General features: G+C 31.7%; 8 protein-coding genes across 9 annotated transcripts in view; 4 read left to right on the top strand and 4 right to left on the bottom strand.

Annotated features, from left to right (window-relative positions):
- LOC114181657 (glutaminyl-peptide cyclotransferase-like) overlaps positions 1-596 on the bottom strand; it is a 9516-nt gene extending 8920 nt beyond the window's left edge. Inside the window, exon 1 of the mRNA XM_028068168.2 lies at positions 397-596. Within this exon, the coding sequence (XP_027923969.2) occupies positions 397-576 (180 nt within the window). The 5' untranslated portion in view covers positions 577-596. The remainder of the gene's footprint in view (positions 1-396) is intronic.
- A 10770-nt stretch (positions 597-11366) lies between these two features.
- Positions 11367-15409, bottom strand: LOC114182599 (VAMP-like protein YKT61). Its single transcript, XM_028069493.2, has 6 exons — positions 15058-15409; positions 14653-14750; positions 14360-14464; positions 14142-14207; positions 13540-13626; positions 11367-11668 (listed from the first exon to the last, which is right to left on the bottom strand). The coding sequence occupies exons 1-6, from the start codon at positions 15248-15250 to the stop codon at positions 11618-11620; spliced, it is 600 nt and encodes a 199-aa protein (XP_027925294.1). The 5' UTR covers positions 15251-15409; the 3' UTR covers positions 11367-11617.
- A 2246-nt stretch (positions 15410-17655) lies between these two features.
- On the bottom strand, positions 17656-18256 carry LOC114182664 (uncharacterized). The gene is made up of 2 exons (XM_085671811.1): positions 18054-18256; positions 17656-17956 (listed from the first exon to the last, which is right to left on the bottom strand). The coding sequence occupies exons 1-2, from the start codon at positions 18126-18128 to the stop codon at positions 17837-17839; spliced, it is 195 nt and encodes a 64-aa protein (XP_085527937.1). The 5' UTR covers positions 18129-18256; the 3' UTR covers positions 17656-17836.
- Positions 18257-24744: 6488 nt separating this feature from the next.
- On the top strand, positions 24745-53694 carry TPC1 (two-pore channel 1). 2 transcript variants are annotated; one of them, XM_028067718.2, is made up of 24 exons: positions 24745-25131; positions 26494-26637; positions 26753-26860; positions 27528-27623; positions 33770-33900; positions 34557-34617; positions 34810-34976; positions 35087-35192; positions 35389-35466; positions 36127-36188; positions 37044-37116; positions 37204-37269; positions 37354-37494; positions 40607-40664; positions 42072-42179; positions 44435-44501; positions 46345-46513; positions 46658-46722; positions 46997-47087; positions 49468-49554; positions 50342-50419; positions 51654-51691; positions 52474-52582; positions 53263-53694. In XM_028067718.2, the coding sequence occupies exons 1-23, from the start codon at positions 25006-25008 to the stop codon at positions 52565-52567; spliced, it is 2214 nt and encodes a 737-aa protein (XP_027923519.1). In that variant the 5' UTR covers positions 24745-25005; the 3' UTR covers positions 52568-52582; positions 53263-53694. The 2 variants fall into 2 exon arrangements, with proteins under 2 accessions (XP_027923519.1, XP_027923518.1); XM_028067717.2 differs by having other exon boundaries at positions 24748-25131; positions 53260-53694.
- Positions 53695-55034: 1340 nt separating this feature from the next.
- LOC114182360 (uncharacterized) lies at positions 55035-55958 on the top strand. Its single transcript, XM_028069228.2, has one exon. It carries the CDS (start codon positions 55186-55188, stop codon positions 55801-55803), a length of 618 nt encoding a protein of 205 aa, XP_027925029.2. The 5' UTR covers positions 55035-55185; the 3' UTR covers positions 55804-55958.
- An 832-nt stretch (positions 55959-56790) lies between these two features.
- On the top strand, positions 56791-57746 carry LOC114182412 (uncharacterized). Its single transcript, XM_085671776.1, has one exon. It carries the CDS (start codon positions 56925-56927, stop codon positions 57498-57500), a length of 576 nt encoding a protein of 191 aa, XP_085527902.1. The 5' UTR covers positions 56791-56924; the 3' UTR covers positions 57501-57746.
- A 4002-nt stretch (positions 57747-61748) lies between these two features.
- Positions 61749-62711, top strand: LOC114182096 (microtubule-associated protein). The gene has a single exon (XM_028068852.2). The coding sequence runs from the start codon at positions 61811-61813 to the stop codon at positions 62483-62485; it is 675 nt and encodes a 224-aa protein (XP_027924653.2). The 5' UTR covers positions 61749-61810; the 3' UTR covers positions 62486-62711.
- A 176-nt stretch (positions 62712-62887) lies between these two features.
- LOC114182095 (mannan endo-1,4-beta-mannosidase 2-like) lies at positions 62888-67083 on the bottom strand. Its single transcript, XM_028068851.2, has 5 exons — positions 66177-67083; positions 65140-65337; positions 64085-64207; positions 63557-63768; positions 62888-63346 (listed from the first exon to the last, which is right to left on the bottom strand). The coding sequence occupies exons 1-5, from the start codon at positions 66534-66536 to the stop codon at positions 62953-62955; spliced, it is 1287 nt and encodes a 428-aa protein (XP_027924652.2). The 5' UTR covers positions 66537-67083; the 3' UTR covers positions 62888-62952.
- Positions 67084-72089: the final 5006 nt, after the last annotated feature.

The following is a 72089-nucleotide window of genomic DNA, read 5'->3' as shown; positions in this document are numbered from 1 at the left end:
GAAGTGTTTACTGTTTCTTCTCTTAGTGTTGTTTTTCTTAAATAAAATAGATTAGTTTTGAAAATTGGTCTAGAGAGGAAATATTAATTGTTTTCCTTTAGAAAGGTCAATGAAAATATTCATCTAAGTATGAAAAGCAAAAACTTTCTAAGAAATAAAAACATAAAAATTAATAGAAAAATGAGCAGCATAATTGTTTAAGTTTTTATATTCATTCCTCACTATAACATACTTTGTTTTAAAGACATAATCTTCATGTGTCTTGAAATCCTGGGTTATATCATGTGAAGATAATTTCAGTGACAATAGTTATTTTTGTTTGTTGTAGTAAAGTAGATTTTGGGCTTTGTGTGTGAAAGATGCAAAGAAGAAAAGAGAGAAGAGAAATTGGATGACCTGGGTGAAGGCTTGTGGATCGTGAGGGAAGACATTGACGATGGTGAAGTTGGCATAGGAAATTGGGTGTTGCAACGCGCAGCATCTGTTCGACGAAATGACTGAAAAGATAAGGAAGAGAGAGAGAAGGAGAGAAGCAGCCATGGAAGGAGTGAAAGAAAGGGTGAAAGAGGAACGCATTTAAGGAGTTACGTGACAGGTGCTAATCCTATTGTACTTATACACCTCACAAGGGTAAACTGTCGGCGTTTCTTCTTACACGTGGGTACGCACGTTTTTTTTTTCTGTCTATTTTTTATATTAATTTATTCAATTAAAAAAAATTCATGTTTTATTTTTATATTGTTAATAAAATATTTTTATAATTAATTTTATATATTATTATTATTAATTTTAATTTAATGTTATTGATATCATATTTTAAATGATATATATATATATATATATATATATATATATATATATATGTTATAAAAAATGATTTAAAAAATTAAAATGTAAATTTTTATATTGTATTTAGAAAAATAATTAAAAACTTGATTAAAATAATTTAACTTTAAATATTATTTTCGAAATATTTAAAATTGGTAGTTACATCATATATGTTTTACTAAATTTTAATTAATTTTTATATTTCAGTATTTTATTTGATAAACTATTGTGTGTATTATTTGTTTATATCATAATAGTATCTTGATATTTTTGGTATGCTTATATGTTAAATGTTTCAGAGGTGTACTAATGTTTTTCGAAATTCTATTGATATTTTTTGGTAAAAATCATGTGAAATTTTTAATGATGTGATTATTAGTAATAGTATATTTTTCACCTATGCATAAATACATATAAATATATGAGATATTACACGTATTTGATACGTTTGATACATATGTTTTTATACAATAATTCGTCCTATTTTAAAAAGATAGAATACGATACATATTCGATATGTCCATTTTATATTAATTTTTTTTAAATATTTGAAATTATTGCTGTTGTGTGTTTAGACATTTAATTTTATGATTTTATAATTTTATAATAGTTATAATATTTTATTTGTTGTTATTAATATTATAAAATTCAATTTATATCTTATTTAAATTTATTTTTTATTTATTGTGATTACTATTTGAAAATTCACTTAAAAAAATCATTTAAAATATATATATGGTTGGATGTTAACATACTAAAAAACAAAACATGGTTGTTTGGTATAAGAATATCGTAGTTGTGAAATTAACCAGTAAGAGTTTGGTATAAGAGTATCGTAGTTGTGAAACTAACCAATAAGAGAAGTACATGTGTAGGGTTAATAACCTTCTACATGTGAATTAGATTGTGTTTGTTATTGGAATCACTCATCTTATTTCACCATCTTGGGATTGAGTGAGAATTGTTTTTAAGTTGTGGTTCAACTAATTTTCCTCCTAGTGTTACATGCTAGGCATATATCTAAGGTTCTAACTAGTTATAAAGTTTTGATCTTAGCAAGTGATTTATTCAAGCAATCACTAAGGTATCATACTAAAATTTGATTATATTAAGCTCTAGGTATAAATATAGAGTCCTCTAATTTTGGAGAGTTTTCTGGAGAGAGATTTTCATAGATTAGTCCAAGGGTTTAGAAACCATTTCTCTGTATTTCTTGAATTTCTTTAGAGAGCATAAGATGGCATGGTTATTGAAAGCATTGTAATGTTTTCATGTATCATGAGGACCTAAACCCCTTAAGGTTATGATGTAATTTGAAACTCTCTTGTAGTGATACTATTTTATTTATCAAGGTATGTTTTATTTACATGTTTGTGAATTAATTTGTGATTGTTGTTGGATGAACTTATCACTCATCTTATTTCACTACCTTGAGATTAAGTGAGAATTGTTTCCAAGTTGTGGTCCAACCATTGGCAAACCTTCTTGTTGACATAGGGGAGCCATGGCTCCCCTAAATTTTTTTCATTTCATTTTTCTTATATATTTTAAAATTATATTTATATTAATTTTAAAAAAAATATCATGTATAGTTCATTCTCTTTTTTTTTTTTCATTTTTTATGTATTTCTATCTCTTTTTCATCTCTCCTTTCCTTTCTCAATTTTCATCTTCGATCTCTTTTTTTTTTAAATAAAATTGTACAACGGTGAAATTAATGAGTTAAAGAATATTTTGAATGGATCAATTTCTTCTTTTAAATAAATTTATTTTTACCTTTTTTGAAGGATTTTTCTCTTGCATGTAATAAATTTGTTTAGTGTGTACCAGTAGATAGTGATAATCTATCTTTTTCTAAATAGGTGAGAGTTGATAAATTAATATTAGAAACATTATAAATAAAAAGTAAAAGAATTGATTTTTTTAAGAGGAAGACTTGAGATGAAGATAAAAAAAAAGCATTTATGTCTATTAAACTTAAGAAATTTGATGAGAATCCAGGAATTAAAGATAATGAAAAACAATTATATGAAGTTTTAAAGTTACATGTAATGAATTTGAAAAAAAATCTAATTTGGCACCCCTAAATTTTTTATCCAAGTTTCGGCACTAGGTCCAAGTAATTTTCCTCCTAGTGTTAGATGCTAGGAATATATCTAAGACTCTAGCTAGTTGTAGAGTTTTGCTTTAATGCAAATGATTCATTCAAGCATTTATCAAGGAATCATACTGAAATTTGATGATATTAGGCTCTAGGTGCCAAGAATGAACCTAAGGTTACACTTAAGAGCACTCTAGGACATGAATCATTACTTCTTTATGAATAATAATTGAACTTGTATAAGAGATGAAAAAAAGTCGTGAAATCTGACTTTAACACGTTTTTATTACATTGAAATCAACTCTTTCATTCAAATTTGTTTTACACACTTTTCACACAATTCAAACACTGATTTACTCAAATCAAACCAGTTTAAACATTGTGTATTTTTCCAAATCCTTATAGATCTGAAACTTATTGTACTATATCTATCCAGTATATTTGCTAGAAAAGTGATTGCACAAAGCAACCAACATGCATTCAAGTCCAAAACAAATGTATATAGTAAGAACTCGTAGATAAAAACATGTTAATCTAAAAAGCAACAAAAGACAATGAAGTCTAACATTATAAACACTATCAACCCAACTAAAATAATAAAAATGTAATCATGCAACCATTTTTACAAACATGGTTAGCACATTAACAAATCAACGATCAAACCACCACACAAATCATGGTGAAACAAAAAAAAATTGTAGAAATTTTAGAAGCACAAACTTAATTATCAAGAAATTAAAACTTAAAATTTGAATGAATGCCATACAAATATGGTAAAACTAAATATAAAGTCATACAAGAAGAAAAAAAGAGAAGGAAAAAAAAAAAGAAAACTAAATCGTGATATTTACTGATAATTAAAATTTGTCTATAATTACTTATAAGTATTTATTAATCATTGATAATTATTGATGAAATTTGGTAATCGATAATTATGAACAAGTTTTTTTATTCGTTGATAAATTTATGGATAAGCATTTTACTAACCATGATGGTTTTAATTTGGAGTATTATAAAACAACATAATAATATTATGTGATTTATAACTAGTTTTATTTTGTGACTTTCTTACATAACTTTAACTATAATGTGAAATGTATGCTAAATTCTCTTTAATTACAAAGAAAGTCATCGAGTATTAACATTTTCAACACAAACAATTAGAGAAAAAAAATCAAACTCAATTTCAGTACAATTGTGATGGTAGTGGTCCCATGCAGAAGCAGAATTTTTTCATTGTTCATCGTTTTCTTTTTCTTTTCTTTTTCATGCACCTACCTTTCATCTTCGTTTATCTCATTCTTCATGCATGTGATTTTGTATTATCACACCGCATCTATGTTACGTCTTTTCTACGCAAATATTTCTCACACAATATAATCATGCAAAGAAATTTATATTAAGAAAAAAAAATCAATATATTTGGTGGTTTGGGGTCTTTGTTCCTCCATTTTTTTTAATGTATTATTTAATGTGCATGATATTTTAATATTAAATTGGTTATTTTTATTTAAAATTTTAGAATAATATTATTTTTTAGGATTAAATATATTTTTAGTCTTTGACCTTCAACACAAAATTAAAATTTTACTACAATTAAATTATATTTAGTGAGAATTATTTTTTGGAGGTTATAAAAATTTCTACAAATTAATATAAATTAACATAATTTAGGATGGTCCATTGGATCGTCTAAAGTGACAATAATAGTTAGAACTTTATTTTTTTGGAGGTTCATAACCTATACAATTTGGAAGGTTACAATTTCACTTTCCGACTTTCGTTTCATTTTCAGATTTCCCTTTCCCCTTTCCCTCTTAACATTTTTGCTTCACGTTTTTGGGTTTTCCTATTTAGTTCCCTTCTTCGTCTCACATTCATATTTTCGAACATTTTTGTCATAATCACATAGTTCTATTGAGTTAGAAATATTATATCCATTCATTTTTAAAAGTGAAAGACCAAAATATATCAAAATTTTAAATAGAGATAGGTTTCAATTTCACGTCCAAATTTAGAGACTCAAATATATTTAACCCTATTTTTTATTTATAATTTATTTTCTTATGAATTGCTTTATTTTGTCTTTTTATAATGTTTATTATGAAGATAATATTGTTTTCTCTTTCGTTTCTTTTTTATATTATTTATTGTGTAGATTACTATATCTTTTAAAAAAAATTTAGCTAAACATATTTGAATATAATTAACTTCACCTTTTAATAATATTTTATTTTATAATATATTATTTCTAAGCTATAAGTAATTACTTTAGATGGAATGACTTTATTAATTTTCATTTTAAATTGATCTAAAAATTACACATTTATTACTGTTAGTATTCGTTAGTTATTTAAGATCACAATTGTCCAAGATTTATTTAACAAGAAGGTTTGATGTAATCGTTATGGAGTCAAGATTATATCATAAACACTCAAAACGGTTATATCATATGTCCTTTTGATCCAATTCACTTCATACACTCAAAGTGAGTACCATTTAATTAGTTCTAAATATAGTTAACCTAACTAATTTCGTTTTATACACTCAAAGTAACCATTTAATTAGTTGTGAATATACTTATCCTAATATAAATGACTATATTAATTATATGCTTCTTATGATCGCACAAGTCATTCAGATGTCATGTTATTTAATCAAATATATTGTTGAATTAACCACTTCTATAAATACTAACAATGAAAATCAATATTCACATTCTAAGGGGAACCTTACACATTTAATTACACGGCTAACCAATATTCATAGGTCTTGTGACCAAATTTATTTGCGCAGGTAAGCTAGCTTTGACAGACTATTAACAATAAATGAATTATTCATTAACGATGAATATAAAAAGTATAATATCATTTAATCGAACTTGAATATAGTTAATTAATTCTTAAGATACACTCTTTTCACGTTGAGATATATGTATTTCGAGTATGAGATTAGATATTAACGAATAATTCGATAATGAGTAGAATAATAGACTCAATAAACAACAAAATTCATTAAAATAATAACCCATTACTCTGATATGATGTTAGGAAATGAATTTTAATCTTACATCAACCTTAGGAAACCGACTTGAACTTCATTAAGATAAACTCTGATACTCACGTGTGACATTGGATGAATACAAAAGTATAATATCATTTAATCAAACTTGAATATAGTTAACTAACTTTTAGAACACACTCATCTCAAGTCGAAGCATATCATCTCGTGGGATGCGAATAAATACTAATGTATAGTTTGATGGTAGTATTATAGTGGATAGAGCAATAAATCCATTAAAAAATAAATTTCACTAAAATAAACTTTAACTCATAACTTCGATATCATGTTAATTAGTGAATTTTAAACTTAATTTAATCTTACAAAACCGACTTGTAAGATAGGGTTCACTCACTTATATATTATGAATTAATCTTGACACGGTCAATGTAAAACTTCCATTAATATCTTAATAAACCACTCATTTTCATCAACAAATACAAGGTCAATTACGTGTTTTGCAAAAAAAAAAAAAAAAAAACAATCTATAACATTAATTGTATGACAGTTATGATTTCTTCTCATAGCCATTCTTTACACGCTGCATGATATGAAATAGATAAATATTGAACGCACTCGTTTCTAAAATATAAAATTACTCTATTTGAATAATAAGATTTAGAAATAACCCTTTTAAATATATAGACGTTGTTAACACATTTTTAGAAACATATCAATTATTGACATAATTTAAAGTAATGAGCACAATACTTGTAGGCACAAGTATTGTCCATATTAAGTTTCTTCATCACCCACCAAAGGTGACGTGGTTCCGGTTGTTTCATGAATGAGTCAAGAAGACTACGTTACTTACCAAGGCTTTCAAGTGAAAATTGAAAAGGTATATTATAAAAATACAAGTAGTGTTTTAATTTTGAGAAAAACAAAAAACTTTCTTCTTAACTATAAATAAGTTTTAGTTACTTTAAATACATTTATTGATATTTGTCACCTCAATTTTAGTTAAGAAAAATATTTTAAAAAGAATAAGGAGATAAAACTATAGTTTAGAATAAAGGTAATATTTAAAAAGAATATAAGGAGATTAATAAAAATGAGCACGAAGTTAATATTCATTTCTCTCTTGACAAGGGTAAGATCATTTTATATGATAAAGCAAGCGAAAAGAAACCATTAAAAAACAAATCAATATTCAATTTGGCCTCCGAAGGATTGAGATACCAACGGATAAATTTCTCAAATAATATATCTTCTATTTCTAAATTGTTTCCTTAAATAAGATTCTCAACAAAATTTAAAATCTTAATAAAATAATTTAAATACGAAATGTGAGAACCCTTTTTTTTTATGTTTTCCCTTTCTATGTACTCTCTCTGTCAGCACTCACACAGAAGCAACACTCCACTCACCTGCACCTCTCTTCTTCACCATTTTCTCCTCCTTCTCTCTAACAACCAAAGGGGTTTGGGCTCCAATTCAATTTTTGAATTCTGTTTCCTCTTTTCTGTAACAACAATCCAACCTGAGACTAACACATAATCTCTTCCCCAAGTTGTTCAATCCATCCCTACGCGTAAGTTGATTCCAATTTCTCAGTTTACCTTCAAATTTTCTGAATTTTGAGTCCTTCAATCTTTTGGGTTGAATAAGAAATCACACTCACGTCTAGAAATTTTCATTCCAGCTCCTTAAGTGCTGAAATCAAACCATCTTCCAGTTGAGAGCTGTATTTGCTTACGATTATTGAGAAGGTAAGGGAAGCTAACCCCTTTTTTCTCAAATTGTATAGAAAATTCGTTGATGAGTCTGAATTGCATGATTAATTGTTGATTTGATGTTTGAATTGCATGAATTGGTAAGTGATTGAATTGTGTTTGAGGAAAACTGGGCTACTGCATGTGGGAACAGGTTCGTAACCTGGTATTTTTGCCTAGGCGAGTGACTCTCGCCTGAGCGAAAACACCAGGAAACACACCCCTGTTCCTGCGCGAAGTCTCGCCTAGGCGAGCTGGGGTCGCTTGAGCAAGAGACGAGCTCGTCTAAGCGAACCAGTCTAGCCTGAGCAAGAGTTCGCCCAGGTTTCTTATTTTGCCAGTGTTAGGGACTCGCCTAGGCGAGATTGGCTCGCCTGAGCGAGATGGCCTCTCGCCTGGGCTAGATTTTCTAGCCTGAGCGAGAGCCACTGCAGCAGGAGTGTTTTAGTTTTGTTTCCATTAGTGAGAATGCATGCTTTAATGTAGCTTTGTGCAAAATAGACCCTGTATGGTTGGGATGTTATTATTGATGTATTGCATGACGAAATTGGATGAATGTAAATTATGAGGAGTTGTGGTTGAAATAGAATTTCAAGGGAAATTCAAGTGAATTTGTAGTGTGTGTAAGGACGTGAGGAATCCATATTGGTCGGTATCCTGAAACTCAAATAATCATTCATGCTCAGATAAAGTAGAATGAATTATGTCGTGAGGAGTAGCAGGAGGTCCTCGTCATTGGACTTGATCCAGTCCTAGATGCGAAGGGAACTTACCCTGGGAACGGTCGGGTGAATACTCCATGTCTCCAGACTCTACAGAGTCTGGAAACCGTTACAGGTGCAAGCCACCAAGAGCTCCAATGTCGCTTACACAATCCGGATATCGAGTCTAGGATTTAAAATTGAATTATGTGTTATGTATGATATTTATAATTGTGAAATGTATCGATGCCTCTCATTTCAGTTAGCTTACCCTTCTTGTTTGTGTTTGCTTGCTCTTGTATATTATCCCTTGCAATGGTCACCTATAGTTGGTGTGAGCAGAGCAGAGACCAGATGAAGATACCCCTCCTGAGTAGGAGTTGACGCTTTACTGAGAGTTTTCGCTGTAGTTTTTAGGTTGCTGTTGTAAAGTTTTGGAGTTGTGCAGTTTAGCATCTTTTGTACCGACTCTTACCTTGAGTATTTTCATGTGGCTTTTGGATGACTGTACTAACTTTATATTCATACATAAATTATATGTCGGTCATATCCTACTACCTGCTTTGCTTGATCATATGATATAATGTTTTATTTGATAACGTGGAAAACTATTAAATGGGATGTTACACGAAATGATATATTTATTAAGCTTACTTCTACTATTAGTTGAAATATAGATAGTAGATGTTAGCCTTATCTTTAATTAGCATCATCTTTATTTTTATTTTTAGTTAAACTAAATCTTATTATAAATCAAATAATATTATAGTCTTATATCTCTTTGTTATTATTAACCTTATTTTTTACTTGGTCTCAATATTTGAGGGGGTTTAGTTGGTGTGATTTTTTAATTTTTATTGTTCTTAATTTAGTATCATTTTATTTAAAAGGAATTAATGTGATAATTTTTATTAAATTGATGTTAACATAATTTGAAATATGACCATATATAAATGATTCTAGACTTCTTTAATCTTCTAACCCCTCTTTCTACTTATCGAACTTCCATGACTGTTACGTAGCTGTTACGTAGAGTAGAAAAGAAAGTGAAGGATTGAAAATACTCAGAGTCACCAATATATGATCACCTTACAAATGGTGTTAATTAACGATAATTTAACGAAAGTGATATATCATATCACCCATTTTAAATAAAATGAGGATTGAAGTGAAGATAAAAAAATTGAGGAATCACAATAAAGAAAATTCTCAAACAACATTAACACCGAAAAACATATTAAGCCTTAATCTTATTATAAATTAGTTAGTATATTGTAAGTGATTTCCTATATATATAACATGTAACTAATGCTATAATATATGAGTAAAAAATAATATTTAAAAGAATATTATTTTGTTTACTGTTTCTTTCATAGTCTTTGTATATGACATTCCATAAATTATACATTGTATCAGAGCATGCACTCTCTTGTCGTCTTCCCCCCAATACTAGAATTACTTCCATTCTTTCATGGCTTTAAATAATTCTTCAACCTTAGACCAGTCACTCAGTCCCTACAATAATCTCTATAGATTGAGACAAGCCAGTCATCAATGATATTTCGTTAACTATTCTATCTTTATTTTGAAAAACAATACTCCCTTCACCGTGTTTATAGTGACAATAGTGAAAATTATCTATTTTCCATTTCTCACATTACAAACTAATTGGATGTCATTTTTTAAGATAAAAAATTTCGGTGATCTAAGATATTCCTTTGGTTTTGAGGTAACGCATGGAGCTTCTAATATCAATATTTGTTAAAGAAAAAATTATTCTTTAGATCTTTTCTTTGACATTTACATGCTAAATTCTAAACTTGTTTCTACTCCTTCTAATTACTGCACCAAATTGCATCAATCTTCTGCACCAAATGACATGTTGATATATCTTACCAACAAGAAACCTGATATTAATTTTGTTATTCACACCTACGTCAGTTCATTGCTTATCCCACAATTACATAGTTTTTTATTGTATTCTTCGTTACTTTAAAATTGCTCCTATATTAAGAATCTTCTACCAGTGAAATTCAGCTCAAAGCTATCAACAATTGTGATTGGTTCCTGAGTCTATCTTATTTGTTCTCTTATATCCTAAAAATCTAAAAAGCAAGTCATAATTTCTCAATGTTTTTCTAAAGTTAAGTATCCTGATCATCTAGTGTCACTTGTCAAATTCAATATGACTCACATATTTAATTCATGACTTTGGTGTTTCTCCTAATCTTAATGTTCTGTGACAATAAATATACTCTTCACGTTGTTATCACTTAGTTCATGATAAATTGCTTTTTGACTTGATTAAGGTTCCACTTATTAATTCAACAACACAACTTGATCATTTCTTCACAAAAAGTTTTAGTTCCTAGAGTTTTTTTATTTCATTTGCTCCTAAATATGCATGAATAATATTTATTCCCTAGCTTTAAAGAATATTAGCTTTATCTCTGTTATTAGTTAAAATAAATATTATAACTTATTTAGTATTAATCTTATCTTTATTGTTAGTTAAAATAAATCATATCATAAATCAATTAGTATTAATCTTATCTGCAATTTATGTTAACCTTATCCTTATGGTTAATCTTACTATAAATCAATTAATCGATTATAACTTATTTTTTATATAACTTATAATCAATGTTATAGTGTGTATGAATAATAATATTTAAAATAATATTTTCTTTTATATATCTTTTATTTATTTCTCCGTCTCTTAAATATGATATATGATATACCATAAATTTTACAACATAATTCCAAGACTCGTTTATGTAAAAGTGTATTCACCAGCCTACCAATCATCATCTCAATTTCCATCTTTTACGAACCAAATGTAAATTCTAATTAATTACATGGAGCATATTGTTGTCTGTGCATAGGATGGCAAAAACCACCCCAAGGTCAAGAAAAAAATAAAGCGAATGAGAGTGACAATGTCAATATCCAACAACAAACTAACATGGAATGACTCCACCAGAACAATAATTTATGCATACTATAAATTATCATAGTGAACATCACAACAAGGTAAATGGGTATTTGAATTTGTCACACGGTAAGACAATACATATATCAGGTAAATCACATCATAATTTCACCAACCAAACAATGTAAAGTGATAGACATATGAAGCTATTTTCTCCTATCCAACAATCTCCATGGCTGAACAGGATCCAAGTGAGCTCGCAGCATATTATGGTCAAAGCTTACAATATAGTACAACACTGATTGGTTTTCTTGGCTTGTTTATAGAACATCTGTTTCAAACGCCAATGTCACATTTTGAGTCAGTAAAACGAACTAGAGGAAAAAATAATACATTCACCATTAAGACAGTTATCTTCCAAGGAAAAACCAAACATAGTTCAAATGCTCATATTTCATGCAAGTGAAATAACCATGTAGCTCACATATTCATATTAGGTCCAAAAAACACCATTTTTACATCAAAAGAACAAGTGAAGAAATAAAATTTCATCCAGAGATTGTGCTGACTTAGGGTCTGGATGAACTTCTTCACAAGTACTTTCAAGAGAAAAAAATACCAAACGAAAAATGAAATAAGTTTCTCAATTAAATAAAACTAGTTTATTCATAAATTAAGATGTACAAACTCTTCGGTATTAGCTTCCCCAAAAATCTAAACTTTTTTTAACTTTTGCACCAGGCTAATTTTATTTTATGAAGAAGCTTATTATTTTATTTTTCTTATTTTGTTGTCCAACCAGTGCTTATGAAAAATTTATCCTAGCAGAACCTTAGTTACAATAAAAAGATATTGATTATAAAAGTCAATAAAACATACCCTCACCAAGAGATTCTATTCTTCCTTCTAAAATAATAGAGTAGCGGAAACACAAGTACCCACAATTTTATTATACTAAAATAACACAATAAAAAAAAAAACATAAAATGGATAATTTTGTAAAAGTGGTTTCGAAAGGATTGTATGGTAAAATAAAAATATTTGTACGGCTACCAATTTATATCTTCACCAAATAATGACTTTTTTTTATTTGGTAAATGATAAAATAGCCTAATTAAAATAACACCAAAAACAATTAAAATAAAAAGTGTCCCCTTTATATAATGGTAAAAACACACCAGGCAGCCGTGACAACAGTGTTTTAAGACAAAAATGCACATCCTAAGAAATATTTGGAACACCATGACCTTGCAAATAATCTTATTAGCAGCATCCCTCAGTTTGCAACAAACAGAGCAGGCTGCACATGTCAACCCACTGGCTTGTATAGGCATATCCCGCATAACTCAATAGGTTTCCTTAATTATCCATAGATGTATAAAATTGTTTGTATGCTGAATATGACTAAATATTTACATTTTCACTATTTCATAAAATATTAGCACATTTTTTGTTGATTTTGATAACTGATTGCACAAAAAGGATTTATCAGTTCATGGGCGAGTTCAACTATCAAGTTGTACTGTCATCAATTATCAAGTTGTACACTCATATACTTATAAGTCTACTTTAATTTCTTTTCACAGTATGTATTTTTATTTACTTGCAATAAATAAAAATCCTTAACTTTTAAATTTTTCCTTTGACTGTTTTAAACATCATTTTAGTTGGCAGTACACCCTCCTACAGATTTGGATTTGGATGAAAAAGTTGTCAATGACCCTGTAGAAGTTTTTTTTTTCTATTTTTTTTTTCACAAGCACATGCCAGCCTGCAGTTATGTGGGATGACGGATGAAAAGTAGTCCGCAAGGGATATCTAGATTGGCCCAATTTTGGCACATTCTTACTCCTTGGGAAAGCACATTCTAATGTACATAGACTGCCAAAAGCACAGATGTGTATTGTATAGAACAAAGTCCCAAACTGGCATGTTATTTATTACACATAATCCATATTAATGCATTTTGTATAATCATCTAATGGAAAAGCATATATAAAAGTTTTGCAGCAAGAAAAGAGATTAATTAATCACAAAGCTACATAATACATTCATCATATACGCATACTCAACTCAATGATAACCATAACCATGTAGACAAGACATAAAATATGTCAGACAATAATAGATGCCTGACTATATGCAGCATTGCTATACTAGTCCCAAATGCAAATTAGTGTAACAGGAGTTGTTTAGATGTACCTGGGATGCGGCACTCAGATCAGAACTCTTCTCGACTAAACTGTCCAGCTTCTCCCCTCTAGCCAGCACACTATCAATAGTCTTATGCTGTTCACAAACAGAAAGCAATCATATGGTCAAAGAAATCTACACGCCAGAAAACTGCAGAATCTAAACAAGCCTATCGTGTAGGAAGAAATTAACAAAGCCCCACAACCCACCTAGAAGGCCCACAATTCTCGACTACCCATTTATAGTAACATAACCAAGTAAATGCACATCAATAAGAAACAGCAACAAATCTGGAAGAAATAACTAATAGCAACTAAATTATTGATGAACCACAGACAGACATAATGTAAAATGGAGGGCATCCTATCACAATGCTAGAAAGAGACAAATTAGCGTTACTTCATTGCATTTGAGTTCATTAAAATGATACTTAACTCAGTATTGTAATCTAAACCTAAATGTATTTGGGAAAAAAATGCCAAATTCTCAAACGAATTTCAAACAAAAAATACAGACACATAGCTATCATGTATAAAATTGAACAACTACATAACAAAATATCTTATGCAACTTTGGAAGACAAGAGATGCAGGGAATCAGTGTGTGCTTACAAGGATGATTTTTGTTTCATCTAACTCTCTCTGGATTTTCAACAATTTGTCAGCCTCTGCAGGATCCTGATGATTTGACAGGAACAGATAAAAGGGGGTTTGAGGCATTAGTAATGGTGTATAAACGATACCAAAATGTAACCATTTATTAAACAGAAAAAAAAATGAATAAGTCCTTTAGCTGCAGCTCACAAAATATAGACGAGGAATTTACATGCCTGGAATTTTGTCAGAGCTTCATTCAAATAGGGCCATGGTTGAGTACTGTCTTCCTGTACAGTTCTCCATGACTCACCAAAAACTTTTTGATATTCATCTACCACCTGCATTTTTATAGTTACAGTCAGCTCTTCCTATAGAATCTCCACAAATTAAATAAATAAAACACAAACCCCTTACACAATTATAACATCCTCAAAATAGTTATCATGTCTCATCCTAACAAAGGAAGCAGCAACAATCCGTAAATAAAACATAACACTGAACCCACACGCGATGCTCTGACTCTCACCTGGTTTAGAAGAGAAAAGGCACTTCTAATCGGGTAATGATCATCCATAAATCCCAACGCACAAAGACCATTTCTGTTGTAGGTGTGCACCTTATACTCTGCAATCAAAAAAATGAAAGAAGAACGTTTTCAATAATTCACAATTCGGCAAAATATAAAAATCGACCCCCCGCAGAAAACCAAAGAAATCACCGCAGATCAAAGCACACGGTTATACCACATCGTCAATTTTAAAAATTACGATTTATATTATTCTGACGGGGAGCAAGGAGGGCAAAAGATGATAAACCGAATCCGGATCAACAAAAACGACCGCGAAATAACCCGAATGAGTAATCGGTGTCGGTAAACAGCAAGGTGGGAAAAGAAAGAAACCCTAAAAAACGGAATCTAAGGGAAAAGAACCTTCGTGTTGTACGGATTGGCGTTGGCCTTGAGGGGTGCGTTTGGCGACGGTACGACCGACAAAGACGATGAACTCCCTGACGCTGTGGCGTTGGAAGTAGCCGAAGTGGGTAACGTCGGAAGCGTTCGCGAGAATCACGGGATCGGAACCTTCACCTGTGCATTTAAGCACCAACAACGCTGTGATCTTCATCGTTTTCTCTCTCTCGCTCTAGAATTCTCTCTCTCTCTCTCTCTCTCTCTCTCTCTCTCTCTCTCTTTATCTCTGTGAAAAACTGTAACACTACAAAGAGAACGAAAGACAGCAGATCGGAAACAGAAGAATGGCTCTCTCTATTACACAAAATATTGACGTGTGTAGTTGCATAATTTTATTTATATAATAACAACACCAACAATAATTATAACTATAATAATTATTATAATTATTATTTGTTTGTTTGTAAAACAATATTTTGTTATAAAAGTCAAAGAAAGCGTTAATTTTCTTGATTCTCGTTTTTAGTGTATCTAAATAACAAAATAAAAGGCAATGAGGAAATAATATAATATTTTCATTGCACTAAAATCGAGAGTGTAAGTAAAAATAATAGCAATAGAAATAAAGAATAAAAAAATCATTTTTAATTCACGTTGAATGTTTGATCAGGTTGGAAGCTTCAAAATGAATCTATTTAATTCAGGGTTTTTTCTGCACCCCATTGTTTGCCTCTTTCAGTTTCAAAATTCCTCTACCCGAATTACGTGAACCCATTACTCTAACCGGATCCGAAAAGGACTTTCGGATTGGTTTCTTGGGAAAAATAAAAAACGCACGCTCATCCCCATCAAAAACCAAATTCTTAAGGGAAAAATAATTTAAAATATTTATTAAAATACTAAGATTAAATTTTATGTTTAAAGAGAAAAATAATTTAAAAGTAAATAAATTTTAGTTTCGTAATATTAGTTTTTGTTGTAATTTGATCTTATGATATTTGTAACATCCCTCTTAATCAAGAGGGCCGTGTCAGGTCTGCAGCCCAATACACCCCAACCCCTCACCCCTCAGGCCACACAAGGACCACCAGGTAGGTTGTTGCTGCAGCACAACTGGTGACATCTCTCTAGTTGAGAGGGTGTTAAAGGTCAGGTCTGGGGTTCGACCCCGACTGGCAACAACCTACCTGGTGGTCCTTGTGTGGCCTGAGGGGTGAGGGGTTGGGGTGTATTGGACTGCAGACCTGACACGGCCCTCTTGATTAAGAGGAGTGTTACAATATTGGTTTTGTAGTATAATTGAAAACAAAATTTATTATGATTATAGTGGGTTGCAAATAAATTGAATGAAAATTATAAAAGTACATATAAAAATTTCAAAAATATTATCATATAATTTCTTAAAAATAATTTAAAATAAAGTAAAAAAAATACAAAATGAGATGAAATATAAAGTAAAATTATGAAATTTATATTAAATAAAAACATTTAGATACTTGTAGGTATTTCCTATGACAAACTCACTTTAATCATTTAATTTTACATTTTCAATTTTCAATTTTAAACCAAGAGTTATTATTAATCATTTTTTATCGTCAAATTTATAGTATAAAATATACTTTTAATCATCATTTCAAATCATCTTACATTTCAAATAATCTTATCGTTCCAATATGACATTAAACATGTTTAATAAAATCTTTTAAATTTTGTAACATTCAAACATTTTATTATTATCACAACATAACAATAATTTTTTAAAATTAATAAATATTTTTTTACAAAATCCAAAATAACATTTATTTTATTTAAACCATTACGTTTATTTCTTAATTAAAATTATATTTTTCACTATAATAGTTTTTTTTTTCAAAAAACTAGTAATAAAAAATTTAATTTCAAGTTATATTACAAAACTAAAATTTATTCATTCTTAAATTATTCTTTATTTTATTTCATCTCTTAAAACAATTAAATTTTAAACATAATATTTTTAGTTAATTATTTTAAATTAGTTTGACATAAATTTAATTTCCAATTTTTTTCTTATTTAAAAAAAATCATAAAATCTTCCCAGAATTCTCAACAAAGGAAGGAATTTTTGCTACCAAATATTAAATTGAAAATTTGATTTTCCAGAAGTTGAATTTTGAACTAATATAGTGAAAAGGTTAATTTAGAAAAATAATGTTCCCATAAGTCTATTAGAAAAACAAATCGACATTTGCATTTGAAAATTTCGTTGGAATTGATAAGATAATATTTTAACACAATTCGAATTATAAAAAAGTTGGATGTGACAACAACAGTGGATTCTTCCTTCTCCACAAATCAAGCATAACAAGAGTATGAGCATAACATTCCACTCTTTACTTTTCTTTTCTTCCACCTTCCTCCTTATAAAACACTTTATCCTTTTCTTTTTCATCTACCAAAGCAACCATATTCTAACATTGTTTTCTAGAAGCTCAAATACATGCCACCCTCAGGTTAAGTTAGGACACAATGCCTTAGAAAAATAAAGTTTAGGACAAACAAATAAGGTATTTTTATCCCACAAATAAACAATCATCATAATTTCTTATGACAAACAAAACGATGCAATATCCCAGATTCAGGTGAAACCTTTAACTTTTTTTTTTTATTTCCAGAAGTTCTATACAATAATAATCTCATAATGTCAAAAAACAATTCTCTCTATTTTCCTAGTAGGATAAAAAAAATAGATAAATTGTTCACTAAAAATGATTAAGGGAAAAGAATGAGTGTCAAGCACGAAGCGCAATTGAAAACCATCATCTCATCTATGCGCAGTTACTAGGGTTTCAATAAAACGCAAGCCATCAAATTTTGGAGCGAACTTCTCCGTTAGAGTGGATTTCCGCGACGAAGCGTTATCACGGATTCTCCTCTCATCATCCTGCAACAAACAAAACACAAAACTCAGAAAATTATCTTTATTCAGAAAATAATTATTTTCATTTCGAGCATTGAAAGTGGTGAAATATTTTCCAAACCTGATGAGAGGAGGAGGAAGAAAGGGAGGCGACGGTGGCCGATGCGGCGGCGGCGAGGAGGCTGCACTTCTTCATTGAGAGTTTTGGCTGTGGACTGTGGAAGGGAGAAGAATGAAGATGAAAATTTAGGGGGAAATGTGAGTGGAAAAGAGAGAAACACAATTTGGAGTTTGTTGGTTTCTCAGGAGGATTTGACGACACACTATATATATCAATGACGCTCAATCATTATTCAAAATGAATAAAATAGAGTAATAGAGTAATTAATTATATATTATTATATTGTTACTATTATTAAAATATTTCTAAATTTTTCTTCTTCTCAAAACTTGGTTTGTTTGGTTGTTCTAATGACTTTTTAATATTTTAAAACCTTTACTTAATTGATGTTGTTTAATAAAATAATTGAAGTTTTACACTCGAAGAAAAGTTTGTGTTGTTCTTTAAATAATATTTGTCTTATGCTCGTTATTTACGAAATTACGACTCTTTTTTTAAGAGATATGCATCACGTTAAAGCTTTGATTTTTATGCATAAAGAATTTTGTATTGTTAAATAGTTGAAAAACATTTATTAGGAGTTAGCATGGAAATTTTTTTTTTCTATTATAACATGTGAAAAAGAAATTCCAACCGAAGTGATACAATTAATATCTTTTTCTTATCATAACATCAAGGGGTATTTAATGTTACAGGTTCTACAAAAGTTGCCACTTTGATTTAATGAAATTCCATGATGTGTTACGTTTTTTTTTTTAATTTTCTCTTTCTATGCGTCGCATTTTTTTAATTCTCTCCCACCAAGGTATCATACACATACACCCCATCCCCACCGGAGACACCACATACAACAGGAAAATGAAAACCAAATAAATAAATAAAAAAAAAAAGCTTCAACAGTGCAAATATTTTATTATAAATTTATAAGGGTAAAATAGGGATATATTAATTGACGGGGTGCAGGAAGAAGCTGCCAAAGAGGGTAATAAAGATTGTGGCCCTTCTGCATACTAAGGGAATTTCTTCTTGCAACTTCATGTTTTTTTCTTACATCCCATATTTTTTTAAAATTTCAATTATATCTCTATTGTTATAGTTTTGGATTGTAAAATTTGTAAATATTTCAAATTATATAATTTATAATGCAAATTTATATTTTAGATTTGTACAATCCAAAATATGAATTTGAAAGACAATCTGGAATAAAAATTATATTGTAAGTTGTATATTTTGTAATGCAAAATTATATTTGTATTGTATAATCTGTAATGCAAGTATATTCCATATTTTACAATCTGCAATGCAAATTTGAATAGTCAATCTAAAACACAAATTACATTTTGTATTGTACAATTCGTAATACATACAAATTATGAAATCCGAAATTTACATTTCACATATTTCATGGTTGATTTCGGTATTGTCCTTACACTTCATATTATTGTGACATTTCCATTTGTTTTAGTAAACACTTGTCTGTTGTCTCTTGTTGATAAACGTTTGGCAAGTGAACCTAAAATATCGTCACCTGGGATTGACTCATTGAATACTAGATTCTTAATTTACGTAATTTTGAGCAAATAAGCATCAATAGAATTGCAAGCATAAAATTTTAACAAAAACTTCAATCAATATAAAAATTGTCAAAGGATTGATTTCTTACCTTTTCCTATAGAATTCTACTCTTTTTCGATTGATGTAAGCAATGTAATCATCCACTTGAGTTTACTCAGAGCTATTTTACCCCTAATCTCTTAGTAGGCCAAATCTATTCATTGAATTCGAACCCCCAATTTCTTAGGCCAGTTTACAAAAATTCAATAGAATCATGAAAAATCATTAATCATCTCTATTGTAAACTAATTAGATATGCCAAATTTCCCAATTGTGACATAACCTAATCTATCTTGTTTATAATCCCAAATCATCCCCAATTTTCCAATTGTGAAATCGCTCATAGAATAAACGATAAAACCATAAACAAAGCATTGAGATGAAGAACATTAACAAAACATCAAATGTAAAGAGTAGAACCTATAATCCAAAGTCTTACATTAATCCTCCAACAAAAAGGAAAATCAGTTCTGCATAATGAAAAGAAAAACTAAACAAGGTAGACGAAGCGAATGACAAAAAAAAGGAGAAAGAAGAAGTTTGTCCGTGAACGTTCTTCCTCCTTTATATTTTCCATGTTCTCCCCCTTTTCTGAGGTGATTTTCTCTTTCCTCTAATCGTTTCTCCTCTTTCTCTATTTTTTTTTCCTTTAAATTTTTGTTAGTCCACGTAAATTTTAGATTTCTCGTTAAAAAATCCACAAGTTGTGGAAAAATCCACAAGCCACCTGTGGACCATGCTGTTTTGTGTTTGATATCTTCTGAAGCAAACTCCATGGGCCGTGGAAATCCATCAGGCACTTGTGGAACACGCTGTTTTGTATCCTTCCATTTGAGGCAAAATCCACAGGTCATGGAAAAATTCACCAAGTTCATGTGGAACATGCTGTTTTGAATCTTGCATTTTCGAAGCCAAATCCATAAGTCTAGGAAGAATTCACCAGGCACTTATAGAACATATTGTTTTGTGTCTAACTTACTCCCTCTATACCTGTTTACACAAACAATGCACAAATCCAAATGTATGATCCGAAACCAGATAATGTATGATGAAATTATTCCAATAATGTACAAATGAATAAAAATGACCTAATCTAATGCATGAATACACTTATAAATTAACTGCTCATCACTTGTGGCTAAACTTACTTTCATTTGCGTTTTTTAATGTTTGCAGTTCCACTATATATATGGTTTTTGTGGGGATGCCAAAGGTTTGGGTAGAAGAAGTTTTACCCTTGCTCCTTCCCCAATCATTGAATCAAGTAAAAACATGGTCAAATTTCTAAGGAGAATTTAGGGAGGTGGAGGTAAAGGTGGAACAAGAAGATGGGAGTGGGGTGGAGGTGAAAGGAGAAGATGGGATGGAGGAAAATATGGAGATGCAGTGGAGGAGGAGGAGGAGAAAGGAAGAAGATGAGGGCAAAATTGACTTCTTACTTTGCTTATGGAGGTGAAGGAAGAAAGTATGTAGGTGCTTGAAGAAATAGTCGAAGTTAAGACATGACTTTGGTTCTCGTTTGAATTTTTTGACACATTAATGTCAAGCTCTTGCTGATCCTCCCATCCTTCTTTTTGTTTTATTTTTAATCCTTTCTTTCTCTTGTGTTCTTCCTGGTTATGCAAATATCAACATAGGTGAATAAATATTTAAGAAATATTTAAGAATAGTGTTTAATCAGGCTTCAAAAAGACGTATTGTTAATATTCTTAGTCATATTTTACTATATTAATTTAGAATACGTATTTTTTTATATTAATAGTCATTTCAATGAAGCAAATAATTAATTTGTTAATTGTGATAAATGTTAACGGAAACTATGGAATATTTTAACAATTCCAGATATTCAACATTAATAAATTAGTATAGTATGCTAAGAATTTGGCTAGAAATGTAAAAACAAATATTGAATTATATGAGAACATTAATAAATGATTTTCATCTTTAAAAATGTAAAATTTAAACTTTGAAATACATAAATGAGGAAGAAGAAAGAATGAAAATCTAATTATCTATGATGATATCAAATTTGTGGTGTAAAAGATATTCCAATGGTTGTCATGCATCATGCATGAGAATCTGTCTCATAAAATAGCGTAAGAAAATTAAAAACTTTCTTTCAGCTATTGAATGATAGGATGCAAAAAGTATTCCCATTGAGACAGTGAACCATATGTTGAATACCATTTTTTTTATGCTCAGTTTGTCCCCATTTTATTGACCATTCAACTTATCATTGATATACAGTTGTTTAAATCGATTGTTTATTTTAATTTTCTGAATCTTACAATGAAAATTTTAATTCATAAAATTATTCTAAATTTTTATTACTAAAATAAGTATTTATTTTAAATTTTAGATCTTGTAATAATTAGTCACATATATATATATATATATATATATATATAATATTTTATTAAGAATATTTTTTTAAATATAAAAATAAATAATAATAATTTGTATTATTCTTATGGAAAGAATTGTTAAGATACGAAAAGAAGTCTTGCAAGATTATAACATGTGATATAATAAATCTCACATTTAAACTATAATTTTCATATAATATTGTAGAATTAAATTTTAATCTAACTCAATTTCATAAAATTAATTTATAAAAAAAAAATTTACCCACTTTTATAAAATTGTTTTATCTCTTATATATAACCTTCAAGCATAAACCACTTAATAATACAACAGGACCTCAGTTATTTTTTTTTCATGTTTCATTGTGTTGTTATGTCTGGTTCGGTAAGCAGAGAAAAAAATTGAATTTTCTTTTGCTGTGCTGCATAGTGGATTTATAGGCTGGCCACGTTGGATCTGGTTTTACATTTCTCATTATTAAATGTGGGTGATATAATTTAATTTAATGGTTAGATTTATATTGTTATTTATCAATTCAATATAATCTAATTAATTAATCCAATCTAATCTAATTACTTGAATTAGCTTAATTTAAGCTTGAATTGAATGCTTTAAAAACTAATTGTTTAAACTGCAAAATAAATATTTATATATTTTTTTAATAATTATAAAATAACACATTATTTAAAACATCCATAGATGATATTTACATGATATGTAAAATATATCATTTTATACTAACATCATTATATAGATAATAGTTTTTATTGGATTTTAGAGTTTAAAATTCATAAGGCGTTAGCTAACCTAATTGTAGTTGGGTGCCCTAAAATAAAATTTACATCTACATTAATATAGAAAATGTAATCTGATCGAGTTATAGAAGGGTTGCATTACTGATTGAATACAACCAGCTTATATAGTAATTATAATTGAGTATTTTATTCTTTTAGTAATTTTTGTTGACAATTTAAACATTTAAATGTGTGTATATATAGATAGAGAATTAATGTGTATAACATTTCAATACAAAATATTATTTTATGAGTTACCAAATAAAACCTTAATTTTAATCGGTAAAGAAACACAAATAATCTCAGAATTACCAATAAATTTGTCTGCAAATTTACAAGTCCGAAGAAGAAAGTCAGGAAAAAAAGAGAGAAAACATAATATATAAAATAAATAAATAAGTATAACTACATCTGGTCATAATTAGCGCGAGGTAGTTATTGTTACTCTGAAATTTTGTTTCTTCTGTAAAGTCTGTCTCTTTAACAGGTCTAATCAGGGCAACGCCAATTTCGGACCATGCAAATTAGTTGCCGACAATAGGATGTTGCTAATTATTTTTTGAGTTAAACATATTTTTGTCCCGTTAACCTTAAGTAAATTTTCAAATTAAATTATTTCAAGATTTTGAATTAATTTAGTCATTCATTCTTTGAAATACATAAATTTAATTTTTTTAATCAAATTTTGAGAAGTTTATTTGACATTTCAAGCATGTTTCATAATAGTATTTAACTTAACATTAAAGCAAAAATATGTCAAATAGTATAAACAACTCAAATACTACTTACGAAACATCAAATAAACTTAACAACATTTAATTAAAAGGACTAAATCTATGTATTTATATTTCGAAAGATGAAAGACTAAATTGATCCAAAGTTTCGAAATAGACTAATTCCAAAATTCACTTATAATTTAAAGATCAAAAACATATTTAACCCTTATTTTTTTCATAAATATCTATGAAATAAAAAACATAAAACAAATGTATTAAAAATTAAAAATCATTAAATTTCAGAGTTCTATTATTTATTTAACATATTTCATTTATAGCCAGCCAGTGATAAGCTTTTAAACGATAATAATACTGTTTCTTCTCATTGAGTTTGGTCAGATTTCAGAGCTGTTGATACATACTTTATTTATTTATATATATATACTTTATTTATTTATATATATATATATGAGCATGGAAGCAGAATGTTCTACTTCAACAATGGAGGATTTCACTTTCAACAACCCTCATGTCATGAGTAGAGTACAGACAAGTTGAGACTGCATCCAAGTCGTGGCACCTATTTTATTTTATTTTTTTTAATTTGTCTTCTCACGTCGCCGACTATAAATAAATAAAATAATATCATCTTTAAGTCGTGCTCACAATTAGACTTAATACATATACATATATCTCATCCCAATCTACAACTGTAATACAGGTATAAGCTTAATTTCGTGAAATTAACTTTAATTATAAATAAAAAAAGAAACAATTTTCGTTGAATTTACAAATTATGAGATTCATTACTAGAAATATTGAAACTCGAAAATAAACTTTCCAAGTGTCATCCAATAATACGTTCGAGACAGGTGTCTCCACTCAGCAAGTAACACTCAACAAAGCACCATGGCAGTGACTCCAGACATTATGATAACGAAAGACAGAGACAGTTTCATTTTAAACTTAGTGTGAACTTCAAAATGAATATACGAAATTCAGCTAAAGAAATTTATTTCTATTTCTACGATAACAAAAAAGAAAAGAAAAGAGCAATAACAAAAGATTCAAACATGCTGGTAAATGGCCGAAACAAAAGGACAGAGAGGGTGTGAATGAATTGAAGTTCTTTGACTTTGAATTGTACCTTATCCAGTGCTGATGTGGACACGCGATTTATACATCGAGAATAGCTTGGATCTGAATCAAGGGTGTGATCACACCCCAATCACATCATCATCACTTATTCATATACAGAAACTAGAAGTCTACTCTTCAATTTGGTCGTTATTTCGTTGGGACCATTGTTTCCGTGTGACAAGAGTGTGATCCATAAAGCATTCTTCAACTGCGTATATAATAAAAGATGAAACGGTTGTAATAGTGTTTTCAGCGCGCATCACTCATCCTTTCACTGTTCTCTTTCTCTCTATCTTCGTTGTTCTCTTCTCTTCTCTCCAGAAGATGGAGCAGTCTCTGCTGAGAGGCGAAAGCAGTGGCCTCGGCTCCCGCCGGCGAGGACTGTTCCGGCGTTCCGACGCTATAACCCACGGTTCCAACTACGAGAAAGCCGCTGCGCTCATCGATCTGGTTCGTGTTACTCTTTCTCTTTTTCGTTCATGCGTTGTTCGGAAATCTATTTCAGGGAACTCATAGTGATGTGCGTCTTAGGTTCTATTTTACGTTTACTGCCGACTGTGGTTTTTTATACATTGATTCAGCTTTTAACCGTTGTGCTTTGCAATAGTGAGCGAGTTAGTATCGCGCATTGTGTTTGAGTTAATTATTGAACTTATGTAGGTAGATCTTGTCATCGATGGCTTGTTACGTACTTGTCATCGATGGCTTGTTACGGACACTTAAGAATAGTCAATTGAATCTGTTCTGGCGGCAATGTGAATTTAATTATTATATTTGAAGTTGAATCGCGTCGTCTCTTAAGTTGGTCAGCGTCGTGTTTAAATTTTGAAAGTCTTGAATCGTAGGAGGAATTGTTCTGCATGTTGTGGGAAAGTTGCCACTGATGTTGCGGTTTTGGTAAAGCGAGAATTACAGAATTGTGAAGTGCAGAGAAAAATAGTTGTAGATATAAAAAAGCACGGAGAGGATGATGAAAAAATGCAAAGTAAATAAAATTAAAAAAAAAGTGTTTGTGTAGTACTTAAGCCTTGAAGTTCTCCCTCCTAATAAAATAGTCTTTTTGGATTGAACTCTTTGTTGTGTTTAAGTTCTATCAGTTGGTCCTTTCATTAAGTGTTGAGTTATGGGAAAGATTATCTATAAGATGGATAGAGGAGCAAGTTAAATATTGAAAAATGAGTGAAACTGTCTTTAAGAGAAAAGGACTACTACCGGGTCAATATCAATTGCGTGAAAGTCATTGTGATAGTTGGTTCTTAAAGGAAGTGACAATGTTAAGAGTTCCACATTGATAGGAGCTACTTGATGTGGTACTTAAAGCTTGAAACTCTTTTACCTGATGGGTTAATCTTTGGATTAGATTCTTCTCTTGTGCTTATATTAAGATTTTAATTGTGTATTTCAGTACAAAACAATCAGGACCACCAATTCTCTTTCTAGGTCTATAACTTCAAGTTTGCTCAGTGTGTCAAGTCAGTAGGTTAAGACTGCTAGGTGTGTCATGTTAATACATTAATACATATGTTTACAAACTACTCTTTGTCTTGATTTTCTGCATGAAATCAGATTTTTTACTATACCAGAACGGTGGTCTTCTGTCAAAGCTAAGGACTAGAGGCCTTACTGCCCACCTGTGTGCCTTGACTCATTTTAGGACTAGTTCTCAATGACCTTGAATCTACTTCTACGACCACTATTTTTTTCTTTAATATATTTCTACTAACTCCCCCTTTACATTGATATGTATTTATTGATGGAATTTCTTTCGGGTCATTAATTGCTTATTATTCTGGTTGGAAATTCTTTATGCAGGCTGAAGATGGTGTGGGTCTCCCTGAACAAATTCTTGATTCATCAAACTTCCAAAATTATGCAAGATTTTATTTTGTATTCACTAAATTCAATCTCATATGGTCTCTTAGTTATTTTGCTTTGATAGTCCTGAATTTCCTGGAGGTAAGCAGTGGCAAGCTCCTTATGAACTCTAGTTCCAGTTATATGTAATTGAGGCTTTCATGCCAAAGAAAATGATAGAAAGAAGATATTTCATTATGTACTTTACTTGGTACAGAAACCTCTGTGGTGTAAAAAACTTGCCACACAGTCCTGCAACGACAGAGAGTATTTCTATTTGGGTCAATTACCGTATCTAACTGATGCAGAATGTCTTATTTATGAGGTAAGCGTTCAGTACTTCAGATACTGTTATTATTGGGTAAATTATCAGCGAGCCTTTTATTTGTGGTCACTTTGAAATGGTGATTACCTTTGGTAATATTTGTCATTCCCACGTTGAAGTCAAGTTATTTATTCAGCTACACTTCCAAACTAAAGTGAAACAACTAATACTACCTGTCTATGTGATTCTATTATTTCCTGAATTAATATCTCTTAGGAATGTTTTACTGTTAAGCTAGCAATTTAGATTCATAAAGCAAGTCGGCTCCAAACTATCCTTTCACTGTACACCTACATCACTTTGTTGCTTTTACGTTTTTCTTTTGTTATTTATGCATATCTGCTGAGAGTCTCATTTTCCTTTGGTAGTGCGTATTTCCATAGGATTTGTATTAGTGACTTACGAAAACTTTTTCACAGCTTTTATCTAATTTGGTTTGATATGTATTTTTCTCTTCCTTTTAAAGTTTCTTATCCTCCAAGAGTACATTCTATCTTTTCTTTCTAATAATTTGTCTTCTCTTATAGAAAAAATGGGAGTGTCTTATACTATAAGATGGTATGGAGATATTAGTTGATTTGTGGAGCGGTTGAAGTGTCCTTGTATTCATTTCTCAACTATCTGTACAGTTTTTTTTTTCTTACACAGCCTTTTCTATGTAATACAGGGAATAACTCTTCTTGTGATAATCATTCATACTTTCTTCCCATTGTCTTACGAAGGATCTCGTATATATTGGAAAAATGCTTTTAATCAATTCAAGGTATGTTGCTTCAAGATCCTACTAAAGAATATAATATGGTAGAAGACAACAAAACTTTATCAGCTCTAATGTTGCTTTAGAGGGCCAACTTTTGAACAAAGGACTCCACCTTTGGTAGGTAGGGTTGCTAACGACCTAACCAGTTCTAGTCATAACCTAACAGGGCGAGTTTTGCACTCTGAAAATTAGACCTAATGTAGTTTTCTGCTGGGATCAGGTCACACTTTGGGTTGACCTGGCACGACCAAATGTTACATATTATGTGGGGATATAATATCTTTTATAAATTAATGATAAATTATAAAACCTACCTTAAATTAATAATTTATGCATAACATGATAGTTTTTTTACTTATGATGTATTTTTGTCTACATATATATTGTCTGCAATCATGTTTTATTATTCCATATTTAATAGATTACAATTAAAGTGTACAATGTAAATATCCATGAATCATAGGGATCTAACTATGTCCAAAATAGTAGGGAGCTGATTATATCCTTGAAGAATAGGGACTTATTATACCCTTGAATCATAGGGATCTTATTACATTAAGTGTTGATATTATATTTCCAAAATTAGTTTTCCAATCTTTTGTGTGTGTGTGTGTGTGTGTGTGTGTGTGTGACTAAGGAGGAAAACATAGGATAATTGATTCAACCCAATCAAGATGAAACAGAGAAAATGAGATTGTTTCTCAAAAAATTTGATATGCATGTAAGCTAGGAAGAAGCATAAAAAAGAGAAGAGAGAAAGCTATATTGAATGCCAATAATCTGTCTTGCAAAAGATAACGAAAAACTTAATTATATAGGAAAACCCAGAGAATGAAAAATAACTGATAAAACAAAATCAATTAATCTTGTGATGTGTTATCATCCCCCTTAAACTTAAGGTGGGATTTTTGGACACCTTAAGTTTATATCTAAACTTTGTGAAGGAAGTAGCAGAGATAGGCTTGATCAATATGTGTACTACTTGAAAATGCTCAAGAAGATGAATGAGACAAATTTGCTTGTGCTGAACTCGATCATGGACAAATATAGATCAATTTCAAAATGCTTGTTCTGAGAATACATGGTAGATTTGTTGAGAGAAGGACAACGCCTAAGTTGTCAGAATAAATAATTGGAATTGTAGTAGTTAAGCACAACAACTCTTGAAGTAAGGAAGAAATTGATGAAATATTAGACAACGTGGATGCAATACTATGATATTCTGCTTTTGTGTTGCTACGGCAACAACTTGCTTGTGTGATCCCCAAGAAATGATATTGGAGCCAAGATAGATACAAAATCCTGTTGTAGACTTTTGATCATCTAGATCTGAACCCCAATTTGCATCACTAAATGCAACAACAAAAGTTAGAAGAAGAATGAAATGATATACCAGAATGTATGGTACTAGCTAGATAACTAGATGCGTTTCACTGCTTTCCAGTGATGCTCTTTCTGTTGATGCATATACTTGATAGATTTTATTGACATAAAAGCTTAACTTAGGTTGTGTGATTGTGACATATTGAAGAGCTCCAACAATAGACCGATATAAAGTGGGATCTTCAAAAGATGTTGAACAATCTTGTGTAAGATGAAGAGATGTGATCATGGGAGTAGGTGGAAGTTTAGCTTCATGCATGTTTGCTCGTTGCCAAATTTCCTTAATGTATTTAGTTTGAGAAAGATGAAGATGATCAACAGAATCCCGTGTAGCCTCTATTCCTAGAAAATAATGTAATCTGTCAAGATCTTTTAAATTAAACATGTTTTATAAGGAAGTAATTAAAGATGTTATTTCAGTTGTAGAAGAACTCGTGACAATGATATCATCTACATATATTAAGATGAAAATGGTGGATAATTTTTGAAAACAAGTAAATAAAGAGGGATCACTCTTAGTGGAGAAGAATCCCATCTGACTCAGAGTATTGCTTAATTTCTGAAACCAATCATGTGGTGCTTGTTTAAAGCCACATATAGCCTTATTCAATTTACAAACTTGGATAGGGTTGGAAAAGATAAAGCCTGGTGGTTGCTGCATGAAAACAGTTTCCTCGTGTTCACCATGCAAGAAGGCATTGTTAATGTTAATTTGGCTAATAGTCCATTGTAGTTTTCTTGACAAAGGGGCTAAAAGTTTCTTTGTAGTCAAGGCCAAGAGCTTGATGAAAGCCTTTGGCAACCAAATGAGTCTTGTATCTTTGGAGAGTATCATCAACATTATATTTCTTTTTAAGATCCCATTTGCTCCCAACAAGAGCAACTCCTTTTGGAAGATCCATGAGAGTCGAAGAACCATTTCCAATGAGAGCATTGTACTTAGTTTGCATAGCATTGAACCAGTCAGGATTAGATAAAGCTTGTTTAGTTGTGCTTGGTTGGTTCAATTGAAGTAGAAATATTAATAATCTCAAATTTAGAAAAAAGAATATTTTATTTCTCATACAAAATAATTAGGTCATTGGACCTATATGAACACAAGCCTGTGTGGCTATTATGGAAATATCAATCAGCTAATTCTAAGGAGACACATCCCAATAATTATGGGATTTATTCTAGAAACACAATCCTAGCATTAATAACAAATAATCAGAAGTAATGCAGAATAAAATTTAACCTTTCCTAAAATGCATTAATCAACAATTCTGACAAATAACTTTGGGTTTGTGAATACCTTCTTTTACCTTGTAATCATAGGATGTGTGTTAGGAACCGAGGAAGGCACAACCGCATTGTGGGACATGGAAACAAAGGAAGAACTATTGTGGTTGGTAGATGTTGAAATGTCATTAGTAGGTGCAACAATGTGAGACATATTGGGTAAAGCAACATCACGTGAATGCTGAAAAAAAGGATGTGAAGCATTGTGTGTTGACTGAGATAAAGAAGAAAAATTTGGTGGCATTTGGAGAGCATATGCTGTAACAGGGGAAATAGGTTTAATAACAAAAATGGGTATGTTGCTTTTTGCATTAGAAAAGTTGAGTTTGTCTTTTGTTATAAAAGGTTTATGTGATAAAGTAAAAGGGAAAACAATTTCATTGAATAAGACATAGCATGAACTATACACCTTTCTTGAAGGGGAAAGGCAAACATATCCTTTGGTTTGAGAATTGTCTCCCAAAAACAAACACATCATAGATCGGAAATCAAACTTTTGTTTTTATTGTAAGGCCGAATTAATGGGTAATAGGCACAATCGAATAATTTAAGAAAAAGTGTAATATGGAGATTTGTGAAAAAGTTTAGTAAGGGGATATATTTTTTAAAACAAATGTAGGGAGCATATTAATAATGTGAACAACACTAATGAAAGCTTCACCCCAAATTTTTTTGGGAAAGAAGTTCTTGCAATAATAGACAAGCCAGTATCAACAACATTCCTATGTTTTCTTTCGGTAGAACCATTTTGTTGATATGTGTGTGGGCAAATGAGCCTATGTCTAATATCGTGTTTATTGAAATATGTGAAATTCTTTAGCATTATCGGTTTGAATGACCTTTAATTTGTAATTTGTTTGATTTTCAACAAAAGTTTTTGAGATTTTGAGTGAAGAAGATATATCCAAGTAAATTTAGAATAAGCATTTAAGAAAGTTATGTAATACTTTGCAGCAATTATACTAGACATGGGAGCATGATAAGAGTTCATCTCGTTGATTTTTCATAGAACAAGGTGTTATTAGTGGATTAAGAAAACTCCAAGATCATCCCCATTGGACATTAAGATAATTAGGTTATCTAGATGTGCAGGTTCACTTCATAGGAGTTCATAAGAAAGAAGAGAGTATGATTTCAAGCTATTAAATGGAAGCAAAGTAATGTACAAAGAACAACATAAGAAAGTAAACATAAGCTGGAAAATGAAGCAAGAAGATGAAAAGAAGAGCAATGGAAGAAAAAGAGGAGTGGAGCACACCACTTGGGGGATGGGCCAACCCAAGATGAGTGGTGGTGCCACTACTTGATGAGATAGGGGAGCTCAAAAACACTCAAAGGAGCACTCTCTCAACTCTCACAAATGGTTGAAACGTAATGACTTTTCTAATTCAATGTTCAACTCTTTTACAAGTGTTGAAGAAACTCTCTTAAATAGGTAAATAGAGGGACCTCTTAGCAAATACAAAAAGGTAGGGACCCCCTAGCAATTATACAAAGAATCTTTCATGAAACTAGGGCAGCCAAATAAATGAAAGTAGGTGGCCCAGTGGGGGAAAAGTCAACCAATCATCACCATGTGTACCATTCACATCATGTATGGACCAATCAAGATCCTCTATTCTCCACTCCAAGGGTGTCTTCTTAGTAAGATTAGGGGTGTGATGAGTACACTCCCTTAAGCTAGGAGTCTCCTAGACCCTATAGAAGGTGACAACCTCATAAGAGGAGATGCCACTAGCAAATCTACAAGAAAACAAACAAGGTTAGAACACTAAACACAAGGTAAAATGCTAAGCAAATTTAAAGAGATGGGTGAGGAAGAGGTCTCCCTTTTAGTTATGCTCCTAGTGATTCTCTTACGAAGAGTCTCTTCATCCACATGAGGAGTCATGAACTTATCAGAGGAGGACCCCATTTGTCTATCTAAACTAATTCCGAAGGACTACCATAAATAGAAGTAAAAAGTTTGAAAAATGAAGATGATGCATTTTAGTTCTAGCACAAACATCACATAGAAAAAATAGTATTTTTCTTGCCAATTTGAATATTACTATTATTTAAAGCTCTTTGGACAGTTTGATATGAGGCATGCCCAAGACGAGAATGCCTTAAAGGAAGAGCTGAATGAAGAGAACTATTATTAATGTTGAAGACAGTAGAATGATGTAAGGGATGAAAAACATATAATCCATCTTTAAGGGTGCCTTTAAGAACGGTTAAGAAGTAGACTTTACGCCTAACTCAATCCCATAAAATCGGCTTGTAAGGTGAGGTTTGCACACACACACACACACACACACACACACACATATATATATATATATATTCTAAATTGGCCTTATCTCTAATCGATGTGGGACTTCCAACACACCCTTTCACGCTGAGTTATATACATCTCAAGTGTGGGACTTGACATTAATGGATGGTCCGATAGCGGGTGGAACAATATGTCCAACAAACAAGAAATCTCACTAGAATAGGTTTTAACATCGACTCCGATACCATGTTAAGAAGTGAACTTTAAGCCTAACTCAACCCCATAAAACCAGCTTGTAAGGTGAGGTTTGCTTCTTAACAAGAACGATCTCCTTTGTGTCACGATTTTTAACATAACAAAAATTAGAATGTAACTCAAAATATACATTGTTGTCTTTAGCAAATTGTGAAACACTGATTAGATTTTTGGATATTCTTGGGAGTATGCAAATGATTTGTGAAGAACAACTGTGTTCTTGTGTGTTGGGCTGTAAAAAACAGTAGAGCCAATATGTGAAATAGTCATACCTAGGCCGTTACCTAGCTTGATAGAGTCATTCCCAATGTAAGAATGCTTGGTTGTGAAATTGTTAGAGTCGTGTAATATGATGAGTGGCCCCACTATCATGGTACCACAAGGGTTTTCTAGGTTTGTGTGTGTGTGTGTGTGTTTGTTTGTTTACACATGCACATTTTAAAACATAATTTCTAAATTTGTACAATTTGTATCTTGGGTCAGCCCTATCCTGACCAGATCACCAGTTGTTTTGGGCCAATATTAAACCAGTGCAAACCCAGCCAATGACACTGTAGTTGGTTGTCTGGACTCCAAAACTTCAAATTATTTCTCAAGATGATGTTTTCTTTCTCAATTTAAAGAACGGGATGGTTATTGGTCTTTAATTTGCCATATGCATTCTAGTGGAGTCAAGGAATCCTGATCCTCTACTGAAGATTGGTTTGCAAGACAAACTAGTTGAATCAAACATAAAAAAGAGATTTTAGTTGAGAGTTTTTCTATCATTAAGGTTCCTAGGTGGAAGTTTCAGACAACTTTAAAACCTTGAGTACAGTTGAAATATGTATTGGGGGTCGGTTATCAGAAGGTAGATGATATGGGGTAAGAAGGCCTTTGAAAAGGTTGATATCCCTCTCCCTAATTCTTCATAAAATCTAATCCAAAGCCTGGTTCTATAGTTTACTGATAAATTTTTTGTTGGCATTTCCAGGTTTTCTGTCTATTAGTTCTTGTTGCTGATACGCTGCTCTACGTCTTTTACTTGTCTCCACTGGCTTTTGATTTTCTACCTTTCAGAATTGCACCTTATGTCAGAGTTGTTCTTTTTGTTCTGAACATTAGGTATTGCCTGACCTATCTCAACTTGTTTGTTTTCCTTTAGAGTAAATATTCTGTCGCAGATTATAACTTTGGACTCGTGTTTGATATTTTTAATATTCGGTGATTTACTATTTCAAATTCCGTAACTATGGTTATTATTATTTGAGCAAGACTAGAAGGGAAGATAATTTAAGTGACAGAGAAGAACTGAGTAGAATTTAGCATATCTCTCATGTCCTCTGTCAACCTTTTTTTTTCTAATATCAATTGGATTCCTGTGCCTGAAAAAAATTATTTTCTTAAATGGAGGGGCATTTTTTACATGAACAACACAAAAACGTCAGCTGTTTCGTGGAGTCTTATTCAGGAGCTGATATCTCTGTTTCATGGAGACCAAGAACAGTTTGATCGTTACCACTTTTATTTAAACTACACTTTTAGGTCAAATTGTTTTTGTCTTGTGCTCTGTAAAAGCTTTAGTCTTTAAGGGGCTTTTTTATTTCATGTGAGGTGGCAAGTTAAGCTTTAGGTTATTTAATAATTTATGACTTGAGGTTACTTGCCATCGTTCACATGCCTTACAATGTGAGTTCTTGTTTGTTCATTATTCAGCAAAAAGCAAAAGCCTTTATAACCAATTTTTGACAGTCAAATTCTGCATTTGAATTTGATGTTAGGGAGCTACGAGAAACCATCACTATCTTGTTTGGGATGCTTGACACATACTTAAATGTTTTGGTTAGTTCACTTTCATATTTCTCATTGCCTTTTTCTTTGCCGTTCCTGTTTGCAATTCTAACAACAGTGTGCATGTCATTTTACCTTCAAAATCTATTGAGTTTCACATGAATGCTACGTTTGGATTATTTCAATTTGTCATAATCAACACTCTTACTCGAGAGTGCCTTGTCATATTTGTGTGCATTGCAGGCATTGGGACTTCTGTTTCTTGTTTTTGCTAGTTGGGTGGCATATGTGTTTTTTGAGGATACAATACAGGGGAAAACAGTATTCACTTCATATGGTGCTACGTTGTATCAAATGTTTCTTTTATTTACCACATCCAATAATCCAGATGTTTGGGTTCCTGCATACAAGTAAGAGTTTTGAATTTTATAGTTTTAATTTGCCTGGCTAGATGACTTTTGTCCTTTCAATTTGAGAAATCGTCAATCAGCACTCATAATTTTTATTTTTGGTTTTTAAGGTCTTCTCGTTGGTACTGCCTCTTTTTTGTACTGTTTGTGCTGGTGGGGGTTTACTTTGTTACAAACCTTATCCTTGCCGTTGTCTATGATAGTTTCAAGAGTGAGGTAAATGTGTTCATACAATTACTCTCTTTCTCTAGATTTAATGATAAAGTTACTTGAAAGGATTGGAGTTCTGTTGATTCTGTTCCTTTTAGCTGCCCAACCTGGAATATATTATAAGAATTTTGATGTTAATCATGTACTCTAGGATGGATGTTCATACAAATAATAACAGTGCTCAAATATTCTTTTGCTGCAGCTTGTGAAACAAGTTTTTGAAAAGGATCTTCTGAGAAGAACTATGCTGGAGAAAGCTTTTAATCTCTTAGATACACTTGTAAGTGTAATTTTCATGTCTTTGTTTAATTTTTCACACTTGTATCTTGATTCAACTACCTTGGATAAAATGGTAATTTCTCTACCATTAAATTGATTAAGTATGCCTACATGCTCACACTAAACAGTAGTGTTAAATTGGACTATCTCATCCAACTACTATAGTCTTAGAAATAACATTGTTTTTGATGGAGATCCTACATCAAATAGATTAATAACCAAATCATTGTATATATATGGAGACATTTTTACCATACAAGTTGGTTTTGTGAGGTTGAGTTTTGACCTAAAACTCACTTCTTAATATGGTATTAGAGTATGTTCTTGCAAGGTTTGTTGGTCCTATTATACCATTTGTTAAATTATAACATATTGTTGTTAGTTGGATATTAAATTCAGTATTGAAAATTGTTCGTAAGATATTAAATTACTAGAAATTGTTAGAAGATTCTAGATATCTCTTGTAATTATTACTTTAGGGTTTGAGTTATCTATATATAGAAGTGGATGTACTATTTTGAATCAATTCAATTAAAATCTTCTCTTTTATTATGAAATTATCTTTATGTTGATTCTTATTCTTTTATATAGGTTTCTGTTGTGACTTTGCTACATATATTTATTGATTATAACCGTGTTTGAGATGGTGTTGTGGTTGCAGAATATTGGAGCTCTCAACAAAAATCAATGCATAAGGCTCTTTGAGGAGCTGAACAAGTACAGGTAGGTATTATTTTATTCCGCAATGTTTGTTATGCATAAGGTTCTTTGAGGCTCTCAGTGGAAGAGAGAAATAATTTTATAAAATAATGGGACCCACTGCACCATTTCTCATCTATTTCTCCTCATAACTCTCCTCATCTCTTCATCATTTCTCTTCAATGAAACACCTTTAATCTCCACTTTATTTCCCATCTACTTACACTTTATCCACTTTTTTCATCCAACCAATTTCTTTCATCTTTATTAGACAGAGCATTAATGAAATCTTACATTGGCCAAGGCTGGATAAACTAAGCTAATTGAATTATGTTTAGTAACATATACGTGGCAAAGATTCATATATCTAACATTTTAAGGTTTTGGGTTGGATGCAGTTAACTTGTCTAGCTCGACTCATTGATAGAGAATCTTCCCTATGTTTTACCCAACTATTACCTAATATTGATATTTATTTCCCTTTCTCCATTCTTCTCTCTCTTGGATGAAACACATGCGCACAACACTTCATATCAATCAAAGAAAAATGTTGGAAGACAGAATTTGTTATTAAGGATTAAGAAAAATGAGCACAACCTAATAAATGATGTGTTACTTGCTATGCTTGAATTTGAAGCTTCACAATATTGCTCATGAAATTTAAGGAGTTACTAAGTAGGCCACTTGTTTGGCTTTCTATACATTTGTTCATATTATTGTTGCTCATGGATTTTCACTACGGCTTCTATTTTGTTTTCTCGGTAAAATGGCACTACATTATTTTGACACAAGAAGTACTCGTTAAATTCTAAACTTGTAGTTTTCCATAGTCTTCCTTTCGCTTTATGAAGGTTAAAGCATAAATTTTGTTTTCGTTAGGACTTTGCCAAAAATCTCCAGTGAAGAATTTGAGCTGATATTTGATGAGCTGGACGATAGTCACGATATAAAGGTAAAATTTGTTCTTTTGCATTTGGTTATCTTCTATGCACACTTGTGTAGATGAATGTTTTGATGTAAATGCGTTTTCTACGTTCAGATCAACAAGGATGAATTTGCTGATATTTGCAATGCAATTGCTTTAAAATTTCAGAAGGAAGATGTTGTAAGTTCTAAGACTCCAAACTTGAAACATCTTGAAGTTTAAGTGTACTTGTAACACCTATACTACTTTGCAATTTGGTTGCAGATGTCTTACTTTGAGTATTTAGCATTCTACCACTGGCCCAGCTCAAAAAGATTAAAAGAATTTGTAAAGACTCCAATGTTTGGATACATAGTGTCCTTCATTCTCGTAGTAAATCTGGTTGCAGTTATTATCGAGACAACGGTATGGCATGTTTTTCAATGAAAATATTTATTAACAAATTTCCGTGCTAAGTAATTTATTAATTCATGCTAACCACAGCCTATAGTTTCATTTGATGTGATGTGACTATATGCTATACTTGCATTTTTCAATAATGTTGTTTGTAGGTGCTATTTTTATTAAAAATCATGTAAGAATGAGGTTTAATGAATTCGTTATGTACTCATGCTCTAAATATAGCCACTGTTCAAGTTTGTTACGAGTAATATGATCAATGGCTCCTGAATCAAATACCCAAGGACCAAGAGAAGAAGATCGAGTCAGACCAACAAAAGATGTACCTGTGTTAGCGGTAGATGCAGTGGAACTAGATGACTCATGATCCTTATACCATTTGAGAAATTTGTTGAACATAGCAGGTGTATCAGGTGAAACAGAAGGAGGATCCCCAGTAGAGGAAGGTGGGGAAAGGTTGGTCTGAACAGCTGCAGCAGAGCAAGGAGGACGTCCATGCAATGCATAACACCTGTCAATCTTGTGACCTGGCTTGCCACAATGTTCACACTCATGTAATGCATAACACTTGTCAATTTTGTGACCGAGCTTTCCACAATGTTCACACTTAGGACGCCCTTTTCTCTGTTTGTGAGGGCGAGTCCGGTCATCGCGGTGAGATACCAATGTAGAAGAATCATCAACAAAAGCAGGTGTATCAGTGTTAGGTTGTTCTGGTACACGCAAAAGAGTAGAGTAGGTTGAAGTTAAGGTGGGGACAACTGGGGAACCCAAAATTTGATCACGAATATGTGAATATTTATCAGCAAGCCCATGTAATGCTCCGTCATTGAAGAACTTTGAGTGTTGTTCGATCTCCGTGGCAGGGTCGGGGGAAGGAGGCAATAATTCATTGAATTCATGAAATAGAGCATGATTTTTGCCCATATAATCAGTCATAGAGTCTTGATGTTTAGAGGAAATAAGCGTTGCAAATTTAGAACAAACACCATAGAGACGTTGAGTATCATTGGTGTATAATAACTTAGCATGCTCTCAGATTTGAACACATGTTTCGTAGGAACGAAAAAGTTGCTTTAACGAAGGATCAAGAGTACCCTTGAGAACCACACATAATTGAGCATCAATGGTTTCCCAACGGTCGTTCTCAGCCGGAGTGAGAGTAGGTGCTTTTGGGGCAAGATGATCAAGATACCTCTGACTCTTAAGACATAATCGGACGTCTGATGACCATGTTGCATAATTATGGCCAATTAACTTGTCAATGGATAAGTGTACATTAACTAACATAGTTAGTGTAGATGGACGGGTCAGACATACCAGAAGAGTTTTCAGAATGGGAAGAGGAAGCGAAAGACGCCATGGAGGAGGCACGACTTCAAGGTTGCCGGTCAGAATTGGCACTCCGGCAACGGAGGTCCGGCGGCGGTGGTACGGCGGGGTCCGGTGAAGGTACGGCGAAGGCCCACTGGAGGTCCGACGAAGGTCCAGCGGCGGCGGTCCGGCGGAGGTCTGGCAGAGGCGGCGGCTTCAGTGGCGACGGCAGATGCAGAGGCAACGGTGACGAAAAGAAAAAAATACCTTAAGCTCTAGATACCATGTTGAAAATAAAGAAAATAGGGATTGAAGATTAGTCTCCCTTGTGTATAAACCACCCATAGGGTAATCTATTTATATTAGAGAGAGGTACAAATAAAAAGAGTAACTGAAAATAAAAAGATTAAATAGAAGATATTGTTTGATATTGTGGTTATCAATATCTAACAATATCTTAATAATATCAAACAATATCTAACAACATTAGAGCATAATCCTAACTAATTAAGAAAATAAATAATTAATATTAGGTATTATGAAAATTAAATCATAAGCAACAGTTTAAGATATTCAAAGTTACTCTATTAGAAATAATGAAGATGTTATTAGATATTTTCCTCTATTAAGAATTTGAGCTTCTGCAAATATAAGAAGACAGTCACGAACTTTTCATACGAAAAATGTCTGAACGTTATGTTCTTTTATAAATGATCCAATACCATCATATTAAATGCATGATTTAAATGTTAATGTCACATTGGAAGGACCAACCTATATTGCTAAAAAAAAGTACCGTTACACTGTTCTTTCTAGCACAGAAAGGAGAGGTCACTTGTTTTTTTTAAAAAGTTAGTCTCAACCCTTTTGGTAAAAGAAAAATGTAAAGTGAGTAGATCCTATCCATTCTATATTATTATATAATCTTCTCACGATAATAGCAGCATCCACGAAACGAGATCTTGAATGAGAAGTTCAAGCCGTTTAGTGGTGGTAGTTAATATGGACTATGCAACCTAAATAATTGATTGTTTCAATAAACTTAGCTAATGTTGTATGGGTATGTTTATCAAAGATAATTAACAAAAGTGCACCTTGTTCTTGGTGATTTTGAAGCATGATATTATATTGTATTTCAGAGTTTTCTTTGGTGATATGTATTTGAACATGTGCTATGTCTGTAAGGGCCTCGATTTGTTACTCCTAGCTTATATATTGACAGAATCCCTTGATTTACACCACAAATTGACTTGTAATATAAAGATTACATTCCACTTATATATTATAATCTGACTTATTCCTAGTTGATGTGAAATTTCTAACACACCTTCTCCCAAGAGGCATACTCCCAAAGAACTTGACTAGGATAGGATTTGATATCATCTTAGTAAGTAGGTTTGTGTATAACTCAACCTCACAAAACTAGTTTGTAAGATGAAGATTGCACGATACTTATATATTGTAATCTGACCTTATTCATAGGACGTAAGATCTCCAAAAAGTTTTAATTACAGAATTTGAAGATTTAATTACATTCCATAATTAGGAGGGTTAATAGACTGCTAATATATTTTATATTTATTGTACAACACCATTGATCTTGAAGAATTATAGGGATGGATTGTGTCCATCATACATTAAGATCTTCCCTTATTAAGGTTTTTGTATTAGATTTAAGAGCAATTGCTCTTCTACGAATATTATCAAAATAAATTTTCTGACATGTATGTTCTCACTGATTCAAATTTTTGAAGGTGTATATGTATCTACATGTTGATAATTTTGTATTAATTCACAATCGCAGCTTGATATAGAAAACAATTCTGGTCAAAAGCTGTGGCAAATAGTTGAGTTCGTTTTTGGTAAGGACATCTAAACTGTGTATTTACTTGTCATTTCTTTGCCCTTGCAGTGAAGTTCTCTTTTGTACCGTACAAGATGCTGCTGATTCTTTAAAGCAAAATATATTTTTAGATATCTTGAATTGAGTAGTTAAGCTCCCCTGACTAAGTTCCTCTGATTCATTATTTTCATATGCAGGGGTGGTTTAAGTAAGATTTATATATTATGGCCAGGAGATGTTTCAGAGCCAGGATATTCAGTATAGTTTATATTAATTTTTCAATATTGCAGTGTTAAAAACAGACTAGAGAAAATAAAGAATTCCAAATTTCGTTGATTGATAGAAATTGTGATTTCTGATATAGAATCGTTGATTTTGAAATTATTTATTTCGAAAAAAATACGAGATCATGTGAGAAAAAAAAGTTAGGATTAGTAGTAAAGGTGGTTGAAAGAGATATGGGTCTCTGAGGTGCTGATGGAAAAGGGATAGTCGGTATTTTGAAATAATTGTTAAAAGAAAAGCAGTGTGAAGGGTCGAGAAACGTCCTTCTACGGCAGAATGACCATTCCAAGGTCAAATTACCTAGAAAACTTCATAAAACAAATCTCTCTAACTAAATTAAAATAATTTCTTAAATCAACCTTTTAAATCACAACAATATTTAAAGTATAATCTAAAGAGATTAACCAACAAAAATATTGGATATGAAAGTAAACCACAAGTAAATAATCTCTTTGTCTCTATTTTGTGTATCAAGAAAAGGTATAAGTTTTTAATAGTTGTTTTCTATGATATTAAATACTAAGAATTCTTTTTTCTTTGGGTTCTAACTAAACTAAAATTTGTTTATTCAGACAGTGTATTTTTAAGAAAAAAGAATTAGCGTAAGTGGTTTGTCTCTATTTTGTTTATCAGGTTATAACTTTTTAATAGTTGTTTTCAATGACAATAAATACTAAGAATTCTTGTTTCTTTGGGTTCTAAGTAAACTAAAAACTTTTTATTTAGGCAGCATATTTTTAAGAAAAAAGGACTTGCTAAACTACGTGAACCTCACTTATTTTATTTTGTGAGATACTTTCTATGAGAATGCATCTCACGGGGATGAGCTTCCGCTGAGATTTTATTTTCTTCTATTTTTTTCAGTTTTACATGACATGCTTTTGTGCTTGCATGAACAAATAATTGTAGGACAGAATTTTAGGCTATAGCTTGATTTTATAAATTTATCCATGCTATCTTAGTGCACGAGAAATAAAATCAGTTATGAGAATGTGGCATCCCTTTTATTATTGTTGATTCGTAAAATACTGTTGAGAACTTTGGGGATTCTTTATTTTGCTTTGGTGCATTTTATTTTATTGTAATGCACAAAATGTTATGCTTTTACTCTCTCAGATGATCATTCCTTGCTTTCTTTCAGGGTGGATATATGTAGTAGAAATGCTTTTAAAGATTTATGCATACGGATTTGAGAACTATTGGCGGGATGGTCAAAATCGCTTTGATTTTATTATCACGGTGATAATTGGTAACTCATTATGGTGCTTGATACTTTTTTCTCTTTAAACATGTGGTTGATGGCATAGAATTTGTTCCTTTGCTTTTTCCATGAGAAGGAGATATTCAGCAGTTTAGTTTGGTTCTATTGGAATACAAAACCAAATTCAATCCAATTCAATCAAATTAAAAGTACTTTGGATTAGTTTGAGGGTCTGTTTGAACAAATCTATCCATAAGCTCCTGAAAGAAAACTTGAAATTAGCTTCTCCATAAATTAAAATTAACTTATGCACGAGCTAATTTGTAGAAGCTCTCTTATATAGCTTCTCCAATATTTTTTTATTTTTAACTTATGCATAAACTAATTTTAGCTTAGTGAGTAGTCCGATCCATATTTTTCTCTCCTAGAAGGGCTTATATAGAAACTTGATCAAACCAACAGTAAGATGATTTGGTTTAATTTTATTAATTTATTTCATTATCTAATATTATTTCAAATACTACATTAATATATCAACACTTTCTTAACACCATTTTACATGTATTTTTTCCCTTTTCCTTGAGTATAATTATTTTGCATGTTTTTTTTTTCTCAGAGAACTGTCTATTTTACTGACTAGTTTGTTTTCTATACCACTTAAATATATGAAAGTAGTTGAGTGTAAGGACTTGGGTTTTCTTATTGTAAGTAACGGTGATGTTTTAGAACCTAAACAACTGAAAGGTTTCTAGCATACTTAGCATTATTGTAATTATAGTGATTCATATGGTCGCTTTCAATAACTATAAGGGATTTTAATTGGTTTGTGTGCTAGTGAAAAAGGAAACGTATGATAACATAGTTCAGTTTCTCTGCTGAGTTTACATCAATGTATTTTAAAGATACATAGATGGAAGTACAAAAAAACCTAGCAGAAAATCCAAATTCATTATAACATGGAAAATTATATTTTGATTCTCATCCTTTACTTCCTGACATGACTTAGTATGGACCACTGATTCTTTCAAAGAAAAATTAGTGGTACATTAATCAATGACCCACACTAAACCATGTCAAGGAATAAAAGATGGAAGTCAAAAAATGGGAGTCATAGTATCATTGTCCTTATAACATTAAAAGAATGCGATTTTATTGGGTTTGGTTTTAAAAATAGTGTTTAAAATGTGACCCAAACCTAATAAAAGCAAGCAGGTTTTTAGATTTAGATTTCTATTACTTTACAGTTTGATTGGCTTTTAGTATTCCTCGATTGGGTTTAGCATTCTGGAATGTTCTGAGTTGGATTTGAAAACCTGTACCATGAAATAGTTTCAGAAAAACTGTTTCTAATATTGTTCATAGAGGAGCAATTTCTCTTAAATAGAATACAAAGACATTGAACTGAAAATCATAATTTATGATGGAATTAACCTATCCCGACAATTCAAGATCAATGATCCTATACATTAAATATGAAATATACTGTCAGTCTATTAATCCTACTAATTATGCTCTTAAATATGGAATGCAATTAAATCTCCTAATTATGTAATTAAAACTACAGGAAAATATTAACTGCAGTATAAATCATGGGATTCTGACAAATAGTGGTAGTCTCGGGTGTATGGAAATAGAAGAAAATGTAAACAGTAGGATTTAGTCGGGCTAAATTAAATATAGTAGCTTGAGTATTATATGTGACAGAAAAGTAATGTACAAGCTTAAGGGAAAGTTTTATTGCTCAATTAGAAGACCTCTGAATTTCTTTTTGGTGAATTTTAAGACCTCTGATACCGTATGATATTGAGTGTTGGGCAATAAAAAGTAAACAGGCGCATAAACAAATGAAAATCTTTGTTGAGTCAGCAGACAAAATAAACAAAAGTAAAATATTAGGAATGAATGCAAAAGAGTCAGTTGGGGTAGCACCTAGAGTAGAATAAATTTGTAGAACTTGCCTTAGATGGTTTGAGTATGTGGAGAGAACACCCATTGGAAGCCCTAGATAAGAGAGAGGAAAGAGAAATAGGGCAAAACCACATAGAAGGAATTTAAGGTCAATAGTTTCTTTATAGACATGATTCACTATAGAATATTATGATGTCACTTGATCTATGTAGCTGACCTCATCTAATGAGAAAAAGGTTTGATTTGTTGTTGCGTAATCTTAGGTGCCTAGAATCTGCTATTCTTGTTCATAATATGTTGATTCATTTTAGGCCCTGGATTTGTTTTTTTTTATGGAAACTCTAGTTTTTAAGGCCATGCTATGCTGTTCTGACTGATAATTCTAAATTTTGCAGTCATTGGAGAAACTGTAACTTTTGCTGTACCTGATGATGATCTTCCTTTTATCGCAAATGGAGAATGGTATGAACTTTTACTATGAATTTTCAAATGTTTTAGATTTCTCTTTTTGGTTCATAATTCCAAACTACTGCATGAAACATTATGCTTAATGTTGCACTTTTTTAGATTTATTTTTCACTTAGCACTCCTTCAGCCATAGTAGTGGTGCATTTTCTTCTCAGCTATGATATTCAATTATTATTAATGACTTATGGACAAATGTTGGAGAGATATTATACATAGACCTTTGCGTTTACTAAGTTGATGCTTTGAAACCATACAAAACATATAAAGCTGAATTTTGTGCATTATCTAATATCCACTGGCCAAATAGTGTGAACTTTAAATGGTATGGCATTGTGTTTAAACATTTAATCTTGGAGGAACTATCTTTTTGAAAAATTTCTATCTGTTGATTTTTATCATGGTTGTATTTTGAGCTGTTATGATTTTATGGTTTTCCATTTAATCATACTTATTTTATTTGCGACCATATTTTCTTATTTGGAGATATAATTAGGATATATAGACTTATTCCAACAGATTGGCCGTATTATGGGAAACTAATTATAAGGCTTAGTTGGTTTGAAAGGTATTGAACTTGATCCCTTAAACAAGGTTTTAGATTTGAGTCTTGTAGATGCGAAAATCGTGATTGGGAAGGGAAATACCATTGTAGGTGGTTAGTGGGCTTGTCTGACCGTATTCATTACCAAAGCCATTGAATATTCTATAATAGGAACGTGATTATTGAAAAAGTTACAACAGACTATTCTAAAATAAGATTTTAGATTTTTCCTTTCAACTTGGTATAGAGATCTTCCAATTTGGGGGTCTCTTTTGCTTTTACTGCGTCAGTCTTCATTTCTTAGTAATTCTTGGTGCCCAGCCTTTCCAGTAAGCATGTCCGGGATTCATTTTCCAGGTCTTATTTCGTCTGTTGACTTACCTTCATTGTGCACCCCTACTCCATTGAAGCCATCCCACCTGAATCAAGCCACCAGCCACTGCAGAAACCTCTGGCAACAATCTATAAGAAACTTAACACTGGATGACTACATGCCAGAGAGTGCAATCGATTAATGAAAAAGTGGCACTTAGAATGCTTTTTTCCTAACTGGAACCAACATTTGCAATAATAATGCCCTAGAATTGAAAAGTACTTTCCCAATATATCCTATTCCTAATACTGGGATCTAGAGATATTTTTTTTTTCGAACTTCACATTCAAAATCTCCAGTGTGGAGTCTTGTTAAGATTCCATATCTGCTGTGCATTTATTTAGACAAAGTAGCCCTTATATAAGTTGAGCGGTCATTCCTCCTTGATCAAACTTTTGGGTTTGAGTTAAGCATAATCTATTCTCAATTCTAATTATGTTTGTGTTTATGTTACCTTCATTATCATAGTCACAGAAACTCTATCCCTAAAACTTAAACCCGGTCATTATTAATGATTTTCCCTTCGGAAAGATGCAGTACTTCTAGGTTCTATCTAGTTACCCAACTTTACTTTCGATTTCTCACTGGATTATTATTATTATTTTTGCTTATCTAAAAGAACGAAAGGTTATCTATGGTTTATGTGAAGGTAATAGATGCCAATGTTAATGTACGTATTATGGTGTTCTAGATCTAATTTCATTTTATTCAAAAAAGATGTCGCATTCTTGGTTAAAATTAGAGTTAAAGAAAAATGAAGTTTGATACGACAGTTTGGCAGGACCCATTTTCATTACTAGCATGCCTGAAAAATAGTATATTCATTTCCGAGATGGGAAGTTGTGCCAATAATATTTGTGCATTGGTTTTGTAGCATTTATTTGGAGTTGCTATTACCCATTGCTTTGCTCGTTCCCTTGCAGGATTCGTTACCTTCTTCTTGCAAGAATGTTGAGATTAATAAGACTCCTAATGCATGTCAAGAGATACCGAGCCTTTGTGGCAACTTTCTTGACTCTAATACCAAGTTTGATGCCATACCTAGGGATCATATTTTGTGTCTTATGCATTTATTGTTCGCTTGGTGTACAGGTGAGTGAAATGCTAGTAGTGATTGATAATTTTCTACATAGATTTACATGTTAAATTGAGGATTTATTTCGCCTTTCTGTACTAATGATCTATATCTTTCTTTTTTCTAATAAAATTACTCGTGTTCCATCTTCGTTTCTGCAGCTTTTTGGTGGAATTGTTAATGCTGGAAACCCCGAATTGGAATCGACAGCTCTTGCTGAAAATGAGTATCCTTTTATCATCTATAAAATTGTCTCCTTTAGTAACAATTATATCATTCTTCACACCCACACAAATTTCAAGCTTGTGTAATTTCATTATGCTCACTAAACATGACATTTTTTCTTGAGGGGGGAGAAGGTGTGAATTTGGTCAACATCAAGGGATGAATTTAATACTGGTATTTATGTTGCTTCTTAAATGGAATAATCGCTTGCTATAAACAAATAGAATAATTGCTAAGGTAAATGTTCTTGGAGTGTCATTCTTGACAGAAAATAGCTATTTGGTTTTCAATTTCAATGATTACCCTAATGGAATAGTGACACTTTTCAATTTTCTTGTCACGGCAACCTGGGATGAAGTGATGACGGTATGTATGCTGTTACTTATGCTTTTTGACTTACACTGTGATCTGTTGGTTCTTGACTATGCAATTAGACTAATAGTTATTGCAGGCAAGCCAGCATTGGTATGTGACATATATTTCTTTGTTTTATAACGATTTATCGTTATTAAATTTCTGGTCCCAGTAGTACTTTACTAAAAATACAAGAACAAAGTCTTTACAACTAGGTGAGTTTGGTTACATGGATCAAATGATGTCATTTGGTTCGGTTAAAGACCGAAGTCTTAAAATTTTGTAATATATAAAAGTCACTGAACCAATCCTATAGCCAGCATTGCCTTTATAATGATGGAAATTGGAAATCAATATAGTATTATCACTTGGAAATATTAATATGAAAGAAAGAAGATTTTTATTCAATTGATTAATTTGAAATAGTACATCAGCCTTTATATAGACTTCTAACCCTATAAAAGTAATTACGGAGAAATCTCTAGAATGTTCTAACAGCTTCTAGTAGTAAACTTAATATCCTACTAACAATATTATCCAATGTAAGCTAGCTATATGAGGGAAACTTGATATGCTAACTAAAGTACTTGTGAAGCATGATGCCTACTGGTATGTTTTGATTGTGTTCCCGGTCAACTTACACTCTGCCTATTTTATCAACCTGTTACATTTGGTTGTATACTAGGTCAAGTTTAGAATAGTCCATATGAATTCATCATACAAGTTGTCTTCAATCTATCATTTAATTTGAGTGGAATCCATGACCAATTAGTGGTTTCGGTAAAATGTATTTGATTTGTAGTGAAAGTTAATAATGAATGGACATTATAATTTGATGTTTATTGCATTGATTTTTGTGCATAATGACAAAGTAGAAGGATTGTTCAGTGTCCTAGTGTGTTTTGGAGGAAGTTTCAAGTGACCTAACTCTCCTGTTGGAAATAAGGCATATTGAGTTTTAGACAATGATTCTAAGATTTGGTCTCGAATGACAAAATTAATCTGTATAAATATAAATATATATATATATATATATATATATATATATATATATATATATATATATATATATATATATATATTCCTTTTTACGTCATATCTTATACCACTCTGTACCTTTAGAGAGTATTAGGGGTGACTCTGACAAATCAATTCATTCATTACCATTAAAAAAATGGATTGAATCCAACCAATCTATTCAACTTTGTGAATAGTTAATGATTGATTTATTAATTCAAAATTGTAATGGATGATTTGATCAATACTTAATGGATCAAACGAACTCAATCTATTTTTTGTATATTTAAATCATTCTTAATTTATTTGTAAAATGTCCAAGAAATATATTTTAAAAGATTGTTTCAATTATTTTACAAAATACATTTAAAAAAAACATGATTAATTTCAAATGCATTAATTGTTAATTTCATTTTTGCCGTTACATTATTGTGAGGTTGTAATATCAATGAGATATCAACTCATTAATCATTAAAGTGGATGCGTTTATTTTTCATCAACGTAATTTGTCATTCTTATTGATTGATAAATACTTAATTGAATTATCATTAAATATGACCATCCCTTGAGCCATTTATTTCTACGTGCATTTTTGAAATGAAATTTAAATTTAAGAAATTATTAATGAAACCAACCAGTTTAACTACTTTTTTCTAGTGATGATGAATTAGGTATTTGTTTCTTATATATAGAACCAAAGATAGTATATTTGTGGATCGATTGGTTATCATCCTTGAAAAAATTCTAAATGTATAGATTTATATCAAATAAATGGATAGATTCAATTTTTCAATTGAATTTTTAATATTTCAAAATGGATAAATGGATTATTTCAATCCATATTGTTATAACCAGGATTAAAACTTATCTTATTTATCCATTTTCCATCCCTGGGGAGTATAATCGGGTATCGGAGTAAATGCTGTCAGTTCCCTCCTGTTGGGTGTATTTTTTGGAGTTGTGGTGTTTTACAAATTTATGGATTCATTTATCTTTCATGCTAACATGCGAATGAAAAGGGCTGTCTAGGAATTCCAGACTAGTCCTTTTGTTAGAGGGTAAGTCTCTTTTTAGACTTCAGTCAACGCCCATATCCCATCTTTGTTGAAGAAACCTAATGATCAAGTAAAGATAATTGAATAATATTATAATTACCAAGCATTTTGTGCATAATTTGTTTCAATGCTTGGTTGTTTGTAGAACACTTATTGTAATGAACAATAATCCAAAATAAGCACAGATTACTTGCTGCATGAGTTGTCATATCTGTTAGTTTTGTTAATCAATTATTGTGTGATATCTTCATCTTTGGGTATTGTGAAATTATGACTTCCATATTCTCTTAACGGATAGGTTCTTTGGTTTTCTATTTCAGAGTTACAAGGAACTAACTGGGACTTCGTGGACTTATTTGTACTTCATTAGCTTCTACTTAGTTACTGTTTTGCTGCTTCTGAACTTGGTATGGTTTACTCTGTCCGTATCTGATACCTTGTCAGTTTAATGGACTACGAATTATATCTCAGGAATGAGAACATTGAGAAGTTACAATGTTTCTCATATGGACATGCACCATTGAAATTCTTTACAATAGTTTATTTAACGGAAAGCAGTAACATGAATTTTTGTTGAGATCACAGATCAACTATAAATTTGACCAATGAGATAGTCTTTAGAATTGAGTTAGGCTGAGGATGACATATCATAGATCTTATGTTCGGCCATCTCATCATTCCAAAAATCAATCATGACTTTCTTGGAATTGATCTAGGTTAGGTCTTAACTCTTATGTGGTTATACTTCAATACTTCAATATGTGTAATGTATCCATATCTGTATCCGATATATATGAGACGATACTCTAGGATTCTTCATTTATACGTTTTTATGAAGAATCCAAAGTTATGAAGCTCAAATATTTTTATAGTAACGAAGATTTATAACTTTTTATTTTGGCAATATCTAAGAATTGTGATTTTAATTTGGATCTCACAATTGAAATTATATACCTATCATGTTTTTAAGATTTTATAGATTTTTAAATATGTATTTGTCACATCTTATTTTTAAAATAAGTATATATGATATGTGTATCATATCCATGCATCATAGAGTCTAATAAGTCAAACTAAAAAATGTTAATATTTTTATGGTTAACCAAAGGGAATACCATTGCCTAAATTGTATCATATTAACACATTGTTTATGCTTAATAAGTTGGAAATGATTTTGTCTTCCCTGCATTTCAGGTTATTGCTTTTGTCTTGGAGGCATTCTTTGCTGAAATGGATCTTGAGTCATCAGAAAGTTCTGAAGAAACGGACAAGGTTTGTATTTAACGGTGAACTCTTTCCCTTAAGGATTTATAAATGGCTAAGTCTTTCAAGCAGTTGTGTTTAAGTATTAACTAATAAATGATAAGTATTTCAGTTAAACAATAAAATTATAAACAGCTGCACCAAATTTTGTAGAGTGATTCATATCAAATCCAATGATTGGAAACAAATAATGCAACTTTTGCAATTCTGTTATTTTAAATCAGTGGTTGGCTACTACTTATTAGTTACTGCTCCTGGAAAATAGCAAGCAAACTTATTTGGCATTGTTATTTCTGATCACAAATAATTCCGATGCTAATGAGTAATGGTACTCTCGATCACAGACTCCTCTGCCACATGAAAACAAACTGAGTCTCACTGCAACTTTTTTTAGTAGCCGTAATTATCTGCACGCCCTACTGTATGCAACAATCACTATCCTAATATTATCAATGCATTGAGTAGGAGATGTTTTACTAATTTTAGTGCGTAATGGGTATCATTGAAACTTGATATGAACCTAAAACATTTTTTGAGTGATAAATAATAAAAAATACATAGACCACTCATTTTATCGAAGCACCCCAAGAATACTCACTTAAGTGTTTATATTTATTATTTTTTCAGTTTTTTTGTTTCTTAGCTTTTTCAGTTACTTAAAAAATAATAAAATTGAAGAGTTAGATGGATGTTGAAACTATGTTCGGTATTTATCTATCTTTTTCCAGTTTTTATTTACCCTCACTTTGGAAGCTGCTTATTACTTGATTCTGAAGTAAACGTCCCCATTCCAAACTTTCACAGCTCCGTAGATAATTTTGTAATGTCTCTTACTGAATGTGAAAGTAGCTTTTCGATTTCTACATGATTTTGTTCTCTTTCTGATGGGAGCCCAGATCCAGAGTTTAGGAAGGATCCACCGATTTATTGATATAATTATTACTTTGAGTATGACAGGAAATAACACATTCTGTATTCTCTTAGAAACTAAATGATGGTAGTTATTGGTAGAAAATAACTGATGGTTGTTATTCACTATGATTACATCTTAATAATAAAAGTATTTTGTTATTTGCCGTTTGTGGGTGAGCGCACTAATTGTGGGAGAATTTTGTCTTTAAAGACAGCAAGTATACTGCTGTATTATTGTATGTGATTTCTTTGTTTAGTATTATATTTTATCGAATTATTAATTGGTGTTTCATCGATTATTGATTGTACTATCTTTTGCATCTATACACAGGATGTTGAAGGAGATAAATATCGAAAACGGTCTATTGGGTATGTATAGCTTTCAATATTTTTTGTGGATTCAAGGCACAAAATAAGCTGCTCTTTTATATTAATAGAATTTTAGGAGAACCACACCACAAAAGCTAGTTATTGTAGTTGGAGAATCCAAGGTCTTATAAAGCCCCACACTGGAATCCCATATTTCCATGGAATTCTAACTCCCATACGTTGTAATTGGGTCCTAACTTCCCATCACACTGCATATCCCTGAAGCCCAGGCAGGCTAGCGGTGCACTTGGCCTTTGACTAGTCCTGAGTGAACCCTGCTATGCGGATGTCACCATCTGTGCCATTTGTTTTTAGCTATGAGACTTGATGGAAGATTTTGATACCAATTGATAAAAACCTTGGGATAACTACAACACAAAAGCTACCTGTTGTAGTTTGAAAACTCAGGGCCTTATACCCCACTAGAATTCCATACTTCCAATGTGGGAATCCTAGACCTTGAAATTAGATCTTTACGTTTATTGAACAAAGACCAACTCATCTTAAACGCTTTTAGTTGTAAGATGAAGGTACTGGAATAGTTTCACATCCATAACATGCTTCCTGAAACAAAATCCCTTTGGTTTGAAGTGTATATGATGCACAGCTTCATCATACCTTATGCTTAAATTTAGTTATTTTGAGGAATGAAACGATAATGGTTGAATTCTTACCACTTAATCATGATCTAATACCTTGTGAAAGACTAATTGAATTTAGAAGCAGATGTTATTTGAAGGCATATTGATGGTGATCTTATACTCTTAACATTATTGCTGCAGCACTAAAACACGAAGCCAGAGGGTTGATGCTCTTCTTCATCATATGTTGAGTGCCGAGTTGTGTCAAAATCAGCCTTCCAATACAGCAACTTGATAGAATCTTTCACTGGTAAAACAATTAAGCTTTGAGATTTCAGTATTTCATTTGCTAGGAATATAGTTCATTATTAGCCTCTGGTAGATTATCCTCCAATTGAGTGTACATATTTTTTTTTTCTTTATGGAGGATTCCTCAGTCTCAGATTATGTTTTCAGGTTCTTCTATGCAATTTTATATTGTATTTTGTCTCCTGCAATTTTAAAATGTTTTCCTAGCTGAACTACTGAAGTATATACTGCAACATGCAGGGAGTTTGCAAAACGTATGATTTTAGGTGAATCAAGAAAGCTGCCATGTGTGCTGTTTGTGAGTGTGATAATGTTTACTGATTTTGATGTTGACGGTGTCCTTCACGGTTGGGGGTAAAACGATAGAGTAAAAAATAAAGGAAAGAATAAAGATTGAAAAAACATCTGTGTTTAAGACTGCAAGACGCACAACACGCCTTGGTTAATGATGAAATATAGTAACTAGTCCTTCATGCACATCGACCATGGTCACGGAAAATGTTGTCATAACATCAAAATCACCAGACTCTACTCTCAACTTATACGTCCATATAGTTGCTCATTTTATGCGGAGAATCCTATGATTTTGTTGAGACTCCCAATATCAATTCAAATTATGTGAATCTGTAATCTTTATTTTTTTACTTTTGGTACTAATTGTCATATTTATTGATACAGAAGAATATACGAAGAAGCGCACCTCATGCTCATCTTTCATGTGTTATATCAAGTGTTGCTGTACTGTACGATTGCACCAGAAGATGGAAAGAATTGCAAACGTGCAGTAATTTGTAGAGAAGGTAGAACTTGATTTTCCCTGTTTGGTGGATAAGGTACTCGATCAATTTGTTAATGAGCATGTGCTGAAGTGAGAATAGGACTAAATCGTAATGTGGCCAGATGCTATGTTCCAACTGGCTAGATATCTGTCTTATGTGGCAACCTTTTATTTTTTAATTTAGTCTACCTGCTTTTGATTTTTGTATTTGTAATATTAATACAGTCTAGTAGGATCGCAAACTTGTATTTAACGGATCATGAAAATACTACAGCGTGTGCTTGGATTGGTTTGACCTTTTTAGAGTGAGAAAGTAAAAGTGCTTGTTAATTAAATGTTCGTTGAAATTTTGAAATACTTTATGCAGACATATCTTTTACCTTTTTCATCACTTTACGTGTTTGTGCACTTGAAAAAGTTAATTCGTGTGTTCTCAACAGAAAAAACAGCGTAGAATTTGAGACTTAGAATGGTTGTTTGGGAATTAGAACTCCTTCACCCTTAATATAGTAAGATCTCATCGTTTAAGACGAACTGATAACTTCTAATGTTTTAACCAGTATTTTAAATTGTAAATTGTTCTAAATTATAGCGTATTTTTAGATTTTAGATACAGAAATATGTTTTGGATTGTATAACCCATAAATATATTTTAAATTGTATAATTCAAAATATTATTTTAAATTATGTAATATGGAATACATATTCCGTTTTAAAAACATATTTTAGATTAAGCACTTTGGAAATACATTATGAAATTGGACAACTTAGAATACATTTTAGATTATGTAATATGAAGATTAATTTTAAATAATATAATCTAAAAATATATTTTAAATTGTAAATTTAAATTACAGATTACATAATTCATAAATGTATTCTCAATTATATACTTTAAAAATTTAAAATACATTATTGTATGATTCATAGTATATATTCAAATGTTAAAATATATTTTAAATTGCACAATACATTTGAAAACATGGAGAAATCATATGGTGGAAGAAGAAATAGTCTCAACACTAAGGCTATTTTGTTTTGCACCTCCCACCCCCTGTGGGGTGTGTAAAAGACAAGTTCGGCTTCCTTGCTTCCACTCTTTATCTTTGCCACCTTCTTGTTGGCCTCCACATCCCCCTTCTTGTCATCACCAGCCCCTTATCTTATGTGTTGTGCCATGGACTCATAAAAGAAACAGTTGGATTTTACTTTAGCAACGTGCTATGAATTCTAAAATTTGGAATTTTTTTTTTATTTGCAAAATCTGATTTTTGATTATGCCAGTTGGAAGTGCCTTTCAGATTTTATAATCTAAAAATTTATTTATACAAAAGATGACTTCCAAATTATTCCAGCCGAAAGTCATTTTTTCGTAAAAAAAAATTAAATTATGTAATTTGAAATATAAGTCCAAATTACTGTTTTCAATTGTGTAATCCCATATAATTTAAGTTCTAACTTATACAATCCAAAAAGAATTTTAAACCGAGGATAATTTAATATTTACGAGGGTGCAAAAGACAAGTATGAAATCGCAAAAAGAAATTACCCAAACTAATGGACATGCAAATACAAGGCCCACGAAGAAAAAGCCTTGTTCGGAAACCTATAACGAAAAAGGTAGCCAAACTTGCACCCCGCCAAATTGTCCCGCGAAGGAATGTTCCCGCCATCACAACCTTCTCTTTTTCATTCCCTATTTAACAAACACACCCTTCCGCACTTCTCGCCATCACTATACTCTCCTCTTCGTTATTTCAATTTTGTTTTTTCAAGTTCTGTTAGGTTAACTGAATTCCCAATCTCTCAACTCATTTTCTCACAAGATGGTATCCCTTGGCCCTAGCAAGTTCTACGGCACCAGTCTCCCCCGCCCTCGCATTTACACCGACGTCAAGTTCAACGACCACCGTGTGGACCCACCCGCTCCCGTCAGCGATCCGTTAATGTCTTGGGCCGAAGAAGCCCACTGGTCCATGGGTGGCCTCAGCTTCAAGCGTCTCCGCCTCCAGGGAAAAATCGAAGGCAACGTCCAAAGACTCCGCTCCCAGCGCGACAGGGCCCAATCACAAAGCCCAATACCTCTCCACTCTGGATCGAAGAGAGACGCTTCTCCTGCGCCACCACCGGCTCCGTTTGTGAGGAAACGTCGAAGGTGCGTGGATCTGATCGAGGAGGAAGTTTGTGAAGGTCGGAAGAGTCGGTTAGTGAGGAAGCTTGGTGACGATTTTGATAGGGTGGCGTCTTTGGAGATCGAGGCTTCTAATACGGTGCCGTTTAAAACCCCTAGGCGGAGATTGGTTAAGGGTAGCGAAACTGTGAAGAAGACGGTGGCTGAAGCGGCGGAGAAATCAAATCCCAAAACACAGAAGAGTAGCGGTGAAGGCACGAAGAGTCCTAGGGTTAGAACTTCACCAAGATTCGCTAAGCGTGTGCCTAATTAATTAGCATGCGTGTGCCTAATTAATTAGCATGCTTTTAATTTGTTATTTTTGTGAGGATCAAGATGCAAATTCATGTAAATCCATCTAATTTCAGCTTCTGAGAAAATGTAAATATGATTTCAAGACTCTGTTATAAATTATTTGGAATTTTGTAATCTTTTTAAAAGAAAAAAATTATATAAATCTTTTAAAATGTTTGTTAAAGTTTTTGTATTGACACGCGAATGGTATTTAACAGTTTTGGATATTTGTGAAACTATGATTTGTATTTAATTCATAATTCACAATTACATTATCATATTATTTTAAATTTTTATCCTAATAATTATAAAGTTCAATAATCAATTATTTTATAGTTTATATATAGTTGTAAAATCGAAATGTGAATATAACCTTTTAATCATTTATAACTTACATAAATCAAGGAAAATAATGTAATACATTTATTAATGTTTTGATTATGATATAGTGACTTTATAATCCTATTATTTATGTTGGCATCTATTTTCTTTCCTTATTTATTTTTTAAAAGGGTTAAATATGTTTTTGGTTTGTTTTAGAAAAAATTTGAAATTAGTCCATTTTTAAAATTTTTTATTAATTTAATCTTTCATTTTTTAAAATGTATAAATTTAGGTTTTTTAATTAAATTTTGTTAAGTTAATTTAACGTTTCAAGTGTATTTCGTATTTGAATTGTTTACGATACATTTTCGTTTTAATGTTAACTCAAATATTATTATAAAATATATTTAAAATATCAAATAAACTTAACAAAATTTGCTGTCAAAAATAAAATTCACGTATTTATAAAAATAAATGATTAAATTAATATAAAATTTTGAAGAGACAAAAAAATATTTAACCTTTTTAAAATGTTTTGTGATAAACTTTTTATTATAATAATAATAATATTATTATAGTAAGAACAAAGGAGAGAAAGTGATTAGCCAACAAAAAAAACACCATGGGTTTCAAAATGGGTGGGTAGTGAGAGCTTTGAGTCTCCATTCCTCACCTACCACGCACGCGATAGCAAAGTTTGAAAATTATAATGAAATTGCGTTAGAAATATGGAGAGAGTTGAGAAGGGCGTTGACTTGGAATTGCAGAGAAAAGAGAATGAGTTTGACGGCATCAGAGATAGTGAAGAAGCTGAATCTGCAACCAAACCCAGAAGGTGGGTTCTACGCGGAAACATTCCGAGACAGTTCCGTTCATCTTTCCACCTCTGAGCTTCCCCCGGAATACAAAGTGGATCGCCCTGTCTCCACCTCCATCTACTATCTCCTTCCCTCCGGAACCCTTTCTCGCCTCCATCGCATTCCCTGCGCCGAAACCTGGCATCATTACATCGGCGACCCTCTCACCGTTGTGGAACTGAACGACAAAGATGGGAGTGTGAAGTTCACTTGTCTTGGATCGGATCTTTGTGAGAATCAGATGCCGCAGTACACAGTCCCTCCCAACGTCTGGTTTGGCTCTTTTCCCACTAACGATTACACCTTCTCCACCGATGGGGTCTTCAAAAGCGTTACTTCTCCTCCCAGAGACGGTGAGAGGAACTACTCTCTTGTAGGATGCACTTGTGCACCTGCGTTTCAGTACCAGGACTTCCAGCTCGCTAAACCTTCTTACCTCCTTCCTCGCCTTCCCCACCTGGAGCCTCTCATCACTGCTCTTACGTTCCCTGAGTGACTCCCTCGCCGCACCATTCTCACTTTCTTCATACCCTAGTTGGGAGTAGTCCAATCTTTTGAGCGATACTAATGTTTTGTGATAATGATGTTAAGATTGTTATAAGTATATCTGATAGTGAGCTTATTTGTATAGTGATGATTTATGCTCTAATACAACTATTTTTATAGAAATAGGACTCGACATGAGTATGATGTATGAAATGTGTTTACGAGTAATATCTATAAGAGGATTTGAATTCATGAATTTAGTTGTTTAGAAATAACATGATTGAATTGCTTTTGAATTTTTTAACTACTCTGGTTCTCGTGCAAAGGGTGAGAGTTCTACTATTTTTCTCGAGTGGAAGATTTCTTTGATAGCGAAAATGGACCATACACTTGGCCATCCTCTTTGCTAGATTTATGCCTCAAGCCAGAGGGGCTTTTAGCTTAAACGAAAATAACACTATTTATGTCATTCAAGTGATTCAAGTGAGAATTTGGATTTTTACGTTTTAAAATATATTAAAAAGATATTTAAAATACTAACACAGTGTCAGAGGACAACACCAACAAAATTAGTAAAGAATTTGGACTCTTCAAGTGAGCATATTTTTCTCAAACTAAAATAGTTTTACTCAAGCTAAAAGAAAGAAATAATAATAATATTTTTTAAGTTGATTCTCGTCTCTTAACTCGTTTAATATATATATATATATATATATATATATATATATATATATATATATATATATATATATATATATATATTAAATGTTAAAATGGTTATATCATTCATTATTTGATATATATTTGATTAAAATATTGTAGTTGAACACTATATTAATGTAATGGAAAATAAATTATGAGTTTAGATTAAGGTAAGATACACATGTAGGATATGGTGTGATGATTTAAGTTCATATGAGAATGTAATGAGTGAGTTATTGTATGGATGTGAATAATGTAGTGACTCATAGGGAGGGAACACTACATTGAAGTGATGTTAGGTGGTGTATTGAGATGGACTCTAGATATACTATCTGGACTCTACTAGTATCAAACTCATGCAAACAAAGATATAAATTTGTGATTGTCAAATGAGGTTATTATTTGTAGTTTAAATATGGAAAGGACCAGACCTCATAAATAAGGAACTTACTCAATGTCATACTCGAGGTGGATTAGTGTCCTAGTGTGAAGTCATTAGCCATAACTCTTAAGACGCATAAGTGAATTATGATAGGTGCAGAGTCTCTAAGTTTGCTCCATACACTAGCTTTCCGGAAGTAGAGTCAAATGTCTATGTTTCGTTTGAGCCATGAGGGTTGAGTCGTCAATGTTATGTTGTGATGATTGAATCATGAGAGTTAGAGTCTCTAAGTTTGCTTTATAAACTAGCTTTCCAAAAGTAGAGTCAAATGTTTATGTTTCATTTGAGCCATGAGAGTTGAGTCGTCAATGCTATGTTGTGATGATTGAACCATGGGAGTCGTGTTATGATAGACATCTCATTGACTGTTGATTTAAAATTGATAATGATTTTGGTTTGTGAAGTGGTTGTTTAGTTTTGAACCAAATTTATGATAAAGATGGAGAAAGAATGAAAAAGGATGAGAGATCAAACTTGTATGATTGAATTGTTAGTTTCTAAGTTTATGGTTATATTGTTTTATTTAGTATTGTTAAATTTTCATTAGTTTACCCTTGTGTTTCTATTATGTTGTAGTTTTATACATGTTGTGATCATATATTATTTGTGAGCAATGATAATGCATGTGAGAGAGATGAGTAAGGGTGAGACTATTGAAGGTTTGAATAATGTGTAGTCGTAGCTTTGGTATATAAATTTTGTATTGTATAGATCCTCCTAGTTATTACAAGAAAATGTTTTATTAACAACTAAGTTTAGTTACCAAAAGTTGTTAGCCACAATAGTGACCAATTTAGATATCAATTTGTAAAATAAAAAAACATCGGTCACTAAAATAGTCATTATTATAATAAAAAATTATAATTGGTTCCTAAATTGGTCACCAATTAATTAGAGATTAATTTAGAAACTAATTCCTTTGGTAGCAAAAACCTTGGTAGCTAATGTTTAGTGACCAATTTTCTTTGGTAACTAAACTTTAGAAACCAATTTAAATATCAATTATAATTATTTATTCATAATAATGACTATTTTAGTAACCAATAATGTTTTGGTTAATATAGTAACTAACAACTTTTGGTCACTAAAATTGGTTGCTAATGAAACATTTTCTTGTACTGAGTTTTGATTCATAATACTTTAATTAGTAGGATGATCTAACTTAAATGGGGTGTTACATTATAGTATCACAACAATTCAATTCTTAGGATAACCCGAGGGTTGTGAGTTTGTTGTACTTCTTAAGTTTATATAGTTGTTTAAGTTTAGTTGTGTTAATTTGGCTCGTGAAAACTAACACTATTAGAGAGAAAGAATCTTGGTAGAGTGACGAGGGTGCACACCCATGGATAAATCTAAGATGATTTTATATCTTAATTGTGAATTATTTTGCTTGTGAGTGGTTTGAAGGTAACCATATGATTTATGTTATGCCTTTTGAGCTAGTTATATGGTGTGGCATGTTACTTGTTATATGAATTCACTTGTATTGATTTAAAGATAATTAGAGATTTTAGTTGGTTTGTAACCTAATTCTTGATGTTCTCAATAGATGGCACGTAGGCCTCCCACTCCCCATGGACATGTGCCAAATCTAGCTCGAGCCATAAAAATGATGTCCACAACTCTCGAGCAACAAGGTGCCACTATGGGACAACAATAATTGATTGTCTTGCAAGAGTTGGAGACTGCAAGGGCACCTCAACATCAACAATCACCTCATTCCTTAAGTATAGAGGACTTTATGAGACATAGTCCCCCTAAGTTTAATTGGAAGGAAAATCCATATACGGGTAATCCCTAAACCTATGAAGTCATACATTGCTCACACTATAGTTTCTTAAAAGAAAAAAATTTTCAAATTAATATTAATCAAATCCTGATACGTTGAAGTTGTCATTGGCAACTACGACTTCACCAAATTAACAAAAGTTGTGTTCAGTTTATATGACAGTGAAGTCATATAACCTAACACAACTTTTCGAGATCGATAATATTTTTTAAAAGTTGTTCATTTGGATGAATACGAATACATCATTTCGATAAAAAGGCTCATTATTGCATTGTTAGGTTACACATATTGAACTAAGATTAAACTCCTATTTTTTTTACTAATGTGTTGTTATTGTAATTGCAAAAACTGAAGTATAATTTCAGTATAATTTAAAAACACGTTTTGTTTTCCTACCAAAGAACAATGGATATCCCGCTTAATTTTAGAGATTCTATGTTCATTTTCTTTGGATTAATTTTTATGGTTCAATGTTTTTCCATCGTGTGTTTAATTGGGATTGAAAAATATAAAAAGATTGTATAAGAAATTATATTATGAGATCCTTTGGATAACATACTTACCGCGGATACTATTATTTAAGTCTAAGAGTTTTAGTAAGAACAAATAAGAGAAAAAATATTTTTATTTTTGTTTTGAAAAAATGACTTATTTATAGTGGTATGTCAATTAATCTTAGTTTGAATGCTAATATAAATATTTAAGCGATAGTTTTACTTTTAGCTTAAATTTTATATTTCATTTGAGCATCACAAGTTGTTCAAGTTTTGTCATGAAACCATTTCTTTCATGTACAACTTCAACATAAATAAAAAAATTAAGATTAAACAAAATTATATAAGGCTAAAATGAATTTGGTCTTAATGTGTTCCTTTAAAATGACTTTAATTCAATTAGACTAAAGTCTTTATATCCTTATGATTTGTGCTTATGTAAAATTTTTAATTCAATAATTAGACTAAAGTCTTATATCCTGGACACAACTCTTATAATTCAATTAGACCAAAGTCTTACCTCCTTGATACAAATTTTATAATGGAATTATGTTAGCCTGACATGACTTAACTGTTTTTTTTTTTTTTTAAATTTGTATCATTTCGATAATAGTAATATTGAACTGCACCATTGTGATATATAACTTTTTTAAAATTTATACCGTTTCGATATTTTAGTTATTCAAAATATTATTCTTCGTACAAAGCCCAAGCCCATCTAGCAAAAAGGCCCAAAAATTTCGACGTTGGGAGCGCGAACTAGTCCCGCCAAAGGTTGTGTTCCCGCCATGAACACCTCCTCTCTGGCGTTCCCTATTTAACCAACCCAACCCCTTTTCTCTTCTTCGCGCCACCACCACCGTCTTCATCTTCCTCTATCTCCGACCACAATGGTTGTTTCTCTCGGTCCCGGCAAGTTCTACGGCACCAGCCTCCCCCGTCCCCGCATCTACACCGACGTCAAGTTCAACGACCACCGCGTCGATCCCCCAATCCCCGTCACCGACCCACTCATGTCTTGGGCCGAAGAGGCCCACTGGTCCATGGGCGGCCTTAGCTTCAAGCGCCTCCGCCTCCAGGGCAAAATCGAAGGCAACGTCCAAAGACTCCGCTCCCAGCGCGAGAAGGCTCAGTCCCTAAGCCCAATCCCGGCCCATTCCGTCCCCGCCCCATCGGAAAGATCTTCCTCGCCTTCCCCTCCACCGGCTCCGGTGGTGACTAAACGCCGAAGGTACATGGATCTCATCGTAGACGAAGAGGAAGACAAAGAAGAAGAAGAGCCAGAAGTGGTTGAGCCTCCCCGAACCCGTGTTCGGAAGAGCCGCTTAGTCAAGAAGCTCGGCGATGACTTCGATAGGGTTGCTGAGGAGAACGATGAACCCGAAACGATGCCGTTGAAGACTCTGACTCGGGCTCGGAAATTGGTCAAGATTGCTGAAAAGAAAACAGTGGTTGAAACGGCGCAGAAATCAAAATCTAATGGAAAGAAGAGCTCCACCAGTGAAGCCGAGAAGAGCCCTAGGGTTAGAACTTCACCAAGATTGGCTAAGCGTCTATCATATTAGATACATCTTGTAATTAGAAGAAGAACATTGCTTTTTTATTTTTTTTTTCTTTTTCGCATTATATTTTGTTCATGAAGCTGTCTCTTTTGCGTGCAAAAAAAAAGTGGGTTTTTTCCAGATTCCAAGGTTTAGGATTTGTTCAACAAAATGAAAGTAAATGCCATTGTTTTCATTAATCTCCGCATGCAATCCACGGATATTTTGATAATTTAATTTGATTCAGTTACATACAAAGCTTTTTTTTTCCCTTGATATCTACATGGGTCTTCTTGTAGATTTTGGTTTTTTGGTATGACACAATTTGAATTATACTTTGTTCAAGCTATAACATGTATTCAACTAATCACTCCTCTCCAGTATTTGGTATGAAAAGCTGAAACCAGAATAATATTGTACAAGATCTCACCCACAACAATCTGCACCGATTTCTATTCCATAATTTTGAACATTGTTTTCCACTGTTTTTGTTAACAATGTTCTTTGAAACTTACATCCAGTTGAGTCCATCCCTTTGTATTGGCCAATCTGCAAGACTGTTCAACAAATACAGAAGGAGTAGAAGAACTTTCCCATGGCACCATCCCATATTCATCAGAAAATTCCTTCATTCCACTCACCAGGAATTGCCAAACCAAAGACCCCGCCCCAGATCTGTTTCTCTTGGCAGATTTATAAATTATGTCTAGAACAGCTCTATGCATTTTTTCCCTGTCTGACACGGAAAAGTTTTGATTTTGTTCTGATAATCCAAATTCAGAGAATAAAACGGGCTTCTTCAAAACCTTGTCACCATCTTCAATGTGGGAAAGCATCCACTTGGAAACAAATTTAAGTTGGTCTTCAAATACTTGCTCATGAAACCTGTGAAAAAAATGAATGAATAAAGGCAATGTTCGTCAAAACATGATATTACCACAGAACTTGCTGTAACAGTTGAACACCCAGACATAACAATCTTATTACATAACCTTGAGACATTCCTTCTGCAGGTTGTGATCTGTGATAGTTTCTTTTTCTAACAAGACTAGGCAAACTCAAAACTAAAGAACATAGTTTTCAGGGAATGCTTACCAATGATCAGGGTAGATATGAACTGAGGCAAAATCAATATTTGATATTTTGGAGTTCCGAATAAAATCAGACCCAAGTCTGGATGCCCAAAGCTCAGGATTGACAGTTGAACTTTTTGGATCATTTGGACCATAAAAACCTTCCAGACCCACAGTCAACAGATGTTTCTTGTCTATCAATTTGACAAAACTTGACATTTCGTCTATCCATCCCTGCAATTCTACCACAATTAAGTGTATACTTAAATATCGAAATATACCCTTTTCTATAAATTCTACCACAATTATAGTTGCTGCTATGTGACAAGAGGTTACTGCGAAAAATCCAGCAGACAATCTAAATTGCAGGCAAGTTAAGGCCTTCTTATGATAGATCGATAATTGGTCTAACCCACCACAGAGTAAAAAAGGCTAGAAATTGGATACAGAATCTTTATCAAACTCAGAAACCGTGTTAAAAAAATTGATACTGCTAGCATACTTTTTCCATTACTATTGAAAGGGGATAAAGCACAGGTAAAGAACTTACTTGTAGAGTGTCACCAGAAGGATCAGACATGCAACGAGGTTCATTAATCAATTCCCAACCAAAAATGGTGGGGTCATTTCTATATTCAATGCCGGTGATACTATTCTTCCTTGTCAAGACAGTCTGCAAAAAATTAAAAGGAAACAATTAATTGATCTAAGACAGATTCAAGTGTTGCAGACATGCAAAAAATCATGGCTTCTACAGAAAAATAAATGTTAGATGTACAATTTAGAAGGTAAAGGAAGAGATCATTTTGATCCAGGGAAACAGGAGATACAAGCTTCATATGAAGTCATGAATCATGGCTATAGATGAAGCATCTGAAATAAGGTTATTTATTTGTTACATATATTAAAAAAATAAAACTTATGAATTTACAATTTTGTTCCTTGCTTCCTAAAAAGACTGCACCAGTGTATTGGTGGGAAATGGATCTCCTACAATTCGAAAAAGAACTGCACAATCTCACAATTCATTCTACATTTCTCTTACTTTATATATTATAATCATCAGATATTAAAATAAAGAAACGGCTGAGAACTCATGCAGTTTTTTTCAGAACTGAGGAGAATCTTAATCCAATTCTACCAAGGAGAACCTTTATAGGATGGAAAAATCAGTCAGTTAATTAGTAAACTGGTAGAAAAGCATTGTCACAAACCAATTATTCCAAAGCCTAATCTATGCTATGAAGACACGTGCATGTTTCATTAGTTTATGTTATATTATATCTCTAAACCCCTCGTGCAAGCTCTGTTTCTCTCTGTCGATTTGCTACCGTGTCATAAACCAATTAGTCAAAAGCTTAAACTATTAGATGAGAACATATTTTATTACTTTAAAGTTTACATTTATGTTTCTAACAAGTTATTCTAACAATTTCTAAGTAAAATACTATTTTTCTTTGTTAATCAAACTACTGACTCAGAGAAATTCTATAAATGTTAATTTAACAAGAGTGGCAATAGTCACTCTCCTTTTTTATTCTAAAATGCAGGGGAAATGAAATGAAAAGAAAAGAAAAGAAAGATAGACATATAGACATGCCATACCTTGATGTAGTTCTTGAAATAAGTTCTGATAGAAGGATCAAAGAAGAAAGAATCGTTTGAGGAGCTTAAGCCTACCCCTTCTTGCCATGCCCATTTCACATACTGACTCTTCCCACCATATGCTTGCAAATTATTCACTAAGCTAAGAAGGACCCTAATTCCACGTTGCCTTGCTTCTGCTATCACATAATCCAAGGCCTGTCACCAATCACCCATCAATCCTCACCATCATTTTCATTCACAAATAAAACTACTACTAGTCACATAAACATAAGGAATTACCAACACAAAGCATTTTTATTTCATCAGGCATAAACAAAGGGCACATTCAACCATCATAACCTTTTAAGAGACTGTTTTTGATGTATGAAGTTTTGCAATTTGTAAAATAAGCATGCATTGCTTCTTTCAGAAACCTTTTAACAGTGTCATGTCCCAATGAACTATTTTTTGTCAAAAGTCAGAAACACCATTTTTGGGACAATTGCAGAATTGATTGGTTGATTAGGGATGGCAAAAGGGTAAAACAAAATTAGACGTATTTCACATTGAGTCATCTTCGCAATGAACATAATTTCAGCAGCATCAATTAAAAAAAAAACATTTCATTTGATTATGCTTTATACTAGCCACAGAAACACCACGCACCAGGAAAAAGAAATGGTATCCCCATTAACATAACGATAATATTCAGCTCTAAAGACAAAACTATGTCATGATTCGTTTCATATTTTACAGTTTGAACCAAAGCGAATCCCAGTTTTGCAAACACCGACATAGACAATCATAAACATTCAACACAATTTTCAGTAAGAAGGAACAGAAACAGAGAACGGCGCAAAGAAAAAGAGAAAACAAAAGCCCGAAATACGCAATTTCCCACAACAAAAACTCCACACTCGTACACGAAAAACCAAACAAAAATTGTGTCGGTATCCGAGGTGAAGGTAAAAAAAAGGCACATTCAAACACAATTATCAAAATTGTCTTAGCAACAAGTTACATAATTAAAAAACAAGGAGAACATAAACAATTACCTGAAAAGCTTGTTCATCAAAATGACCAGGGGAAGTTTGAAGGGCATTGTAGTCTCCATCGTTGAACGCCCAAGTACGACACACAGTGAGACCCATCTTAGCACCGGTTTTCATCATTTCTCGAACCTTGGATCTCGAATAAACATCCACCGACTGAACCATTAACCAGTAAGAGTTCCACCCGTTTACGTAAAACGCTTTTCCGTCCAACACAAACTGCGTCCCGTTTCTCTCCACAAAGCTCAATTCTGGTCCTTCCTCCAAAAAGCTGAACCTTATGCCCCCAAAAGACATGTAAACAAAAACCACAAACGACGCAAAACCCAGAATGGGATAAAACAGGCTATTTCCAAACACCATTATCTGGTGGCGAAATTCAACCGATTGGGGAGGTTCCAGGGGTACCCTCTTGGCCCTTTGATCAAAGGGTCACCAATTCAGTGACACTTGATGAGGATTGCTGAACCTCACACCCCACTAGTTAGTTTGGTTGTTCTTCACACCCCAAATGGTTAAAATGTCTAGATCTCTCTGTATGAACTGACAACAGTGTGAATGGCTTGAAAGGTATTAACTTTAATGAGTTGCAAAAACAAAATTGAACCCAATGGGAATGCGCAAGGAAAATTTAGTGGGTTTTTAATTTGCCGTAATTTGGGGATTTATATAGGGTGAGCTGCGCATGAAATGATGAAATGTTATGGTTATGGTTGTGCTCCCAGTTCAACCCCATAGAAGGCAAGGAACTTAGATAATCATCACATGTTTATCTTCGTTGAAATATAGTCCAAGTTAAAAGCGATGATTGGGGTTGAAAATAAAGTAGAGTGTGAAGAACGGTGAAATGTTTTGCACCGAGTGAAGGAACCTAAGGACACTAGGTTATGGACCCAATCTTGATTCGGTATCAGTTACATCCAAATTAAGGAGAAGCTCCATGTTAATGTCACGTAATGCTCAAGCATTTACCATCTTAATCAATGCACTCCATAGAATGAATGAACTTAGCAGGCTAAAATACGAAAACAAAATAAAAATTCTCTCAACTCTCTCTTTCTTCCCTTCTTCCCCTGTTGTGTTTATTATAAGTTTATTTTAGTTCCAATTAAGTTTCAAGTTGATATAAATATGATTATTTTAAGTTGAGTTTTAATTAATTTTTTTAAATTTAATTTTCTTGTTTAATTTTATTTTTTAATTATGCTATATGATTGTTATTTTATTTCAACGTCTAATCATATATATATATATATATATATATATATATATATTTAAAATTTTGTAATTAATATAAAATAGTAATATTATTATTGAGTAAATTTTATTATTTTTATTAAAATTGTATTGAAGAATCAAGTGTCTTTACAATGTATTTACTCTTTATTTTTTAGCTCTAATAATTTTTATATTTTTCTTGGTATTATTCTTAAGAAAACATTTTTGATTTCTTATATAAAAAACAAAGTTGTTTTGATCTCTTCGGTTTATTCACACGATTGAAGTGTTAAGTTGAGCATTAAGTTATCATATTAATAGTTCAGCAGAATGGATATGGATTCTTTTAAAATTATTTTATTTAAAAATCAACAAAATAATCAATACATGTTTAAAATTTATTATCACATGTATAGAATTTTTTTTTTTGTTTTCTGAGATATTTTATTAATGGAAGGGAACAACTAGGTTTGTATTATATTGATTTTTTAAATAGAATATATATATATATATATATATATATATATATATATATATATATATATATATATATATATATATATATAAAACAAGTGCACAATAAGTTATGATAGGTGCATAGTCTTCGAATTATGATAGATGTAAAGTTTGTGAATTTATTTAATTCACAAGTTTTTCGAGAATAAAGTTAGATGTTTATATTATGAGTGAATCATGAGATTGAACTAAGAAAACTCTTAGATTGACATTTGATTCTCGATGTAAATTATTGATTTGAGCTAATGATGATAATGTTACATGTAACATGTTTTAATTTCATTAGCTTACCTATATGTTATATTATTCATTTCTAACTTTTCTTCAAAACTTTATTAGTTTTAATCGATTTCCTACTCCTTCTTACAACTAAACCTCTCTGATGTGGGTTCTTCTTCACAGGACTAACAAACACTAGTTTTTCAATCTTAATTGAGGTGTTTTTATGTCTTAGTATCAATACAAAGAACTAACTTAACACAAAGATTATTAATTATGCCTTAATTTCACCTATACTATCGATGAACTCAATTGTTTTCTATGTGAATTTTCATAAGAACCAGGTGTTAGAAATAGTTTAATATAATTTAAAAAATAAATAATTTAAATTAAAAAACTTAATGTTACTCATGTTTTTATAGACTTTTAATTTATGGGTTAATATTTTTTATGACTAACAACTATATTCTTATTACTATTTACTTCTTTGCCTCCCTTTTCTACTTATAAATATCACCTAGGTGCATGGAGAAAGACACAATAACAGAAACAATAAACACTAGAGTTCTCTAAAAAATGTTCTTCTTTTCTATATTATCTTTAAGACAGTGGTGTTCATGAGGTTCGGAGATCCTTTGCTGCACTCGATCAATCTAACGGGTTGTTGTATCTTGGGAGAGAAACGCATATGATTTGAAACACATATGAGTGTGTATTTGTTTAGCCTTGTGCAGTAGGGGTGTTTTCTCTCTAAGGATAGCGCTATGCGTGCCTCAACCCAGGATATTTCTACTCCTTACCTTTTATCTTTTATTTATTATTATTATTATAATTGTTGATCTCTGATTAAAATTCCTTATTTTATATATTGTCTTAGTATTATTATTGATTTAATAATTATTATTATATTATTTCATATTTATATTATTATTAGTATTATTTGAGTAATCATTTTATAACATTCTTAGAGAGAAAAACTAAGTTCTTGTTATTTCTATTTTTGATTACTCATTTGTATTTGTTTCTAAAATTAAAAACAATATAGAGCTGAAGACTGAAAACACATTTTATGAACTAATGTGTTTCTTATGGTTATAATTAAATCAGTTTCAACTAAGCCTAAAAATTGATGTGTATAATTATTTCTATTTCTATTGGTAACAATAATTGAAATTATGGATAAATGATATTCCTGCTCTTTGATTTTTTTTGTGTGATGTCTATAGCTAATGTTTTTGTTGTTATATTAATTCATGCTTCAATATTTTTCTATTCTTACCATTGATAAAGATGTTATATATCATGTTATATATTGAGAAATTTTGGTTAGAGACCATTCAAATTATAAAATTTTGAGGTGCAAAATTAATTAATTAAAGAAGTGATGATACATGTCTTTATAAATGAGTTTTTTGTGTGAAACTCATGGTATTATTCATTAAGTAACATCTTCATATAGTGTATGGTGTTAATATAATGGTGCAGCGAAAGAAAGAAAGAAATGCTTTGATATGGTAAATGTTATTCTACAAGTTCTAGCTTGTGTAACATTATATTAATGAAATTTTATATCTTGCTTATCATATTTTGAACACAAAAGATTGAGATAAAACTTTTTTTTGAGTTATGAAAGAAAAAAGAACCACATTAAAAATATTTCAAAGTGTGGGGGTGTGTTGTAAAGGTTAATATACCTCTTAATGAGAGAAAAAAATCTTTGGTTATTTATTCTGATAAATTTCTTGAGATTATTGAATGATATATATTAATGTGAATTGGATATTGATTCTGGTGGCACAATATCAACTGCTGGTTATGGTTATGTTTTAACCTTGGATGAAGGTGTCCTATCATGGAATATGTTAAAAAGTTGTTGTCATGATCTACTATGCAAACATAAATTATTCATATTTCCAATGCATCCTGACAATTAAATTGTTATATTTGAAGTTTCTAGTAAAAATGTCAATGAATAATTGACATATAATGATGAGAGACAAATGTATTAGAAACTTAATTACTCATGGTTATCTCTCTTGACTTTGTCAGGTCAAAAAGAAATATTGCAGATTTGTTTATCAAAAGGTTGATGCATCAACAACAACTATTTGAGTCGTCGAGGGGAATGAGATTATAGCCCATAAATTAGTTGCAACAATGGACACCCATCTCCACATGAATGGCGATCCCATGGAATGGAGTTCAATGGGTAACAACGAAATTGTTGTTGACTAAAATACACCAAATCATTTGATTAAATTTTATGTCTCATTCCTATGGCGAGGTGTACTACAAATTATGGCAATAATAAGGTTGAGGTATGTGCATTATTATGCTTATTTTATAAAATACCTCTTAATAAACCCAATGACAATTATTGTAGGGGTGTGAGTCACAAACCACCCTTTGAGAGTTTACCTAGTGAGTGTGATGGTGGGGCCGCCATTGTGAGACATGGGCAAGTCTCTAAGTGATACTCATGAAACAAGATACATGCACAAAGTCGTAACGTGCACCCACTGGTTAGAATCTATAATGAACACCGATATTGTATGTGTTATTTACTAAAACCCGATCACATGGGATGTAGCTCAAGGCGATTAAGTCTCTGCATTTTCTCGAGTGGAAGTTTATAAGCACTAGGTGTAAGGGTCAGACCCGGAAGGTTTCTTACACTGAACTACAATATTTTGTTTTAAAAGATAATATATTTTTTGTTTTATTTTATTTTTTAAATTATGTAGGGTATTGTTAGAAATAGTTTAATATAATTTAAAAAATAAATAATTTAAATTAAAAAACTTACTATTACTCATGTTTTTATAGACCTTTAATTTATGGGTTAATATTTTTTATGGCTAACAGCTATATTCTTAATACTATTCACTTCTTTGTCTCCCTTTTCTACCTATAAATACCACCTAGGTGCATGGGGAAAGATACAATAACAGAAACAATAAACACTAGAGTTCTCTAAAAATTGTTCTTCTTTTCTATATTATCTTTAAGACAATGGTATTCATGAGGTTCGAAGATCCTTCGCTGCACTCGATCGATCTAACGGGTTGTTGTATCTTGGGAGAGAAACGCATATGATTTGAAACACATATGAGTGTGTATTTGTTTAGCCATGTGTAGTATGTGCGTTTTCTCTTTAAGGATAGCGCTATGCGTGCCTCAACCTAGGATATTTCTACTCCTTACCTTTTATCTTTTATTTATTATTGTTATTATAATTGTTGATCTCTGATTAAAATTCATTGTTTTATATATTGTCTTAGTATTATTATTGATTTAATAATTATTATTATATTATTTCATATTTATATTATTATTAGTATTATTTGAGTAATCATTTTCTAACACCAAGCATAACAAGTCAGTATTTTTGTTTATTTTGAAATGAAATGGAATAAAAATCGATGAAGTGAATAAAGAAAGTGATTGAACTAAAAGGGTAGATATGTTGATCGATGAAAATGCAAAACAATAAGAATACTAAAGCAAAGTAACTTGTAGAAAATAAATAACGAAGAAAAGTAAATAAACTTATAACAAAAATTGTAATAATCAAAAGCCATTTTTTTTTCTGTTGGCGACATTTCAAAATGTATGAATTGTTCACAATTTACCATCTTGTAAAATAAATAAATAAAAACTTATTTATATTTTATAACCCTTCCCCCATAGTTACAAGATTTGAGTTTGAATTTGAATATAAATATTACAAGTAACTATACTAAAACTGTTTTTTTAATGGTTTTGACGTTCATATGGCCTAAGCAGTTAGCCACCACTTAGTCCCTAAAGCGGCTAGTGCTTTGCTCTTTGATTTTGTCAACATATTTCCTTGATTCTACATTTCTTGTCAAGTGACTTCTGACATAGGACAAATATATGACTTCTAAAGAGTTACATGCCCATTTTATGATATCCATCTCATAAAAAAGTACTTGATAAAAT

The sequence above is a fragment of the Vigna unguiculata genome, chromosome 4, assembly GCF_037176805.1.
Source record: "Vigna unguiculata cultivar grain cowpea cultivar isolate G323 ecotype 2 chromosome 4, ASM3717680v1, whole genome shotgun sequence".
NCBI lineage: Eukaryota > Viridiplantae > Streptophyta > Magnoliopsida > Fabales > Fabaceae > Vigna > Vigna unguiculata.
This window is presented reverse-complemented; position numbering and strand designations above follow the sequence as displayed.

Excerpts from the sequence above, each read along its gene's own strand:
- LOC114182599 (XM_028069493.2), bottom strand. The coding sequence starts at position 15,250 with ATGAAGATCACAGCGTTGTTGGTGCTTAAATGCACAGGTGAAGGTTCC. Across the intron at positions 14,208-14,359 it reads AAGCTCTGACAAAATTCCAG|GATCCTGCAGAGGCTGACAA; the intron begins GCATGTAAATTC and ends TCAAATCATCAG. Across the intron at positions 13,627-14,141 it reads ATGAAACAAAAATCATCCTT|CATAAGACTATTGATAGTGT; the intron begins GTAAGCACACAC and ends GTTTGTGAACAG.
- LOC114182664 (XM_085671811.1), bottom strand. The coding sequence starts at position 18,128 with ATGAAGAAGTGCAGCCTCCTCGCCGCCGCCGCATCGGCCACCGTCGCC. Across the intron at positions 17,957-18,053 it reads CTTCCTCCTCCTCTCATCAG|GATGATGAGAGGAGAATCCG; the intron begins GTTTGGAAAATA and ends TGTTTGTTGCAG.
- TPC1 (XM_028067718.2), top strand. The coding sequence starts at position 25,006 with ATGGAGCAGTCTCTGCTGAGAGGCGAAAGCAGTGGCCTCGGCTCCCGC. Across the intron at positions 27,624-33,769 it reads ATGCTTTTAATCAATTCAAG|GTTTTCTGTCTATTAGTTCT; the intron begins GTATGTTGCTTC and ends TGGCATTTCCAG. Across the intron at positions 46,723-46,996 it reads ACAGCTCTTGCTGAAAATGA|CTATTTGGTTTTCAATTTCA; the intron begins GTATCCTTTTAT and ends GACAGAAAATAG.
- LOC114182360 (XM_028069228.2), top strand. The coding sequence starts at position 55,186 with ATGGTATCCCTTGGCCCTAGCAAGTTCTACGGCACCAGTCTCCCCCGC.
- LOC114182412 (XM_085671776.1), top strand. The coding sequence starts at position 56,925 with ATGAGTTTGACGGCATCAGAGATAGTGAAGAAGCTGAATCTGCAACCA.
- LOC114182096 (XM_028068852.2), top strand. The coding sequence starts at position 61,811 with ATGGTTGTTTCTCTCGGTCCCGGCAAGTTCTACGGCACCAGCCTCCCC.
- LOC114182095 (XM_028068851.2), bottom strand. The coding sequence starts at position 66,536 with ATGGTGTTTGGAAATAGCCTGTTTTATCCCATTCTGGGTTTTGCGTCG. Across the intron at positions 64,208-65,139 it reads ATTTCAAGAACTACATCAAG|ACTGTCTTGACAAGGAAGAA; the intron begins GTATGGCATGTC and ends AATTTTTTGCAG. Across the intron at positions 63,347-63,556 it reads CATATCTACCCTGATCATTG|GTTTCATGAGCAAGTATTTG; the intron begins GTAAGCATTCCC and ends TTTTTTTCACAG.